This window comes from Lissotriton vulgaris, chromosome 3_2 (assembly GCF_964263255.1).
Source record: "Lissotriton vulgaris chromosome 3_2, aLisVul1.2, whole genome shotgun sequence".
Taxonomy (NCBI): domain Eukaryota; kingdom Metazoa; phylum Chordata; class Amphibia; order Caudata; family Salamandridae; genus Lissotriton; species Lissotriton vulgaris.
In genome coordinates, this window is record NC_141690.1 from 48,520,650 (window position 1) to 48,592,738 (window position 72,089).

Sequence of the window (72,089 nt, forward strand, 5' to 3'; positions counted from 1 at the left end):
GTGAAGCCATTTACAGTGTTTGGAGATTACATGGGGAGGAGATGGAGATTGGAAAAGTAATACGTTCCTTTTATATGTACGCATAATTTGAATCATTTGATCACAGGTTGACATATATATATATTATGAACATGGTTTCTGGTTTGCATTTGGGTATAGTTAATAGTTTTTGTAGTTTCTTACTAATGATTAATAAAAAGGTAGATATACTAAAATATATTGTAGTAAATCTATTAATTATTGTCTGTTCTTATGGAATATAAGTGGTTGGGGAGTGCTTCTTTAGAAGAGATGTTTTATACATGTGTGAGAGGTAAGAAAGAAATGAAAATGTGCGGTGTATTTCCTGTATGACTTTGTTGACATTACAGAACTACATGTGATTTGAAGTGATACTATTTATTAGGCTGTGTCCCTGTGCTGGATATATGTAGGTGTTGAAGTGGTCTGAGTTTTACTGATGCTCAGCTTCACTATCCCTTTTCAGACACTCGTCAATGTATTTATTCCATTTAATGTCTTTAATATGAATAAAGTAAAGGGACAGTATATCAAAAGTTTGGGAATTAGAACTTTGTTTACTCTCCCCATCCATTACTATACACTCTACAGAGTGTTTAAACTACTTTAGTAACAAATAGATGTCTAGCTAGTAAAGGTGGTGTAGTTCCACTGGGGCCATTTATAAACCGTGCTATGGGATGGTTTATGTTTTACACTCCAATTTGGATGTTTGAATAGTTTTTGCTGATAAGTGTTCCGGCAGACACTTGTTAAAATTAACATTGTATATGTGTATATTGGCGCTACTGGAAATGGTGGGGGTTTCTGTTTGATTTTGTACGGTTACCCCAGGGAGGGTGAGTCGGTGTGGGGGAGGTGGGTATGTTGGTGATTAAAACACAGAATTTATTACCGTGCAGATGTCGACCTACTAAAGGTGATGTAGTACCACTGGGAGCACTTATAAGGCGGCCTATGGCATGGGTTATGTTTTACCCACAAATGTGCATGTTTTAATACGTTTTGCAGATGAGCGTTTCAGGAGACATATGTTGCCTCTGTATGGCTATAGTGGTGTTTCTACATTTGGAGGGGCTCTTTCTTTTATTTTGTAAACTTAAGCAAGGGCGGGTATTGAGGTGGTGAAGTGGTACTGCGATTATTCATAAATCGTCTTATGGTATTGTGTATGTTTTAGTTGCAAAATTGCAGGTTTTAATATGGTATATCATTTTCTGGCAAATTCCCATGTTTTAATACATTTTGCTGATAAGTGTTCCAGCATACAGCTACACAAATTACACAACATTTCTGTGGAGAACAAATCTTCATGCTGATAGATACTCTTGCACTGTGGTAGAAGGCTGCTAGCGTTGATGGCAAATTATGAAACTTGGTGCCATTGTGGATTTCAATGGAAGCTTACAATGTTTCTTTGTTGGTGTAGTCAGAGAAAAAAGTGGGGGTGCTCTGAAAGAGGGGGCAAAGCTGTTAAAGGGGTGTGGGCTATGCAAGTAGGATTGTGGTCTAAATCAAGATAAGTATCATTGCGTCCTTTAAAAAATCCTCTCCAATTATCCTACATTCAGAAAAAACATGCTTTAAAGGATTTCCCTTCCTTCTACAACATGGGTAACCTAGCATGATATCTCCAGTTCTCAGAAGTGAGCAAAATACGCATGCGTACATCGATGTGCATGCTCTCACTGCAGTACAATAAAAAAACAAAATAATTGACTATCTTTGAGAGGGCCAAAAATAGAGCTCGATAGAGACCCGTTTGGAGGTCCCCTAAAAATAAAGTGCCGGTCCTCAGACCCGGACGAATCAAAGCCCAGCATCCATCCATCCTAAGTACTGTGCAATTCAACAATCTTTTAATTGATGCATACATTCCCACTTATATACATGCATACACTTCTTTCTGCACTTATGTTAAGCATCTATGAGCCCGCTCGCCTATAGTAAGCATTGTGCCATTCATGCAGTATACGCCTATATACGCATAGATACATCTGCTCCAGAACCAATCCTAAGCATCTATCAGCCCACCCGTCCATCTTAAGTACTGGTCCCTGCATTCATTCATCCTTCCATCCATCCATACATTGATCCATCCATCCATGTATCTATCTATTGAAGCATCTGGCCATGCATCCACTCACCCTTTATTCAATGATACGTTCTTATTTCCGGGCATCCTCCACCCCAATCCTAAATACGACGTATTATACTCATCCACCCAGCCGCTTAACGGGTCGACAAGGCTGGCGATAAGCATTGACAGGCAGATGTTTCTTATAAAGAACAACAAAGCTTTGATTTGCTCTTTGTGGAGCATACTTCACCACCCTTCTCTGGTGGTGTTTTAAACAAAGGTACATCTAGTGAAAGAAATGCAAAGGAGCTTTTCAGTGTAATACGTTAATTTAGAAACATAACGTTTTGTTAAGTTGTATATAGGTACACTGTTTAAAGTGGCAGTGACTGACAGATAATGAATACCTGGACTTCTTACATTTGAGAAAGTATACCAGAGAGCTAATTTGGGGTGGTGAGAACCTGCAGTTCTATATTTCCATGTGAAGCACATGATATAAAGCCGCTCTCCGGGACGCTAAAGCTAAGTTCTTCAAGGAGAGAATTGGCAATTCTGCTAACTCCTCTAGAGAGTCCTTTAAAGTTTTCAGAGACCTCCTAAAACCCCCCGAACCTCCAGTGAACCATGAGAGTCCTCGAGAGAAATGTAAGGAATTGGCCAACTATTTCTACATGAAAGTAGAAAACATCGTAAGGTCCCTACCTCGACCGGCCCAGGAACCAGACACAGGTAACCAGCTGGGTGCCATGGAAATCGAACTGGAAGCCTTTGGACCAGTGACCACTGACGAAGTTCTTAAGTTGCTAGGGGCCATAAAGAGTGGCTCGCCTAGTGACCCGGTTCCGATGAGATATCCTAAACAGATAGCAACTACCATCGCCGCCCCAGTAACTGATCTCATCAACTCATCTCTTATGCAGGGGGTGCTGCCACCAAGTTGGAAAAAAGCAGTAGTAAAGGCCCTTATGAAAAAGCCTGGTCTGGATCCATATGACCTGGCAAATTTCAGACCGATTTCTTTGCTTCCCGGGCTCGGTAAGATCGCGGAGAGACTGGTGAACAGGCGACTGTCACATTTCCTGGAGTCCAATGGCTTGTTGCGGAATTCCCAAACGGGATTCAGGCCGGGCCAGGGCACTGACACTGCCCTTCTGGAAGTCGTGGAAGAAGCCAGGAGCATTTTGGATTCAGGAGGATCGGTGGCAGTGATCCTCCTGGACCTCAATGCGGCTTTTGACACCGTGAACCATCAGGTGTTGCTCCAGTGACTGTCAGATGTAGGCCTTACAGGGATGGCCCTGAAGTGGCTCACGTCTTTCCTGAACAATCGAACTTACCAAGTCTGGGAAGGTAGTACATGGTCAGCCTCGATCCCACTCCAGTGTGGTGTGCCTCAGGGCTCCTCTCTGAGCCCCACATTGTTTAATGTCTATATGGCCCCTCTGGAGGATGTGGTGGCACCATTCGGTATTAAAACTATCAGCTATGCTGATGATACCCAGTTGGTGGTGGCCCTTTCCCAGCTGGTGAATCAACCAGACCTACTTCACTCCTGCTTGTCCAAGGTGCACACATGGATCTGCAACTCAGCATTAAAACTGAATGGCTCCAAAACAGAGATGATGCTGCTCGGACATTCGGTGCTTTCCCTGCCGCCAGGCAGCTGGCCTAGCTGTCTTGGCGATCCCCCAAGCCCCAAAAAGGAGATCAAAAGCCTGGGGGTGTGGCTGGAACAAGACTTATCTTTCAAGACCAATGCCAAAAAAAACGCTGGAGTCTGTTTTGGTCTGCTCCGGTCAGCCCGTAAGATCTTGCCTCTTCTTCCACTGGTCTCCAGGAAACTTCTTATCCAGGGATTAATTGTATCGAGGCTGGACTATAGTAATGCGATTTTTTTGGGCGCTCTGGAAGCAACGCTCAATAAACTCCAACAAGTGCAGAACGCAGCAGCAAGGCTGCTGATGAACATTCCTAGGAGACAGTCAGCCAAACCGGCACTAAGAGAGCTGCACTGGCTTCCGGTGCGAGAGAGGATAACATTTAAATCCCTCTGTACGGCTCATAAAATCCTTCAGGGGAAGGACCTCCCATTTTGGGCAGTATGGTGCTCCCCTACAAGGCTACCAGAGCCCTGCGCTCGGATCATAAATATCTGTTACAAACGGTGAGAGTGAACAGAGCCCGGACGGGCGGCAGAAGATTCTCAGTGAACGCAGCCAATTTGTGGAATGCGCTTCTTTTGAATCTACGTGCAGAGACTTGTACTATGCGGTTCCAGAAATTACTCAAGGCCCACCTGTTCCCCACTTAATGCTTCCTTTCTATTTCTATCCCCTGGAGTCTTGAACAAGCGCTGGGATGCCCGAGGGTAACCGCGCGCAATACAAAATTCCAAATAATAATAATAATAATAGTATAGGAATATAAAAGTAATTGCATGGCTTTTATGTTTATGTTAAAGAGGGGGTTTGAGAACTAAGTCAGCCAGGCAAAGCGTATGTTTTCGTAGCACTAAAACAAGACAGTGTGTAATGTCAAAGCAGGCTCGTGCTGGAGCTGCCTGCTTGTGGTCGTTTCCAGAGGTGCAACCAGAGCGAAATTTCAGGGTAGCCTAATTCTTTCAGCAATATGCAGAGTGGGGATGTAGGGGCTGTAAAAAGGAGTGAAAAAGAACAAAGTCTCATTTAAAAAAAATAGATTTTGAAGAACTGTGAAGTACTCGGGTGCAACTCTGTGTGTGCGCCCGGGAAGCTGTCTCAGAGAGTCTGGGGCAATGGGCGTTGCACGCCTGGTGGTCTGTCTGCTAATCACCCCACGATGATGTTGCTTCTGTGTTCCAAAAAGAGAAGGCAAATCCTGAGAGAAAATGGCTCTCTTTAATGGGTTTCGCTTCTCCTACAATGCAAGTCACCTGACATGCTCTAACACTCACTTTAGTACAATAAAGAAAAAAAAGGATTACCTTTGTGAGGGCCGAAAAAAGAGCCCCATAAATACCCGCTTCGAGGTCCCGGAAAAAAAAATGCTGGTGGAGAGACCCCCACAAACACCCCGCCACTTAAAGCCCTGGGTACAGTGTTATGTTTGCGAAGTTGTAGATAAAATTGTTAGGCTAATAATGGTAATTTTTGTGTGTGCTTTCTGGTTGATAATATCATCCTAAGGTTTTCTGCGGTGGGTTGCAGAGAAAGTGCTGTGGGTTGGTGGGGTGCGGACCAGAGGTGAAAAGTAAGAGGTAGTGCAGTTACATATAAATTATAAAGGTATATGTAAATAATTAAATAAATACTTTATGCATGTTCTATGGCACTACTTGTCATCCTAGTACTCCTCTGTCATGCTCCATCACGTTGCAGGACTGGGTCTGGAAGTCGTTAATAGAATTTTTGTAATTGTATGTTATTATTTTAATATAGTGAACAAATGTGAAAAATAATTGAATCTATTTTTTGTTTTTCTGAAACTTATTTCGTTTGGATTAAAATTTGGAAATGCTTAAAAGAAGTGAAAAAAAGAAAAGAGAAGAAAAATATATATTTGAGCAAAAGAAAAAATTTTCAATTAGAAAAAAATGCGAATAGTACAAAAACAGTTTGTTCCACTAAAAGTAGAAGACAATTTTTGAAAACAATATTAGGAGCATTTATTGAAAAAAAATCACACAATGCAAAAAGAAGAATTTTTCAAGTAAGGTAAAGCAGAGTTCAATTTCAAATACCAGGAAAATGAATCATAATAAAGAAATAGTAGCTACTCAGAGACAAAAGCAATTTCAATAAATTTGTCAGAGACTTTTTCGATCTAAAGGGATTCAGAATTTAATGAAAACATGCTGCAAATATAAAAGGAAAGTGTTGCAATTCAAAGAAAAGCAGCATATTGAAAGTATAGTGGATACTGCTTTCAATTTATTCATTCTGATTTTGAAGAGAATCAAACTGTTGGATACAATAGTCAAAGTGTATAAAGACAAAAGTAGACTTGTGAACAGAACCAACTTTTGTAAAATCTTTAGTGGACATTGGAGACATACTTCTACTAGTGAGCCTTTTTTTAATGAGGAAAGTTACTTTCAGGAAAATATTTTATCATTTGCAGTTGATGCTGGAGGTCGTTGCTACGAAGCTCAGGATGGTTGTCCTCTTTCAAAGGAGGAAATGGTTAGTAAAAGTGCAGAAGAGTTAATAGCTGAAGAAGAGCAAGGGAAACATCCACGAGCTCCTATGTATAAGTGGTGTTGTAGTGGTATTTGTAGTATTTGACAGGAATTCATTGATATAATGCAAAATTTGCTACTAGAATATACTCAGAAAAGTATTAAACAGAAGATTAAGTTGTTACAAGGACTAGATCCATGTCATGTAAGAAGATATACTGAGAAGTATGGGAATTCTTTGGCTTGTCTTTCAAGAAAAGGTTGTAAACGTTGTTTTCATCATTTGAGGATGTTAGCAGTACACCATTCAGAAATTCGGAAGTTTGTAAGGAAACTCTACTATGTAAAAAGTACTGCATTATGTTTAAGTGAACTGAATACATGTCTTTTATATGGTTCTTTATCAGATGTTCAAAAAAAGTGTGATGATATTGAAATGTGATATTTTGGTTCAGAAGAGCAGTTCATTGATAGTAAAAGTTTGACAATTACAGATGTACGAGGAGATGAAAAAGTGATTAGAACTGATCAGTTTGAAGAAAAAATTGTAAAGTTTAATGTAGTGTGCTCTGAAATACCAAACTATGTTTGTGTTTGTTGTCGGCGTACTCATTATAAAAGTCAAAGTAAGAATGTTGATTTGTATTTGAAAAGTGGAAAGGAGAACAATGTTAAGTGGGAAGAATTTGCAACTTACTTTTTTGTTGAAGGTCGATTTGAGTTAGGTAGTGATCAAGGTATATGTAAATATTGTTACAACAAATTAGAAGAGAACAAAATGCCTTAGAGCAGTACAAACAACTTAGAATTAGTACCTATTCCAGAGGAACTGGCCAAATTGAATACATATGAGCTGGTTCTAATTCAATCTGTTCATCCTTTTCAAACTATAATTAGGATGGAGCCTAAAACAGGTAAACTAGTGGAGTACTTACCTTTGGATTTTAAGAATAATATTGAAACTATTGCTGGAGACAAAGAGGAAAATGAGGCAGTAGTTATTTTAGTGAATGGTGTACCAAAAAAGAGTCGGAAAATATGGCAAGAATTTGTGGATGTTAAAATAAAGTTGAAAAGGCTACCTTATATCTTATAGAGAACAATATTTATTACAAAAATGTAAATGTGGATGAACAGGTAATACGTTTAGAAGATGAATTTGAAATTTTAAGTGGTCAAATAAAGAAAGTGAACAAGTCAAGGACTGAAGAGATTCATGAACATTATACAATATGTCTTTTGCATTCAAAAGAAGTGATAGGAAGTAGCATTGAGTTATTTCAAATAAAAAAAGCACTATGAAGTCCAATGAGTGTATGGGAGAAAAGCTTGGAAGCTTGTTGTTTTCCACAGCTGTCTCCTACAGGAGAAGGTGGATGATATGATGACCGACCTGTACGGATTCCTGCTTCAGAATATCGGTCAACAAGATTATATTCTGAAGATCCTAGATTTTGACTGTGCATTCCATACATATTTTACATTTTTTTTAAAGTGATCTGTCTTCTCTCTCGTATGTTGTGAACCACATACTTAAAACTGGAGTTCATCAATCACTTCTTACTGCGAAAGAATGTGTGGAGAAAGTTCAAGAAACAGATGAAAATTTAGAAGCACAGTTAATCAATTTGATGGCATGTGAACTTGGAACAAATGATTATTGGTATCGTCCTCATGGAGATCTCAAGTGTATGTTACGGAACTTAGGAACACCAACATGTTTTGTCACACTTAGCTGTGCAGAGTATGCATGGGAAGATTTGCTTGAGTTTCTAAGAGAAGCAAACTCCAATATAAAAAATGTTGAAATAAAGACTCCTGGTATACTGTCTTCATTGGATCCTGTAAATGTTTGCACTTATTTTAATCATAGGTTTCAAGCTATGATGTCTTTTATCTGCAATAAAAAGAATCCACCTCTTGGAGAAGTTACTGATTTCTTTTGGAGAAAGGATTATCAAGCAAGAGGTGCACCTCATATACATATGCTTACATGGATCAAGGGTGCACCTAAATTTGAAAATGATTCTGATGAAACAGTATTGTCTTTCATCGAACAGTATGTGACATGTGAGATTCCAAGAGAAGAAGGAGATAGAAGCTTGAGACAGCATGGTTTACGTTTCCAAAGTCACCGTTGTGGAAAGTATTGCAGAAGAAAATAAAAGTCTACAGGAAAATTTTACACCAAATGTCGGTTTGGTTTTCCCCGTTAAGTAATTTGTAAAGGAAGAGTAAATTCTTTTTTTTCTTCTATAAACCACACAATAACTCGAAAATCTCCAAAGAATACCTACAACTTAAAAAGAACAGAAGTGTCAAAGTACATCAATGACTACAATCCAGTCATTTTGAAAATGTGGAATGCGAACATTGACATCCAGTATGTTGCAGATAACTCAATTGCTGTTGCACGTTATTTTACACCGTACATAACAAAATCAGAAAAAACAGAGATGAAACTAATGTGGGAAGAAATTGCACAATAGAATAGTCTTAGTAAAAAATTGTACACCTTTACTTTGGAAATGCTTTCCCATTGAGAAATTGGATCCTATGAATGTTCAGACCGTTGGGCTCTTCAAGTTAATATTCAAAGTCACGAGGAATCATTTGGGTAAGTTTAGGTCTTGCCTGCAAACGAAATAGAGTTTTGAAATCATTAGAAGAATTTAACAATTAGCAGCAAATGAGCCCGACAGTACAGACATTCTTAAAACTAATATGTTGGACACATACTATCCAAAAAGGAGTCGACATCTGGAACAGCTATGTCTGAATGAAGTACTTCAACATTACAGCTTCAAAAGAAATGTTAAAGAGAATTTAAAAGAAGGAACATTTGCAGTAGTTGGATGTCATGGTTTTTTAGTAAAACGTGCAAAGGGTAATCTTCTAAACCACAGAAAACGTAGATACGCGAGAATTTTACTATTTAGCACTTCTGCAACTGTTTAAACCATGGCTTAGTGAAAGTGAATTAATTGGAGAGTTTGGCTGCTACGAAGATTCTTTTAATGCTTGATAAAGTTAGCTTTGGATGTACAATTTTCCCTACACATTCAAAAATGTTGAATAATGAAGTTCAACAGGAAGAGACTATTATATCCGACATAGCTCATGAAAGTTCTCAAGACAGTCAAAGTAGTGGTCCATGTATTCAAAACCTCTTGGACAACCAATGCTAGAAAATGAAGCAGTGATTGCTATGCATGAAGTCGAAATTGCAATGCAAAAGGCACACAAGGAGAATATCACATTGGAAAACTTAGAAGAACAAGTAAATGTTGAACAGAAATATATATATGTTCAAGTGAGAGAGAGGATAGAACATGGTTTGTTCCATATAGAAAAATAATGTTTGTGTTCTTCTTTTAAACCTCTTCTGATGTATATCAGTGGTCAAGCTGGGACAGGTAAAAGATTTTTAATTACCATTTTGACCAGTTATCTTAAAAAAACTACTGGTTCACATTTATGTTGTGTGGTCACAGCGCCAACTGGATTAGCTGCACACAATGTTAAAGGAGTTACTTTGCATAGATTATTGATATTACCAGTTGAGCATGATAATAAATTAGAATATCAGAAGTTGTCTGGAGAAGCTTCTTATGAAGTGCCAAGAGTGCCGAAGATGATTAAACTTTTAATTATTGATGAGGTGAGCATGGTCTCAAACTTAATGCTTGCTTTTGTACACTTAAGAATAATAAGGTATTACAGACATATTACGATGTTCTGTTTGGGGTAAAGCATTTAATTGTATTTGGAGATCTGCTTCAACTAACCCCTGTAAAAAGAGAACCAGTGTTTAAAACTCTTCTACATGAAGACACTAAGAAATATTTGGGAAGTATTGGAAATGTGAATCTGTGGTAACATTTTGAATATAAAGAAATTACTGAGAATATCCAACTAGCAAGAGATGAAGATTATACAAATATTCCAAAAGATGTAATAATTGGTGTTCTAAGCAAACATGGTAAACAAGCTTTTCAAAGTCGTCTATTAAAGAACTTGTTTACAAATGAAAACACACCAGTAGACGTAATGTACCTGAAAATGAAAGAAAAAAGTCTATAGTTTGCTCAATGCCTACAGTGGAAGAGTGTGATACATTTAATTGAGAGCTTATGCAATTGGAACATAAAGAAATAGTTCACATTGAAGCTATTGATAAAATTGAGCATCAAGGAATAACAATTGTTCTTTCAGAAAGACTACAAACTAAATTGGATTCTTTGGAAAAGTCTGTATCAAAAATTGCTGGCTTAGAAAAAAATGTAGATGTATGTTTAAACTGTCAGGCAATTTTAAAGCTAAATCTGAATGTAGAAGAAGGTTTAGTGAATGGAGCAAGGGGGAAAGTTGTTGATTTTGTGAAATTTCAAAATAGAAATGGAATTGAATTTGATCAGATTGCAGAGGTAAGACAGATTGCACCTTCTGCTGTACTTCTTTTGCTTGTAAAAGACTTGTATGTTTGTAGAAAACTGTTTCCCTTCTGTTTAGCATATGCAATAACTATTCACAAATCACAAGGTTTAAGTGTAGATAATGCTTTGGTAAATGTAGGAAGAACTGTGTTTAAAGAGGGAATGGTATATGTTGCATTATCTCAAGTTAGAACATTGTCGGGTTTGTATTTAATTGATTTTGATGAGAACAAGGTTAGTGCTTATGTTAATTGTGTAAGAGAATATAATCGTTTGAGAAGGCTTTATGCTCCCCATTTAGGTGAATATCCTATTTATGAGAAACGTGTTGTGTGTTCAAAACACAAACATGTTGTAGCATTAACTATGATTGAAAAGTAGGAAGAAAATCAAGAGAAAAGAAATGAAGTAAAGAAGCAGAAAATACAAACAAGTGATGATGTTGTCGGATACCAACTAGAAAATGCTTGTGGTGTCAACTGGTATTGTAATGTTATTCTAAACGTTATATTTTATCTTGAAGATGTTTGTGGTGAAATTATGGAAAGTCAGGAAAAAACATTATGTTCTGCACTTTACACTTTATTTCAAGAATTGAGAACTGATAGAGGTAAGATCCATATGGCCGGGATGCCTGTCACCCCCTCCCAACACAATCCCCAAGAATGGGAAGACGGACGCAGTTCTGAACTTTTGAAAGGCGGGAGGGAGTCACCCTCCCGGCCGTATTTATTAAAATATGAAACAAAACTAAAACATTAAATAAAAGTTTCATTTCATGTACAATTTTCATTTATTACATTTCGATGAAGACATGTTCATTGGCTAACCTTAACAAATCTCTAATACAAAGGTTTCCTAGCCGATTCTAACATCCTGCAAATGCATATATCTTAAATTAAAATTGTACATCCTAGCATTAAGGGCCAACGGCAAGGTCGCAACCGGTGTCAGATCCCTACTACCAAAACTCTCGCCCTCACGGTGTGAGTGGCAGCCGCGCAGAGGACTGTACCCTCTGTGCCAACTCCAATTTCCCTTGTCTTGTTGGGGGCCCCCATTTCCGCTCGACGCCATCTTAAAGGTCGTCCGAGCACCCGTGTGAGGTATCTGTAGGAAGGCAGCGTGGAGTCCCCCCCCACCCCACACTCTCTATCACATCCGCCGTCGCGGATATCCGGGCCCCGGGAAATTTGTAGGAGGGGCATATAGCCGCCTCCTCCCCTGGAAGGGGCCTATGGCCGTCTCCCCCTAGGCGACCCATACTTAGTGGGTGCCGCCTCCCAGTGGGAGGGGCCAATAGCCGCCTGCCCCCGGGCGCTCCCATCCATAGTGGGTGGCGCCCCCCTCCAGGGACCTTGAAATTACTGCTCACCGATCATGACCTTACTGCCCGACCAAAAAATAAATACGACATTTGTTTACCTACTAAGGGAGGAAATATCATCATGTCTACTTGCATCATTTGTTTATTCCTAAAAGAAAAACAGTACCTTCAGACAGAAGCCACATCCTTAAGCTAGACATTCATATTCTACTAAACAGAGGGAAGAAGATGTTATCAGAGAAAGACTTTATTGCAAAACTAACATTGCCATTAGGGGCTGGTGGGTGGGTCAAAATTGCTCCTTGTTCCGTCGAGGGCTCACGTGCAACGAGTGGGTGCAGCTTCCAAGCACAGGAACAAGAGGACGCTTCTTCGGATTCCCGTTCTCTTTATTCCTCTTCGGGAGGGCGTGAACCCTCCGCCGGTACGCCTACTGGGCGTGGCCATCGGTGTAGGTGTCTAGGACAACCCCTCTTGGGCGGGAAAAGGCACGCCCTGGCTACGCCGCTTCGGGCATACCAGCCGAGACACGCCCCCCCGCCCAAAATGGTTTCCCGGGAGGATTGGGGCCCCAAACCATATGTTCGGGGGGACCGAGTGGTCGCCCCTTTCCATATGGCCGGGATGCCTGTCACCCCCTCCCAACACAATGCCCAAGAATGGGAAGACGGACGCAGTTCTGAACTTTTGGAAGGCGGGAGGGAGTCACCCTCCCGGCCGTATTTATTAAAATATGAAACAAAATTAAAACATTAAATAAAAGTTTCATATCATGTACAATTTTCATTTATTACATTTCGATGAAGACATGTTCATTGGCTAACCTTAACAAATCTCTAATACAAAGGTTTCCTAGCCGAGTCTAACATCCTGCAAATGCATACATCTTAAATTAAAATTGTACATCCTAGCATTAAGGGCCAACGGCAAGGTCGCAACCGGTGTCAGATCCCTACTACCAAAACTCTCGCCCTCACGGTGTGAGTGGCGGCCGCGCAGAGGACTGTACCCTCTGTGCCAACTCCAATTTCCCTTGTCTTGTTGGGGGCCCCCATTTCCGCTCGACGCCATCTTAAAGGTCGTCCGAGCACCCGTGTGAGGTATCTGTAGGAAGGCAGCGTGGACTCCCCCCCCCACCCCACACTCTCTATCACATCCGCCGTCGCGGATATCCGGGCCCCGGGAAATTCGTAGGAGGGGCATATAGCCGCCTCCTCCCCTGGAAGGGGCCTATGGCTGTCTCCCCCTAGGCGACCCATACTTAGTGGGTACCGCCTCCCAGTGGGAGGGGCCAATGGCCGCCTCCCCCTGGGCGCTCCCATCCATAGTGGGTGGCGCCCCCCTCCAGGGACCTTGAAATTACTGCTCACCGATCATGACCTTACCGCCACAGGCCGGATAGTTGACCGGCTATCCGGCCCCCCCACAAACTCCTCCTAAAGGTCATGCTTCCTCAAACCCCTTAGCCATGCTATGAAGTCTCCCATGAGTAAGACATTCCCCTCCTGGGACAGGTGAACCCCATCATTGAGATACATGTGATCACCCCGAATACACCCATGCGGAATGTTATGCAGCTGCGCGGAGCCAAACAATCTACCAATTTTGTTGTTAACCTTCTTTACCGAATGGTTCAGTGCTGATACTGAAAGGCCCCCCCACCAAACCCTTCTGGGAATCATGTGGGACCAGGCAATCGTGCACCCCGGGACTCTTTTTGCCAACCAGCTAACGGCTGACAACACTCGCTCGAGTAATACTCGCCTACCGAGTGTCACCAAGTCATTGCCCCCCAGGTGTACTATGATTACAGATGGCGGTGACCTCTGCCGCCCTAAGAGACCCTCAATAAAAGATTCGAACTGGTCAATACAGAGCCCGCCCCTTCCGTGGAAGGCCACTCTGTACCAGTATTCCCCAGCTGCGTGAGTCACGTCACCTGCTTTGAATACGTCCCTGGCCCGCCTCACGTATGAGTGGCCCACGACCCACACCACTCTCTCCTCAGCAGGTGATCTCTGACCGCTGGTCCCCTGGTGCTGGGTCGACTGCCAATTCCGCCCGCATGACATGCTCGCGAAACTGTAAACCAAACAATTCGAGGACCATCGTCCTAACTGTTTCACCTCTTCCGCACTCTGACCCCTGGCTGTAGCCTCAGTAGCAGCCCCTATCCTAAAGGAGTGGGTCCCAAAATCGCACGGGTCCATGCCCGCCGCCGCGATTGTCAGTGCTAGCACCCTCTGGAACTGAAACCTTGTCAGTGGGGTGGCATCCATGTGCCTAAGCAAACTCCCCCCCATGTATCCGCCCTCAGTGCCAAGTATTCCTCAATGCACCTTATTGGGCACGTGGGGGACCCTCGCATGCGCTGGACAACAACACTGTTTCCCATAGCTCCCTGGTCAGTTTTGGACCTAGCTATCGTGACTACCATTGAATCACCCCTAAGTAGGATGTGATCCCTGCACAAGCCTCCCTCCACATCTTTCTTATTCCTTGCGACCAGTTCGCTCAGCCGCATAGCCCCATGAAACGCTAATGCGAAAGCTGCCCGGAACAGAACTGCTTCGAAGTGGGAGGAGCATGTCGTGACTAGTGTCGCCATGAGTAGGGACAACCTTTCTAAGCCAATCGGGCGCCTTTCGTCTTGCTTACGACCCTCGAGGCGCTGCCAGCCACGAAGGGCTTTCTTCACCAAAAAGGAACCCGTTGGGTCTTTTATGCCATGCACCTGCGCCATGAATGAAATGGCCGCCCTATGCCTATTGGCTGTTGGCGCTGATCGGCCTTCCCTGTGCAGTGCTACCAGGAACCCAAGAAAGGAATCCTCCTGACCCCACTTGTGATTCCCTGTCGGACCCAAAAATGCACAATAGGAATGAAACGCTCCTTCGTATGCCTTCCTCGTCCTGGGGGCTAAGCTTGCTGCCACGAGGTCTTGTAATCCGGGGCACCGATTAGCCAGAGTGCTTCGGGGAATGGTGCCGCCGCTAGGTCCGCTGTAGGTAGATAACCCCTGAACGCCTGCATATGTGAACGAGAGAGTGCATCAGCCGCATGATTCAGTACACCCGGCACATGTTTCGCCCTGAACTGTACATTCAGTCTCATGCAAAGCAGCACAACTTCCTTCAACAATCTCAAGATCCACTTGCAGCGTGCTGCCTGATTGTTAATACATTCGACAACAGTCATATTGTCAGACCAAAATACCACAGAGCGGTTTCTGAACTCGTCCGGCCATGCCATCAGAGCAACAAAGATAGGGAATAACTCGAGGAACCCTATGTTACCTGTGAGACCGCTGGTGTGCCACCACGTCGGCCATGTTTGCGCCGACCATCGATTACCAAAGATGGCGCTGAATCCCACGCTCCCCGCCGAGTCAGTCCACAAACCCAGCTCGTCCGAGGACGCTGGCGGCTTGTTCCACACTACTTGACCGTTGAAGTCCGCCAGAAATGCCAACCAGATGCGCATATCCTGGCGAACCTCTGCAGACAGTCTTGTGGGGTGGTGTCCTTCCTTGAGACCAACCATAGCTTGTGCAATAGAGCGTGAAAAAGGGCGGGCCATTGGTATCACTCTTAAAGCAAAGTTAAGCTGACCCACTGCCTGCTGTAGCTGGTGCAGGGTCACCTTCTTCTTACTAAGGCACAGTTCCAGTGAAGCCCTAAATTTAGCTACTTTTCCCTCTGGCAAACGGAAACATCCCTCCACAGAAACGAGCTCAATTCCCAGAAACTCGAGTGAAGTAGATGGTCCGACCGTCTTACCTGGTGCCAATGGCACTCCAAACTCCCCCATGAGGGTGCAAAAGTCCCGAAGTGCCTGCGCACATTCCGTGTCGCCGGCTGCTCCCAAGAACAGAAAGTCATCTAGGTAATGCATAACATGCCTATGCCCTGTGGCCTCAGTGAATGCCCACTCTAAAAAACAGCTGAGGGGCGTGGCCAAGATGGCGGGGTGAGCGGACGCTTCCTCCCGTAGCTCCTCCGGCCCGGCTCAGCTCGAGCCCCGATTCCTGCGCCTCTCTCCCCCCGCGGCTGCACTGCGGGTGAGAGAACTGTGCCGGAGTTCCTGGGGCACATTTTGGTGCCACTTTGACTTCTGGAGCCCCGGGGGAAGTTCCCGAAAAGTTTATTCGGAGATCGCTCCGAGGACTAGAGCCCGGGTCGCCCTGAGGAGAGGAGCCTGGAGGCGGAGCGTAGTGCGGCGCTGTCCGCGCGCCTTGGCTGGCCCGAGTGCTGAAAAGCGGAACACCGGAGGTCCTGAAGGAGCGGACTAGAAGGACTCCGCGGAGCGAGGTGGCTTCCTGGCGGTGCCCTGGTGGCAAGCACCATTGCTGGGCGACGGACTTTAGCCCTGTACCGGCGATCCCCCCACTGCCCGGGGTCTCGAGGGGCGACGCCTTGCGAACTCCGCGCCCGGAGGCGCTGGATGGCGGAGTTCGAGCAGTGCCCGAGCCGGGCAATCGACTGGTGATGGGGGGAGGCGCCGGTTTCGCACTTTCCGGACCCGTTATCATTTGAGAGTTGCCCACGGACTTGCTGGCCCGGGCTGCCTTCTTGGGTCCCACCCTCCCGCCATCTTGTCTTTGTGTGGCTGAGCCCGGTGGCCCCTGCCCACGCCCCTCTCACACGGGAGCCTCGACTCGTTCTGGCGCTAGCTCATCTACTGCCCTCCCTGGGAACACGAGACGGGAGGCCTACTCTTCGGACATTGCTGCCTGCCCTGCTGGCCCGAGGGCCGTCTTGCCCATGCCCAGACCGCCATTTTGTCGCCTGCGACGCACTATCCTTGTCCTCGGCGAAGGCCTCACATCTGGTGCCCGCGAGCGGTGGCGCTCGCCTACAGCAACTAATCCTGGGCTTTGCCGGGCCCCAAGATGACTGGAAGACGTGGCGCGGCACGGGGTGATCGCACCTTGCCGGAAATGCTCGGCAGGTCCCAGCAACTACGCGACAGGACGCAGCCGTCCCCGGGGGCCTCCCGGGCATCAACGGACGCAACTGCGGGCGAGCCGCCGGTCACGCGGTCCTTCATGGAGGACTTATTCACCTCCCTCAAGGAGGAATTTCAAACTCTTAAGACCGAAGTGGCTGGAGAGGTCCGGGAGGTGCGCAGGGAAGTCGAGGGCCTGGGCGAACGGGTCGATACTGTGGAGACGGCGGCTCAACGCCGCGATGAGGAGATAACCCATCTCCAACAGGACGTCCTCCGCCTCCGGGAGCAATGTGTCGAGCTCCAGGCCCACTCGGAGGACCTCGAGAACAGGTCCAGGAGAAACAACATCCGGGTCCGGGGTGTTCCATCCGCCGATGAAGGTACGGATCTAGTGGCTTATCTGCAGGACCTGTTCCGTGACATCTTGGAGGAGGGAGCGGATTTCCCCATCCGCATCGACAGGGCACACAGGGTGGGCCGCCAGCGCCAGTCATCAGCACCCCCGCCTGATATCCTGGCATTCTTGCCGGATTTCCCTCTAAAGGAGCGCATCATGACTGAGGCCCGTAGGAAGCAACCATTGACCTTCCGCGAAAGACCTGTAGCGCTCTATCAGGACCTGTCGGCCATCACACTGCAAAAGCGCAGGTCTTTCCGCATCGCTACGGACTTTCTGCGAGAGCACGAGACAGCCTACTCCTGGGGTCACCCCTTCCGTCTTATCTTTCGATGGAATGGGGTACTGCATCAGCTGCGCTCCTTACAAGATGTTTGCGGGGTGCTGGGTCTTACTGCTACGGAGGAGGACGGGGCTACACCCGCATGGAGGCGCCCCGAGCGGCGGGGCCGACGGAGGTCGAGAAGGCGCCCATCGTCAGCGCCAGTGAGTCGCCCGGACTCGCCCACCATCAGAGCTGACATGGCGGAGGCCCTGAGGACTGCGGCCAGGAACTTGCCTGAATCTACTGGTGTGGCCTTGACGGCCTAATTTTTCTCCGGGGGGAGAGGCTCTTAGCTTTTACGATGCTGGGCTGGGGGTTGGGGGGGCGGGGGGGTGGTGTGTGGCTGGACGTCCACTTGACTGTTTTCTGCAGACTCGCCCATTTGGGCTAGACTGAGACTATGGGGTGTTGTTTTTTGCTTTTTGTTTTGGCCGGTTGCCATCAATGGTTTTTGGGGGGGTTTCATTGTTGGTTTGTTGTGGGGGGGTCCCGTCCGAAGCTGTCCGAACGAGTACGATGCCGCCTCTGGCCTTCCCTGCGCCCCTCCGCTAATCCCCCGCCTGCTGCATAGCGCGCTGTTTCCCTGGAGGTGATGCCACCCCTGAAAGTAGTGACCCTTAATGTCAAGGGTCTGAATAACCCCGTAAAGCGTAGGGCGATCCTCTCCCTATTGGAGGGGTCGCAGGCGGATATTTGCCTCCTGCAGGAGACCCATTTACTCTCCAGAGATTGCCATAGGTTGCGCTCTGCCAAGTTCCCCACTCAACTTTTTTCCTCTGCTGCGACTAAGACCGCTGGGGTGGCCATTCTTTTAGCCAGCTCCTTTAGGGGGGAGGTGCTGTATAAACATGCCGAGCAGAAGGGGAGGCTCTTAGTGTATCGCATGCGCTTAGGAGGAGTTACCTTTACGGTTGGTTCGGTTTACAGCCCAAACGATCACCAGGATCGTTTCCTGGACTCGGTGTTGGTGGACGTTACTGCCTCGCCCGATCGCCATGTCATCCTGGGGGGAGACCTGAATATGGTCTTCGACTCCACTCTAGATAGGTCTGCCCAGCGTTTTCCGCAGACAGGGGAGCTTTCTAAAGCGGTGCGGGACCAGATCGCAGAGATGGACCTGCATGACCTCTGGCGCACCATGCATCCCACCGATAGGGACTACTCCTACTTTTCCCACGCACACCGCACTTATTCGCGGTTGGATTATCTTTTGGTGAGCGGCCCACTTCGCTCGGCCGCCACGGCGGCGGATATCGGGGTCTTGTCTCTGTCCGATCATGCGCCGGTCTCCGGAGTTTTTGCGTGGCCGGCGCCCCCCCCCTCGAGAGGGATGTGGCGGCTTCGGGACACGCTTCTCCATAAGAAATCGGTGGTGAGGCGAGTGGAGGAGGTCATCCAGGACTACCTGACCCACAATAACAACTCTGACACGTCCCTGGCTACACAGTGGGCGGCTTTGAAAACAGTCGTCAGGGGAGAGTTTATCTCCATCTCCTCGGCTGAAAATAAGGAACGCCAGCGCAAGAGGGAAGAACTGACGGCGCAGGTTAGGGAGCTTGAGCAGGTCCACCGCCGGACGGGGGCACCTCGGGTTTGGAAGCAACTGAAGGCGGCACGAAAACTCCTCTCTGCGTTGGATCTAGATCGAGCGGAGTACGCAGCGCTGCGCCTGAAACATGCCTTTTACACCGGCGGAGACAGGTGCGGTAAGCTCCTGGCCCATAGGCTTAGGGTTGCGCAGCAACGCAATGTGGTGAAGGAGCTGGTGGGAGTGGATGGGATCCCGGTTTCCGGTGACGCGGAGGTGGCAGATACCTTTCGATCCTTTTACGAGTCACTGTACGCTTCAGAATCTTCCCCACCGGGAGAGGCTGAGGCCTATCTGGAATCCGTGACCCTCCCGGTCTTGGACCCCTCCCAGGCGGACCACCTAGAGAGGGACATTCACGTGGAGGAGGTTATCTCCGCGATCGCACGGCTGAAGCATGGCAAAGCCCCGGGCCCGGATGGCTACACGGCCTTGTTCTACAAGACCTTCTGTCCCACTGTTGCTCCTCTCCTGGCTCGCTTGTTCAACTCCTTCTCCGAACCGGGCGCCATCCCACCGGACCTCCTCTCGGCGACTGTGTCGGTTATCCCCAAGCCGGGGAAGGACCGGACCTTGTGCGGCTCGTACTGGCCCATTTCGCTCCTAAATGTGGACCTCAAGCTTTACACCGGAATCTTGGCGGCCAGACTGGGTCTACACTTACCAGGTTTGGTGGAGGCAGATCAGGCCGGTTTTGTACCCGGTAGGCAGACGGTCGACAACACGAAGAGAGCGACGCACGTCCTGGAAAAGGCCTCACGCGTCCCGGGGGAGCGGATGCTGCTATCGGTCGACGCGGAGAAGGCCTTTGATAGGGTTCATTGGCCATACCTCGAGCTGGTCCTTGGGAAACTAGGGATCGGCGAGAAGTTCCGCACTATGGTCTTTAACTGCTATAGGAGACCGTCGGCGTCAGTGCGTGTCAATGGACACAGCTCCAGCAGCTTCACCATCGAGCGCGGCACGAGACAGGGTTGCCCTCTCTCGCCGCTCCTCTTCGCCCTTTATATGGAGCCGTTTGCGCAGAGGATCCGCGACAACCCGGACGCTATTGGGGTGAAGATGGGGCAATACACACACACTGTCAGCTTATACGCGGACGATGTCTTGTTGACCCTAGATGACCCCAGGCGGTCGCTCCCTGCCTGTGTCCAGGAGCTGAACGCTTTTGCCCGCGTTGCGGGCTTTAAAATGAACATGACTAAGTCGGCTGCACTGGATGTGTCGCTCTCTGCCGACACCAGACGGGACCTTCAAAGTCTCTTCCCTTTGCAGTGGTCCTCCTCCACGGTGCCTTACTTGGGCATTTTGCTTGCTCCCACCCTGCCTGCCATGGTCGCAGCTAACTATTCCTCTCTAGGCAAAAAGATAAAGGAGGAACTCGGCCGATGGAACAAGGGCCTACTCTCGTGGCTGGGCCGTATTGCGGCGGTGAAAATGACGATACTGCCCCAGATCCTGTATCTTTTCCGCGCTCTACCTCTTCAGCCCCCCGTGGGCTGGATACGGCAGGCGCAGGCAGACATCTCCCGCTTTGTGTGGCAAGGCCGTAAGCCTCGGATGAAGCGGGTCCTCTCCATGCTTGCCCCGGAGGCGGGAGGTCTCGGGGTCCCGGACCTCCGGAAGTACTTTCAGGCGGCGCAGCTCCGGTACCTGGTGGAGTGGAGCCGGTGGGAATCGGACAAACACTGGCTCTTTCAAGACCAGGCAGTTGCGGGCCGTACCCTCCAGGAGGTCCCGTTCCTACGGCGCGCTCACCGCCCGCCTAATCTCTACGCCTCCTTTATCACCCGGGTCCCGCTAAGAGTGTGGGACGCGGTGTGTGAGCTACGGGAGCTCACCACTTTTCCGTCGCCGTTCTCTCCCATTGCTGACAACCCGGACTTCACTCCGGGCCTGGAGCCGGGGGCCTTTTCCCACTGGGTGAGTGCGGGATGTAGAGCGCTTTTCCAGATCTACGGGCCGGAGGGCGTGCTCCCCTTCCAGCAGCTCCGACAGGAGTTTGGCCTGACGGAGGGGGACAGACTGCGTTACATGCAAGTCCGCCACTGGGCTCTTCAACCCTCAGTGCGTGACGTCGCCGCCCGTACAATTACGCCCTATGAGCGATGGTTGGTGACCCGGGCCTCGGATGCCAAACTCATCACTGATTTGTATAAATTTCTCCAACCCCCGCCGTTTCACTACCATAACCCGGGGAGGGAGCGCTGGCACAGGGAACTGGGCAGGACCCTGAGCCACAGGGAATGGGACAAGATTGCGTATCGGGCGAGGCACTCTGCGTACCACACTGGGCTGACGGAAACCTTCACTAAAGTGTCCACCTATTGGTACTACACCCCGGAGCGGCTCTACGAGATGCGCAAACTAGGCGATAAGGGTTGTTGGCGCGGCTGCGGACAGGAGGGCACCCTCACGCACATTCTCTGGGAGTGCCCGGTGCTGTCGGCCTACTGGAAGGAAGTCTTAGATGAGGTGGATAGGCATTTTGAGATTGAGCTCCCGCGCTTCCCCGCGTATGTCTTGCTTGGCCTCCCCAATGACTTGATGTACCCGCTGAAATCCCGCAGGGGCAGGCAGATTGCGATTGCGCTAGGCTCAGCCGTTCAGAACATACTTGTCCTTTGGCGCACCCCCACTGCCCCCTCTATCACTGGTTGGTTGCATAGGCTCTGGCAGGTACTGGGTATGGAGAAGATATCGCTAACGGTGGCTGGGAATGTTGACCAGTTTGAGGAGCTCTGGCATCCCTTTTTGGCACTGCTGTCCACGGAATTTCGCGAGCTAACGTGCCCACGGTACTTGCGCCTCCTTAGGCTGACACCGCCGGCGCCAGCGGCGGAGTGACTGTGCGGATTGGGGACCGGGGGCTGGGGGTGGGAAGTGGGGTTATATGCTTCTAATGCTGCTTTTCGGACGGGGATGTTGGGGTGTTGTTTTCTTTTCTTTCTTCCTTGCTTTTCTTTCTTCTCCTTTTCTGGGGTCGAGGGGCTGGTGGTATGGTATGCTTCTCTTTTGCTGTGTCGCAGAGTGCTATTCTGGCTTGGCCTTGCCTAGGGAGTGGGGGCCTACGGGGGGTTGTTTACAGTGCCTTACTGCCTTATGTTTTTTTGCCTTGTTGCCCTCTGGGGCACCCTGCCTCCCTCTTCTTCTTCTGACTCGCTGCAACGTTTTGCTTCTTGTATTGTATGTTTGCCTGACCTCCTGCTCCCCTCCCCGTGTTTTTTATGCCTTAATAAAATACTTTAAACCTAAAAAACAGCTGAATGTTTCAAAATAGGCACAAGAAATGGAGCAACCCATCGGCATGCATTTATCCATGTAATAACGTCCTTGGAATGCAAAACCTAGCAAACGCTGATCCTGTGGGTGTACCGGGAGCAACCGGAACGCTGATTCGATATCTGATTTCGCCATCAGCGCCCCGGGGCCCAGGCGATTTAACATGGTGACGGCATCATCGAATGATGCGTACCGCACCGAACAGACTTCTGGGTCAATAGCATCGTTCACTGAGAAACCCCTTGGAGCAGACAGATTATGGATCAGCCTAAATTCCCCCGGGTCTTTTTTGGGGACCACCCCTAATGGGGAACAGATGAAATTTGTTACTGGCGGGTGCTGAAATGGGCCAGCGATTCGGCCTAGGGTCACCTCTTTAGCGATTTTCCTCTCCACCACACCTGGATTATGTTGTGCCGAAAGCTGGTTTTTACAAAATGGTTCCCCACGAAAATCCCCCGCCGGGATGTGGAAGCCATATAAGAATCCCTTCCTCAACACCCCAGCAGAGACATAATCAGGGTATTTGTTTAACCAGGGAGTCATAGCCATGAGATCAACGGGAGTGGGCAATTGTACACAACGATCCACCTCAGTCTTGTTTGGACCCTCCTCTACCTCCCGACCCACTATTTTTTGACCTGCATGAACTCTCCGGTTGCGAGGAATTCCCACAACCCGCACACGCATGTTTGAACTTACATGCCCCTTGCGGTCTGGTACAGTTGCCTCTATTGAAGCCCCAACAGACCCCCCGCTTTCCACCATTCCCGCCGTTTCTTGGCTGGTGATCGCCACCGGCGCCTGCTCGAAAGGGCACCGCAGGCTGATGGCGGGAAAACCCCGACCCATTCCCACCTGGCGAGGACGTCCTCGCCGCGCCAGGCAGGAGCTGCTTCTGCCAAGAAATCGAGTCGAGGCAATCCCATGTCAGAGATGAATCATACTCTTTCGCTCTACGGAATTTCATGTCGTAACCCATCCATTCATTCCCCTCATATGTTTCATAAAAATCCATTATACGTGCCTGATAACAAGATAATTCGGGCAATACCTCGGGCTTACGGGCAATACCTCGGGCTTACGCTCGCCAATAATTGCAGTAAACATTGCAAAGGCCTTGGCCCAATTTGTTATCGTCTCATCCACCCTGAATCCCGCCATTTTTGCTCGCCAGACACTCGGGTGCCAAAAATCTTTCTGTGTCTTAGCATACTCCATCTCGCGATGGTCAGTCAACAACGAAAACATATTGACATACTTGTCTGCCCATATCAATTCTTTAGTGGCCAACGGGATATGTTGAACCACTCTCTCCCGTCTTGAGGGCAATGAGCCCTCCCCCGCCACTGGCAAAGCGAGCTTACCCGGTTCGGTCGTTGTTCCCGCCGTTTTCTCGATGCCACTTGCCGGTCCTTCCGGGGTCACCTGCGGGGAGACAAGAGGGAGATTCGCCTTCGCGGCATCTCGCGACTGCCGCAACTGCTGTATTAGTAACTTGGCCTCTTCGGCCGTGTCTCCGGGTGCCGTAGCACCCCCTGCCTTTCTGTTGAGCCATGCGGCCAACTGGGTGGCCAATTCGGGAGGCATGTCCTCGTCGTTGGCGGGCGTAATCACAACCGGAATCGGTTGACCCGCGTCTGGGATTGGTACTGGGGCATCAGCTGGTATGGCAGGGCTGACCGGGGGTACCTCACGGACCGGAACTTCCCCTGACGCCGCCCTCCTCTTGACCCGTTTCCCTCTACCCTCGGGGACGACTCCCGGCAATGCCGGGCCTATTACCTTCTTCGAGTTACCAGGCTTGTTCAGTGCGGCCAGTTGCTTCTTAATGCCCGCCATATCACGACCAAGCGCTGGAACTTGACCGATGCTTCGTTCTATCCTCGTCATCCTGTTCACCAACATACGAAGCACCTGGTCTGTCTCGGAAGCCTTTCCTGCCTTCTTGCCAGACATGGTTCGATTATCTCCTCTGGGTCGATCAAGATGGTCCGAGACTCTTCTCTGTAAAGTCACTAAAAGAGAAACACAAGGATTAAAAGTTCTCAAAATTGCTCCTTGTTCCGTCGAGGGCTCACGTGCAACGAGTGGGTGCAGCTTCCAAGCACAGGAACAAGAGGACGCTTCTTCGGATTCCCGCTCTCTTTATTCCTCTTCGGGACGGCGTGAACCCTCCGCCGGTATGCCTACTGGGCGTGGCCATCAGTGTAGGTGTCTAGGACAACCCCTCTTGGGCGGGAAAAGGCGCGCCCCGGCTACGCCGCTTCGGGCATACCAGCCGAGACACGCCCCCCACCCAAAATGGTTTCCCGGGAGGATCGGGGCCCCCAACCATACGTTCGGGGGGACCGAGTGGTCGCCCCTTTCCATTCTGCTTCTGGTATTCGCCAACTGTTGGATACATGTACTGGATCCTTAACATTCAGTGCTAATATACAACAGTATGCACAAGAATTTCTGATGGTTATGCTTGGAGTACTAGAAGATGAAGGCGTTCAGTTTGAGAGTTTATTTGGACTCAGCTACAAAATGGCAACATAAATGTGAATAGTGTTTATGAAACTCAAGGGATATAGTTGGCAGAGAACGATTTTTATATTTAGCAATACCTGACTGCAAATCTGTACCATTTTCCAAATTAGTAAAAGAAGCTGATCATGAGGTGATGTGTTCTCGTTGTAAATCAAGAATGCTATCTACATCATGCCTACAAAGATATAGAAAATATTTGATTATAATGCTGCAATGCTGTAGACCAAATGGAAGAAAAGTGGAAACCAAAATAAGAAAATGTGCTGCTAATCAAGTATCTATTTCTGGAAGAACTTTTGCATCAGATGCTATTGTTTTCCATGCTGGAAGTACTACTACAAGTGGACATTATACAGATGTGCTTTCCCTCATGGGTATTTCCCTCAATGGTATTATTTTTCCTTCAAAAACGAGAAGGATTATTCAACTTGTGCACCATGCTGGTTGTTGATCAACTCGGCATCGCATTTGATAAGTCTATATTTATTTTTCTGTCCAAAAAATTGGTTTGATTAACTTTTAATGAAACAGGAATGGTCTAAAAAAAATTCCATTTGGACAGAAAAAAGAGTTGACTGTTCGTTACTCTATGAGTAGTAGGAGTGTACTGTAGTACGGAGCCGGGTTCATTGTTTTGTTGTTCTGAACTTTTAGTGAGTGAGCATTTCTCTGTGCTTATGACTCTTTATGCTTTGCTGCCTGAAACCAATATACATCTGACCTGGGTGATAGCTACACTTTGTGCATACTTTCTGGACAGCCACAAGACAGAAAGTGCTGGGTGTGACAGGGGTTATATCTGCATTCATATGCATACTGATGGTCTTCCTGGGCTGGGAGTGGTCGTTCAAACTTTACATTTGTACAGGTTGTGTCCTGCCCCCACACAAAAGGCTGATTTACACACTACTGATGTCATGAGCCTGTGTTGGGTTGGAAGGGATTGTTGTGCACTTCTAAGGGATCCTTTAAAGTCACCACTTGAGCAGAGACATTTTTGATTATAAATAGAGGGGCTCTGACCCCATGTTTTCAGACACTGTGTGAGACTTGTAACCAGTTACTGCTGGCTCTAAATCCTGCACATTGCAAGAGGACTGCTGTGGCGACAGAAGGAGCTGCCATGAGGGCTACCTTCTTTGTTTTGCTGGCCTGCTGCCTGTTCAGTGGCTGAAGGAAATGCCACTTTGCCAAGTACCCTTAGGTGGTACCCTGCTTGCCTGCCTGACACTTCTGGGGTGCCCCCAAATGTTTTCTCAAAAATCCAGCATGTAGCGAGCGCTGGTTACTGCTCCTTGTATCTTCAAGGCAGTGCACACTGAAGCACAGCTGAGGACCAACAGAAAGTGCGAGTGGAGCGATTTGCCACCATGGGAAGGTAACCCATGCTGAGCTCCTCCTCACTGTGGCACAGTGGCATTGGAAGCAGAAATTCTATGTTGGCGCACCGGCACTCTGTGCATGTATCGCTGCCGACCCAAGGGAGATCCCTCACCAGCGCAGCCCCCCTCCCTTCCAGCAACACACAGTTGCAATGTAACGCCAGTGTCAACCCTGCCCAAGGGACAGTACCGTGACTGCAGGACCGCCCCCAGGGAATGCCTGAATATTGGCACCCTACTGGCCCCACTTCTGAGACCCGCAAGGTGTGTAGAAAAACTTGGAGGGATCACAAAACCACCTCTGTCCTCCAGGTACTGTGGGGTTCTGACAGAGGCATCGCCAATCCACATGCCTTCACGGTAGGCCTAGGCAGAGTGCGCAGTGTCATCCAATGTGGAACTCAGTGAAGTGTAGAAAAACTATGCCATGCTATGGGGAATTCCATGAGCAGTGGAGTGCAGCACATCACATTGATTTTTAGCACCAAGAGTTTCTCTGGTGCTGTAAAATCATAATGAATGGCATCATGGAGAGTGCCAGAGAGTGTTGCCTCCTTCTGCCACTTGAGTAGATTTTCAACTCCACCAGCAGCTCCCTCATTGCGAACAGCATCTTCCTCAAAGCATGTGGCAGCTTTCTCAATCTGAGCAGCCGCGATCTGCCATAAATGCACGCATTCAGAAATCTCACCGGAGGGTGGTCTAGCATGTAATTTCTGTAGCTCTTGCTTGCCAACTTTTCCACGTTACTCTGCTGAATTTTTAGGAAGTCTGCACTCCAAGCCGAGTGAGCAAGACTCTGCAAACTCTGCCAGTGGAGCATAATTCTTCTTCCACCCTTACTTTATGGGTGGCCGAGCCTATTTTAAAGAGGAAAGGCTGCACTTGGTTCAGCAGCTGCCTTAGCATTCAGGAGCCGCTGCACTTTGAATGGTCCATACATGGGTCATTAGGAAGTAGGGTTTTACTCCTTTTTCTTACGCTGATGATACCCAACTTCTCTTATCCTTCGATAAGGACACTGAGTTTATTGATTAGTGTTCTGCAAATGGCATGATTGCCATATCAGACTGAATGACAGTACACTGCCTTCAAGACAGAAATCTTACTGATTGGCTCAGCTCAGACTTCCTGGTCCCCTAGGTGGTGGTCGGTAGTTTTGGGTCTTGCTCCCTCTCCATTTACAGTGGCAAAAAACAGGGGGTCCGCTTAGATGTATTGTTATCTATGGACCAAGTCATGACTACGGCAGGGAACTGCTACCATACCCTAATCCTTCTGCACGGGTCTTCCGGTGGTTACCTCTTTCTGTACATAGAACCCTGATTCAGGCTTTGGTTATTGAGGGGCTTGCCCATTTGTGTTTAAATGTGGGAATCATGTGGTGTTTCTAAGCCATTCTGCAGTACCTACAAAGTCTTTATGGTTATGGTGATATTTTGGGTGATTCATGTGTTTTACTTCTAATCTAACTAGCATCATATTCACTGATGTTACGATGTATGTCGTTTTGATTCTTGCATTGTCCAGGATAATGAGTTCTATATCAGTATTTGCACAATATGCACAGCATTTATGATTCATGTAGTTTTGGTCTACGTTATGTACAATATGCTATGTTTTAATATAATCCTGTACAGAGTCTCTTTTGTCATGTATTCATTGTTCTTCTCTAAAAGTGTGTTGTGCAAACACTTTGCACATTGTCTCTGATTGTAAGCCTTCCTGCTCTGTGCCAAGCAACCAGAGGGTGAGCACAGGTTATCTTGGTGTCTAATTTACCTGCCCTGACTAGAGTGGTGGGTTCTGCCTGGCTCAGGTGCATATCCTAGCCAAACAGAAACCCAATTTCGAACAGGTCCATCTCAATGAAATTTGTGACACCTTTGAATTGCATTCTCAGTATAGGGTTACAATATGGCTTCATTGAAGATTCTTTTTGTCGTAATACAACCAACCAAAAGCTAATATGGATGGCTGTACTCGACCCAAAGAATAACCATATAGTCCAGTTAGAACTATGTTTGCTCACTAGATAGTAATTGACGTCAGTTTAGGAACTCTGTGAAAACCATATAACAATTAAAAATTAAATACTATACGAAAACACCATCAATTTATTTCGTAAAAATTAATAACATATCTGGAAATCACAGTACATGATTAAAAACATTTCATAATTACACAACAATAAAAAAACAAGAGTCAACGCGGCGTTTTGGTGTCTTTTGTGGATAGGTACACCTTCTTCAGGACATTTTTTTTTAAATCACTAAAAAGAAATATCACAATTAAAATTTACTTCTAACAGAGTCCTAATCTATGCTGACGTTGAAAATTACATTTTAACTTACAATAATGTGCTATAAAAATCACATATTACAGTACTTATAGCGTACAAGCATTACCATTAAAGATAAAACTGAAGTTGTACATAGTAGTGATCACTATTTATTAAAAAGGCCCACTTATAATTGATTATTCACCATTTTTTTATGTAAATATACACATGGCCCCTGCTGTTAATCATGCCTTACTTATACATATTTACTATATCACCTTTCAATATGTATCTCTTTCTTTAAAAGAATTCAATCTTGCAACATACCTCGAAATTTGAGAGATTTTTAGGAAATAGATTGCATTTAGATGATAAAGCTTCTTATTCTTTTAATGACGTATCTTGCAGGTTTGGTAGTGGATTTTGTTAAATTTTCCACCTAAAGAATAAGTTATATAAGATATTTGCTGTTCAAAGCTCTTAATGACACATATCTCATTTAGGCTTTTGGGCTTCTATATCAGGAGGTTAACTTAATATCAAAAGTACCTGTTACCTGAATCCAAGTCTTGCACTAGCAGGATAGTTGCTGTACCAGGGGTGACCACCGTATGAGTTCAAACACAATTGTGTTAAAAGATGGACAGAAATACACAGTGTTTTATTTAGTCTGATGTATATTTATGTAATTAATGAGAGTCTTTTGTTATAATCAAAAAATGTTGTTACCTTTTTATTTAATAATAAGTTGGATGCAATCCCATTCCGGAGTCACTTTGTAAATGGAGTCTTGCGACTGTAGGATCGATAAGATTAGGAATCGTCTTAATAATTGCTTCCTTCTGCCGTTTTGTAAATCTCCATATCACGGCTTTGAATCTAAATGGAAGAAATGTATCCCCATTAGTATCCGGGTCCACCAACCCTTATATCAAGGTCTCAGATCGTCCTTATTGATACGACCCCATAGACATTTTGCTAAATTCGGTTCTGTCTCATTTAGCTAATTAAATATAGCCCATTAATATTACTCACATATTTTCACTTTAATTGTGAGTCATCGTTTACTAAACAGAACAACCTCACTACTTGTTTTTTACGATATAACCCCCTGAATCAACACTCGGTGAGTCAAAGTAGAGTGGGCTGTATTTAGATACTCGTTATATTTAATTTTAGAGTTAACTCGAACTGGTCTCATACCGAGATAACATGCATACAGATAAATGTAGCGGCTATTTAGAGGGCTCAAAGGTCCGTTTACCCCCACGGCTCTTGCAATTTCAACCCGTTTATTACCGCTAAAGAAAAATGTTTTGGGTGCTTCCGTTTCGCATGGAGTAAGAGTGCATATACGTTATTTTTACCCATGAGCGTTTACTATAGAGTTAACTAGCATCCCATTTTGTTTAGCGATCAGTAGGCGGGCACAAGGACCCGTTACTACATTAGCTCTTATAAATCCAGCCTGGGCGCATTTTTTTGTAATAAAAATTAGCCTACATCCGTTTCACAAAGAGTTCTAGTGCATATAAGCTATTTAAATCATAATTTCAAAACTCGAAGGACCATTGCCCTAACAGCTATCACAGTTCTTGCTCACATACCTTCTTTTAAAACAGTGGCCTCCCTGTCACCGGGTCCTAGTACAGCCTTCTGGTATGTGGGAGAGTTTCTAATGCCGCCGTTTAAGTACTTCCTTAGAGGTCACGGGTCACTACAGGTACCCCGGTCACGTGTTACACGGCCACCATGTTGTAATGGGTATTTGTTGTTTGGAACAAATGCTTCCCCGTATTAACAATGTTATCATCACACTTTTTTTTATATAAAATTTCGTATTATTCTTATTCAAGAATTATCCGCTAACTATTTTGTAGTTTCATTGTATCTGGAATAATTTGTGCTACTATTGTCGAACATTGGCTATTCAATCCACTAGAGTTCAACCGAAAGTTTCCGCCATCTTGGAGTGGGTTTATAAAAGGCAACGGGGAAATATTTTACGGGGAAATATTTTACAACATCGAATCCCATCCCATCTCTATTCTGTTGCTTAATTCCATATCAATAGACGTTCAATCTGTGCATAAAAATACACGTTTTACCCACATAACTTCTTCATAATGTAATCGTGGATGTGATATCTCAATAGCCTAAAGTGGGTAGATAGTGTCAACCATCATGGAGTGGGTTTATGTTTCACAACCTAGATTACTTTTTAATACTATGATCGAGGATGTGATCTCTGATAACATAATACTTCTGTATGTAATAAAAAACGAACACATTAATAAAAGAACTGCAAAGGATAACAACCTTAGGAATTCAATCTATTTATATTATCTTTTCCCAATCTTCTTTGTTGTTTAATCCTTTATGAACCGAGTTGAATTGGGACATATAAAATTGTTCTCTTTTTTTGCGTTTTATGGTAATATCTCCTCCTCTCATATTCATTTTGATGGACTCCAAAACACACCATTTAAGATCTTGTTTGGTGTGTTTTGCAGTGGTCCAATGTTCCACTAAAGGTGCTGTGTTTTTGTGAGTTCTAATTGCGGACCTGTGCTCATTTAGTCTTATTCTAACTTCTCTCGCTGTCTCTCCTATATATATTAGATCGCAAGGACACTTAATCAAATGGATTAAGTTTTGGGATCTACAGTTATTGAACTCCTGGATTCAATGCTTCTTCTCATTTATGGTAATTTCTGGACCTTTAATAATGTCCTTGCAGTTACCACATCCAATACAAGGAAATGTGCCTTTAGGAAGTGGGGTCTTGTCTAGCGTGAGTTGAGTTGGTGGATTGGTGTCTCTGGGTTCAAGAAGATGATCCTCTCTCCTTCAACAGCAAGGCAGGTCTCAAGCAGAAGGGCTGTCCTCTGAAGAACAAAGCAGATCTCAAACAGCAGGGCAGTCTTCAGGAAGCATCAGGGCATTCCTCCAAAGGATAAGGCAGGCTTCAAGCAGGAGGGCAGTTTTCTGGAGGACAAGACAGCCTTTTTATATTCTTTCACAAGTTCAGGAATTAACTGAAAAGCAGGTTTGTCGATAGCACAATGCTTGCAGCAGGCCTATTAGTAGCATTTCATTTACAGGCCATGGGTATATGTAGTACTATATGCTAGGGACTTTTAAGTAAATTAAATATGCAAATCAGGTTGAAGCTAATTGTATCATATTTTAAGGAGCGAGCACAAGCACTTTAGCACTGGTTAGCAGTACACATAGTTCTGAAGCCAACAAAAACTAAATTCAGAGAAAAGGTGGGGTGAAGGCAAAATAATTGGCGGTAGACCACGCCGTGTATGACAGATCTAATATTTTTTTTTCCCCTGAAAGTAGGGAAAACTGTCCATCCTCATGTGAGATCTCATCACTAAAGCATAGGAACATGGAAATGCCACCAACATTGGACTAGTCACTTTCAGGGTGGTGTTCAACCATAAAGTTCATTCGCTGTAGAGAGATGGATTATTTCAACAGTTTGGGTTTCTCACCCATCATCTGCATTATCCATATGAGGGGTCTGTGTTCCGTCTGAACCCAAAATTGAGCCCCAGACAAGCAGGAGCAGCTGGCAGGGAACAGGTGTGTTGGGGCAAGTTGGTAACAAAATATTAAAAATAAAAATACTTACCTTCTCTCAGCCGTTGACCTATGTCTTGTTTTGACCCAGAAGCAGGAAGCACACAGTCTCCCCTAAGCCAATCCCAATGCTGGAATACAGCACTGTAATTGGTCTGAGCACCGTGGTTCAGCTCTTGGATGGGAAGAGGGAGCCTAAGCATGTCCCTGACCAGGCTGTGCAGACAGCCTAATGGCCAGCCAACCAGTCATGTGCACTTATTGGGCACAAACCACTCCTCCCCCTGTGCCATCAGCCCCATCCTGCCCTAACCCAACCCTGAACCTACGAAAATTAAAATGATTATATTTTTTCCTGCTTTGAGAGAAGTGGGGTGAAGCTTCTCTGCCTTATCAGAGGAGCTACCCCAGGACAAAAGTATGGCCTCACCTTCTTCAGTGCCCAGACAAAAGCAAAACCTCCTTCTCAAATTCACTCCCTCTCTGTTCCCTGGGAAGTAACCTCCAACTGATGAATCCTACAGGTTGTTCTAGGTCCTCTTCATTAAGCTGTAAGAGTACAGACCATATACCATGCTTTGAGGCATCTGCTTGTACGATAAATGTTTGGAGAAGTCAGGTGCCTTGAGTACCAGTGCTGTACACATGGGCTCCTTCACAGTGTCAACGGCTTTCAGGCAGATTTCTGTCCAGATCACCTTTTTGGGCTGCTTCTTAAAAGTCAAGTCAGTCAAAGGGGCAACAATGGTGCAATAGCCCTGGCCAAACCTCCTGTAATATCCAGTGAGATGTAGTAATGCCCACACTTCAGTTGAGTCTTGCAGGGTTCCCAGGCCAGGATAGTGTGAATCCTGACCCGCCCACTATGTGTCCCATATACACCACATTTCTCTGCCCTATCTGGTACTTTCTACCCTTGATAGCCAGACCTGCCCACTGCCAGGCCTGAAGCACTTCTTGGAGGTGAAACAGGTGGTCATCCTAGCCAGGACTATCTTAACCAACCTCTGGAGATGACAGGGGCATTCTTTAACCCCAAAAGCATTTCTTTAAACTAGATGTGCCCTTTGGCATAGAGAATGCAGACCTCTCCTTACTTCCCTCACATAGGGCCAGATGTAGGTAAATCCTGATTACCGACTCTTAAATACCGACTCATACCAAATAGGTATTCAAAATTCGGAAAACGGGATGTAGGTAAAAATTTGGTAAAAATTACCGATTCGGTATCAGTCAGAAAATGAAATCGGTATTTACCGAATAGGTATTTTCCGAATCGGTAAATACCGATTCGGTAATACCCATTCATTCCTATGGTCCCCCTTGCCCATTGGAACGAATGGGAATTAACAAATCGGTATTGACCAATTCGGTAAAATACTGATTCAGTAAAATACAGAATCAGTAAATACTGAATCGGTAATATGAAAAAGAACCCATGTGAGCCTGTGAACCAATCAGGAACACCTACCACACCCCACAACAAAGCTACAGAGGATACAACCAATCAGAAGCAACCACCCCTCCCCAGTACCTGGGAGTGGCCACACCCATGCAGGTGCAGAGCAACTGAACTGTTTGCAGAGCAGGAGGAAACAAAGAGGAGCAGGCTTCCCTGAGCATACCTGATCACCAGAATGGAGTCCCAGGATGGCCAGAAGGATGCAGCAGAGCGCAGGAGGAAAATAAAATTCAGCCCAGCAGAACTGCAGGTGCTTGTAGAAGAGGTGGTCAAGCACCACACCCAAATTTTCGGTAAACAGTCTCTGCATGTTGCAGAATCTGTGAAACGTAATACATGGCTTGACATCCAGAAAAAGGTCAATGCCATTGGGGTGACACACAGGGAGATTGATGACCTCAAGAAAAGATGGTACCATCTGCGTATCATCACAAAGAAAAAACTTGCTGCACAAAGAAAGGAAGCTGAAGCCACAGGAGGAGGACAAAACAGAGCACCAAAACTAACAGCCCTTGAGGAGCTGGTGGAATCCACCCTGGAGCCAGAAAGCATCCATGGAATTGGGGACGCAGATAGCTCTGCCAGAGCTGCAAAGAAGCATGGTAAGATGCATGGACAGTAATCCCCACCCATTTCCCTGTTCCCCTTCCCCACTGTGTGTGTAAGCATAACACTCCAGAGCAGGTGTTACTGATGTCCAGAAATGCATCATGGGAGACGTAGTCATAGGTACATAAATTCAATGCAGTCACCATCGAATTCTGCAAGGCATGCCACACAGTACTTTGAGAAGCTGATATAGACTATGCAATTGTGTGATAGAAATGTAATTTAATAATGACACACAGGTGAATGAAACCACTGACCCAATGTCCATATCTGTCCACAGGAGAGTCCTCACGCAGTACAGCTCCAGAAAGGGAGGAGAGGGCACCAACAACTGAGAGGAGGGAAAAGAAGAAAGAAAGAGCAGGTCACAGCGCTGTTGAGAAAGACAACACCACAGTGCAGGAAGCCACAACACCTGAGCGACCCACAACACCACAGCCTCAGTCACCTATGTTGTTTGGGACACAAGAGTTGGAACCAGCAGCACTTTCCCCTACACCAACAACACGGTTATCCATGCAGAAAAGGGCAAGGAGGCTTGATGTGCCCCCTCTGAGGATCCTGCAAACCTCAGATGAGGAGAATGAGGAGGGTGAAATGCAAAGTAATCCACCTGTGGCTGACAAGGCTAGGCAGCAGAGTACTGCAGGCGCTGTGTGGGCCAGAGTCCTTGGCCGAAGGGCACGGGAGAGAGGTGAAGGCCAGGAAGGAGAGGGAGTCTTTTGTAGACTAGAGGCCACCATGGTAAAGGTGCAGCGCCTGCAGGCGAAGGCAATGTTGGCAGTGCACAGGCAGGTGCGCAGTATCAATTGCAAAATATCCAACATTGACCATGGAATTGGCAACATGGCTGGGAGGATGCAGTCAAATGCAAAGGGGATGACAGACAACACACAGTACATGAGTGTTCTCTGTGACAAATTGGATAGGGACCACTCAGAGTGGCGCAGGGAACGCCAGTGTATGTGGCAGCAGTCAAAAACCCTGAACCGCTTTGCCACAGCAACCTCACGGCTGTGCCGGTGTTCTGTCGCGATGCAGGATGCAATTGTGCACTGCTGCACAGATTTGTCAAGGGGATAGGGAGAGTCACCTCTGCCATGGAGCAGATGCTCACAAACAAGGCAGGCACTGCTGGAGACACAGGTGTCGATGAAACTGAAGAGTCCACCAGCACTCCTGTCCCTGAGATGCGTAGGAGCGGCAGGCGCCACAATGTCTGACCCAGGCACCACGGGAAGTGTTGAGAACCAGCCTCGTGCATCCCACACTGTAGTGCGTGGGGGCAAACATTAAAAATGGCCTCAAGCCACAGGACAGGTCACAGAGAGGAGAACTGCGACCATCCAGTCATGGACACAGACATTGTAGGACAATGGTGTTGAATCTTTAACATGCTGTAGTGACAATTAAACTACATACTTCACATACTATGCGTGTCTGTGTCTCCTTACTTACTTAGAAATATCGACGTGTGATCTCTGCCCATCTCAATCTCTCATCTGTTGCTGCTGCTCCTGTTGCATGGGGTTCGGCCTGTTCTTGGTCATCATCAATATCCTTGTGATGTGTGAGCTCCACCTCTGTGCCTTCCTTGGTGGCAAGATTGTGCAACATGGCACAGGTCGCTATCATCTTGCAGCACAGGATGGGAGTATACTGGTGTGCCCCTCCACTCTTGTGGAGGCAGCGGAACCTGCTCTTGAGGAGTCCAAATGTGGCTCCACTACGTTTTGAGTAGATCTGTGAGCCACATTATAACGCCTCTCACTCCTGGTAGTTGGATTGATGTAGGGTGTGAGCACAAAGGACCGCAGGGCATATGCACTATCGCCTAGGTTGAAATGAAAGATCCATTAGTTGCATACTCATGATACATTCATCTGCCATGACTATCAGGGTATGTCACAGTTATTTACCTAGCAGGTATCCATCCCCAAACACTCCAGCAACAAGGCGTGTGTATATCCCACTGTTCTGGAATATGCACGAGTTGTGGGTACTCCAGGGAATTTAGCCACAATGTCTGTAATGATGTTGCCAGCATTGCATATCACCTGCACATTGATGGAGTGCGTTGACTTACGGTTCCTGTATATGTGTTAAGTGGCTGCAGGTGGACCGAGTGGAATGTGGGTGCCATCTATGCAGCCTATCACGTGAGGGAAATGTGCCAGTTGATACATATCAGTTTTGGCCCTGGCAAGTTCCACAGGTGTGTCAGGGAACCGGATGTAATGATGCATTCTTTGCATCATGGCCTCAAGGAAGTTCCGGAAAAAACGGGACAGGCAGCTCTGGGACACACCACCAACTGCAGCTATCACACTCTGGTAGCTCCCAGAGCATGTGAAGGCTACACAGCACCTGCACATGGGGTGGGATTGCGTGCGCCCTTCGTGTTGGGTGATCCAGGTGTGGGTGGAGGTCCTAAATCAAGTCCAGGACGGTTCTGGGGTGTAGCCTGTACCTCAGCAGTATCTCTGGCTCAATCAGTTGGAAGAGCGTTATCCTCTGCCTGTAGACCTGCTCCTCCCTTCTCCATACCCTCTCTCCCTCTGCCTGTAGCCGTAGCCACCTTGCTATGACGTAGAATGCCGCCATTCTGGTTGCACTGTTGCATTTGGGACCTTCTTTTGTAGCCTGCGCCTGGTTACTACCTGCTTCAATCCATGGTAAATACCGACTCTTAAATACCGAATTTCATGGAATTCGGTATATTTCGGGTTTCCTGCGTCTCGATGGACATTTTTACCATTTCTTATTTACCGATTCGGTAAATAATAACTCAGTAAATAGGAATTCAGTAAACACCGATTCAGTAGATTACCGACTCATATTTAGCGAATCAGAAATTTTTTGCCTCCTACGGCACCCAATTTTCTCCTGCTTGGAGATTTAAACCTACATTTCGACTCAGCGGAGGATAAAGTTGCAAACGACCTAACATCCGAACTTGGGTTGGGGAACATCACCCTCCATAATCAGGAGCCCACCCATGTCAAGGGCCACTTATTGGATACGGTGTTTTCTAATCTTCCCCTTCTCTCCATGTCACCGTCCCTGCCTCTCCCTTGGACTGATCACTTCCTGATCCCCTTTCAAATGGGTTTTGTTACAGCTCCCCCACCTCCCCCGGCAGCCACAGCACAAGTACTAGTAAGGGTATGGTCGAAACTCCCGGTCAGCGATCTTACACGCAAGCTGACACATACCATCCCGGTGCTTAATAGGGATCCTATAGAGGCAGATGAGGCTTTCTGCGAATGGCTCAGCACAGCCTTAGATGCGGTACTTCCCCTGAAAATAGCCAACAGGAAGACGGGGGGCCCCAAATCCTTATGGTTCACCCCAGAGCTGGGTCTTCTGAGAAAAATTTGTAAAAAGAAAGAACGTGACTGGTGGAAAAACTGGGCAGGAAACTCCAAAGAAGAGTACAGGGCAGCCATGAGAACGTATAAAGTGGCACGCAATGCCACCAAAGCGGCCTACCTTGAAAATAGGATAAAATCATCAGCCAGTTCTTCAAGGGAAACCTATAAAATTCTCAAAGAGCTGCTCAAAGTTCCAGTATCTCCAGAACCCTCAGAGGGGAGTACGGACCGCTGTAACCTTCTGGCCCAGTACTTTGACCAGAAAATCCAAAACATCATAGCCGGCCTCCCCTTGCCCCGTCAGAGCCTGCCCTTAGGGGAGAGCTGTCTGGCCACTGATAGAGTCGTGCTAGACAAGTTTGCCCCGATCACTAGGGAAGCTTTCTGTAAAGAGCTGGCCGCGCAAAAAAGTGGCTCTCCGACGGATCCCATGCCTATGTACATCCTAAAGCAGTTTACGGATGTCATAGCGGGTCCGGCAGTAGATCTACTCAACGCTTCCTTTGCCGCCGCCAAGGTCCCCCCCAGTTGGAAGCAGGCTATAGTAAAAGCCCTGCTAAAAAAAGCGGGCCTTGACCCCGCCGATTTGTCCAACTTTCGGCCAATCTCCTTACTGCCAGGGATGGGAAAGATCGCTGAGAAATGGGTTAACCGGCAACTCTCGTCCTTTTTGGAATCCAACGAGTTGTTACGGCACACCCAGACTGGCTTTCGGCCCGGTCAGGGCACTGACTCGGCGCTGATCACCATGGTAGAAGAGGGCAGGTGCATCTTAGATTCAGGAGGATCAGCAGCCCTGGTCCTCCTGGATCTGAGCGCGGCATTTGACACGGTGGATCACAAGATCTTGATCCACCGGGTGGAGGAGCTGGGAGTAAGAGGCCTGGCGCTCACCTGGCTAACGTCATTCTTGAGTGATCGAACATATCAAGTGTGCGAGGGCAACAATAGATCAGTGCCCACCCCCCTTCAGTGTGGTGTCCCGCAGGGCTCATCACTGAGCCCTACGCTTTTTAACATCTACATGGCCCCACTGGAGGGGGAGGTCGCACCCTTTGGAGTGAAACTCGCAACGTACGCGGATGACACCCAATTGATTGTTTCGCTCTCGCTCGCAGAAAACCATGGTGAGAAGTTTGCCGCCTGCCTTACCAACATCATGGCATGGATGGCCGACTCAAGACTCAAGCTTAATGCCTCCAAAACCGAGGTGATGTTGCTGGGAAATCTCTGCACCTCCCTCCCCAAATGTATGTGGCCGGCCTGCTTAGGAGATCCTCCGACCCCGAAGGGATCCATAAAAAGTCTTGGCGTCTGGCTTGAACCGGAGCTGTCGATGCACACTCAGGCGAAAAAAACCGCAGGGTGTTGCTATGGGCTGCTCCGCTCAATACGGAAAGTTATGCCCTTACTCCCACTAGACTCCAGGAAATTGCTGGTACAGGGCCTTATTTTGTCAAGACTGGATTATAACAACGCCCTTTTCCTGGCTGCACCGGAATACACCCTGAACGTGCTCCAGAGGGCACAGAATGCAGCCGCAAGACTGCTGACGAATACACCCAGAAGAACGTCAGCGAAACCGGCCTTGAAAGCACTCCATTGGCTGCCCATAAGAGCGAGAGTGAAATTCAAAGCGCTCTGTACAGTGTTCAGAGTCCTCCAAGGCACAGGCCCTCCGATCCTCAGAGATCTGATCCGCCCTTACAAATCATCATGAACGCTCCGCTCTGGCGAGGAAAACCTGGTAGCTATCCCGAGAGCAAAAAGAGCAAGGGCCGGAGGACGCCGCTTCTCAATAAATGCGGGTCAGCTATGGAACTCCCTCCCAACATCAATGAGGAAAGAACCTAACTTGACCAGATTCCGAAAATCTCTGAAAACGTTCCTTTTCCCCCAGAATGACTAACATCTCGGGATGCGGTTCAGAGGAGGTCTGTCTGTGTGTACACGTAGCGCTGGGACGCTCAAGGGCAGCCATGCGCTTTAGAAATTCTTTTTCATTTCATTTCATTTCATTTCTTTTTCATTTCATACATCTCAGATTCCAAATACCAGTCGGTAACGTCCGAAATCACTGAATTTCGGCCATTACCGACCGGTATTTGCCTACCTACATCTGGATCTTAGAACAATCTGCCAGTACTGTAATGTGAAATCAAACGTACTTAGGAATTTGCCAGTTGTCAATCTATTTTTGGGCTCCTCAGCTCAGGGGATTGAGTGAGCATCAGTCTTTGTATTTGAGTTGGCCCCCTGTAGTCCACACAGAATCTGAGTTCTGGGGTGGCACCCATTGGGGAGTTTTTGGGTATCAGCATCACTGGGCTGGCCCAAGGGCTATTGAACTGCTCAATCACCCCCGACTCCAGCAGCATAGAAACATCCTCCTTGATGTTGGCTCTCACCTTGTCAAACTGTTTATAAATTGTGTTCTTTACAGGCATTCTGTCCCCATTGTCAATATCATGGTGTGACACTGGAGCAAGCATTCACTGGCTATGGTCTTGACAGATGACATGTAATCTATTGTTGCTTTATCTTTCCTCTACTTTAGATCAGTCTAGCTACTGTATTATGTTATTTCCTTCTGTTTGGGCTGCTTAATCCAGCTTCATCTCCGTCGGAAATCAGCGTCGTTCCTCTGTAAAGAAGACAGGACCCAGGAAAGTCTCTTTTCTTTTTCTTATCCTCTTATTCTCTAACATGCCTGTTCTTAAGTGGGACAGGGAATGTGAGGAGTGTAATGCTTATGTTCACCCACCCTCCACCAGTGTGTTCTTTCCCTTTTCATTTATTTTTTACTGTTTAAGTCCCTGCTCCTGCCCTTCACCCCGTCCAGTTTTCTTCCACCTCCCCCCCACTCTGCATCTACTTGTGGTCTTGAGTAGTTATGAACAAATTTCAGATCCGGTCACTCACCTGCATGAGCCACGCACCTCCGGGAACGTGTCCGGGGCACCAGTTCTCATTCCTTACATCTTAGGACACACTCTTGTCTGGTAGCCTTTGCCCCACATACAAGTACCTCCTTTGCTCCTCCATTTCGGTCTCCCAAGTTGGTGTCTTCCTCCCGGCTCGTTGCTCAAATCAACTCTTCCGGCTAGACTCTTAAAGGGCCAACGTCGCCAACGTCGCCTCTTGCTTTCCTCAGAGTTTTGGTTTCATGGGAGTGTCCGAGTGGTGTCGCTACCCTCTTCATCAGGACTAGCTATCACAACAGGTACCGTAGGCTGCAAGGAAGGGAAAGGAGAGAAAAAGTGGGGTAGAATGTCAACTTGCTCCTCTCCTTCCTTTACCATACCACTTTGTGACACATGGGTACAAAGATGAGCGAGCCTAAAGGTCAATAAGAATAAAAGAAGCACATTTCCCCAGCAAGTGGTGACATCCTCTGCTGCTCTGAAGGTTGACACCTTCCACTGACCCATCCGACTCCTTACAGGAAAAGAGGTCAGGGAGAGGTCACTCCCCTCTTCGACCCCATCATCTGCCACCAGAACCATAGTAACTTGGAACTCTCGCAGTGGGGTTTGAGGCAGTTAAACTGGGAGCCTCTTAAAGGGTTCCTGGCAGTCTTGAGGTTTACCGAGTAGATGAACTCCCCCATTCTCTATTTCACTTTATGGTCCAAGACCAGCAGTTTTGTAGGGCTCCACTGACTACATTTCCCACACTTTTGGACCAAGCAGAACCTCAATCAGAGTGACCTTCCTATCATACCAGAGCTTTATCACCTCCAGGCTGGCTTCCAGTTTCTCAATGGCCTTCTTCAGGAAGTGCCACATCTGAGTCCTGAGAACCATCATGTGTAGCAGATTAAGGGCCAGCTGTAGAAATCCTAATACCAGTCGGTAACGGGCGAAATTACCAAATTTTGGCCGTTACCGACCAGTATTAGGCATTTGAGATGTAGGGGCCTAATTTAATTCTTAAATACTGATTTAGTAAATTACTGAATCCTTAATGTAGGAAACACTCAAGTGAGTGCTTTTCACTTGTAAGGATTCGTTATTTACCACCAACTACAGGTTGGTGGTATATAACGAAAACCGTTAAAAAAGAAATATTGTGCTTTTTTAACAGTGCCATGTGGCAGACATACATGCTCTTAGGGCATGTATGTGTGCCACATGTGCACCCATGCACTATTCAGGGATGCAACAGGGTGTCAATGTGACACCCTGCCACCCTTGTAGGGCGTCCCCCTCATACCGATTCAGTATTTACCGATTGGGTAACTCCCATTCATTCCTAAGGGCCCCCAGGCCCATAGGAATGAATGACGAATTCCAAATCGGTAAATACCGAATCAGTATTTACCGAATTTTACCGATTCAGTAAAAATTACCGAATGAATACCTAGATACCATTTACCCATTTCAAAATACCGATAAGGTAAAATCTGGTATTTTAGTATCGGTAAATGGTATTTACCCACATCTGGCAATAAATCTTGTGAGAGCTTTTTTAAAGCTTGCTCCCACCACTCCTTTACAAAACTGAGAGTTCCCCTAACAGGGTAGCCAAGCAGGAGTTCAAAAGGATCACACCTTACTCCTTTCTGCTGCACTTTTCTGCACGCAAAGAGAAGGAATGGTAAGAGGAAAACATATATACAAAGGTCTGAAACAGGGATGCGTCATCAATCCATTTCTGTTCAACCTGTACACAGCAGATGTAGGTTTGGAGCTGCTGAAAGGGAACCTTTTTCCTCCAACGGTCGGGTCCCTTAAGTTACCTATTACACAATATGCTATTGACCTGGTAATACTAGACAACACATATTGGTATGAAGTGGGCATTGGGAATTTTACAGTTATGATTCTTCAATTTTTTTTTTTTTAAATCAGCAAAAATGAAAATCTTAATTATTGCACAGTGGGCAAAGAAACACCAGTTGACATGGAACCTGTGACCCTTAAGCATAACCATGGCTGGTGAATATAACTACCTTGGTGTATGGCTGTTGGACACAGGAAATTCCATTCTTCAGGCAAGGGCAATAGAGGAACAGGCAGCTAAAACATTATATGTCCTAGCCAAACTTCACTGTAAACTACAACGCCCAACAGCCAAAGGAATCTGAAGTTATCCATGCCAAACCGCTACCCACCATAAGCTACGGGCATCTTGCCCTACCAAGAATGCTCACAAGACATTAGAGCACTGCCACATTTGCACACTATAGGAAAATAGTTGGGCTCCTAAAATCAACAAGACAAACATTGGTACAGCTGAAGTTAGGGCAGTTGAATATGGACATTGAATGCAGAAATGACTTATTAAAATCCCACCATCAAACCATTAGAGCAGAAGAAGGTTCCAAGAAAGGTGTTTTGCAGTGGATCCTCTATGATGCAATGAACCTATGGTCAAGGTATTACAATAATGATTCTACTACATTAAAACTTGTCACAGATAGTCTAAATTACCCAGCCTTGACACTGCCCCATTTGAAGAACATACTAAAGAAACAAGGAAAGTACATTGTGGAAAGAATAAGACATGAATGAAATCAAACACATTGCAGGCACCTTAGGGCTTTACAAGTCACATGAGGATGCTGCATGCCAGCCATATTTAAAAGCCGCCATGGCGAGATATTATATTTGCCAGTCTTTTGACTCTGCCTATTTGGGAATTCAGAAGACATTGGAAAATAAAAATGCCAGAACAATGGCAGTGCAGACTGTGTCCATGCATCCTGGTATATGTGGTCCACTCAATATGTTTTTGTCCAGTTTGCTCAGGGGTGCCTCGTTTTTAGGCCAATAATCTTGCAGCATGGTATCTGAAATTGCAAAGAGGCAGTGCTTTGTCTACGTGTGTGATATTCTCATGGACAAGTTTTGCAACCGTGGTCGAGACCACAAAATGGCTTGGTTTTGTAGGCACAGGGTGAATCCCAATGTTTTGTGCGGTGCTCCCCCAATGCAATGGGATGGTAGCCGAGCTTGTTGCACTTTGTATTTACCCCTACCTCAATATTAAGAATAAAATCCTAAATCTTGGACTGTGATTAGCATGCTGTACTAACTGAGAACTTGCACTGATTTTAAGAGTAGCCAGGAGGGTATTCTGATTGATGAACTGTTGATCGGTTTTAAACGCTGGTAGCCTTTGTCGTTATTTTAATGAATCGACATTCTTGTTCACATGATTGATTTGCATTGCCAGTTTGACACCTTCAATTTCTTGAAATTTATAGTTATCATTTTTATGATCATGCTGCTATAACAAAATGATTTTAACTTGATAACATTGCTTGATTTATATGTAATACTAACCACTACATGAAAATGCAATAGACGCATTAGTTGCTTCAAAAGACTTGCTATCGGGTAGCCTATACAATACGTTGCCCTTTTTAAAAAAAAAATAATTGGCACTAACGCTTGAGACCGTTGGGATATTGCACTATGGGAGGTTTAACATATTGATCTGCTTTCTTTTTAAGATGATGATGCACTGAAACTATCTTCGATGTGTTGCAATGTTATTGGGACGACTTTGAGACTTTGGGAACTCTTTCCGCCCTTTGGGCAATCCCCCTCAAATACCTTCTTAGGCACTCTGGTGCTGAGCCAGAGGCCCATCTCCTGGGCAAGATTCTTAGGAGAAGTGAGCTTGCTGTCAATAAGGTGTTGGCCATAACTCTGTCAAAATCATGTCATACAGCTTATTGAAATCCTTTCTCTCACTACCCCTCACCTAATCACTCACTGGCTAGCTGGAGTAATCAAGGAAATCCACCCAAGACTGGTTAGACAACTTCTAGCGGTACATAAATCCTACACAGTACTTCTCTGGGGTGAGCCAAAACGTATTGAGAAAGATGGATTTCATGGGAGAATACCTCACCTGCACCCAAACCTCTAGTGTGAGCAAAGTATTCCTCCCTACTGTAGGGAATTTTTTCCAGAGACTTGCACCCCAATTCTCCTCTTGTATCCTATGCATCCTCAGACCTGTCTTACAGGAGGAAAACCATTTATCTATGTCATGCCCCCCCAGATAGGGAGGCACCAGGTCTTGGGCAATACAAACATTCTGTTCTCCACTGCACTGAACTCTGTATTACTGCCACCATTGCTGCTAGACTCTGAGGCTTGTTTGGATTTTAGGTGGATTGGGAGGAGCTGGTGTAATTCTCTCTGTTGTAATCACTTGCAATTATGCCTAAGTATGTGAGAAGCATAAGCAAGCATGTAGCACTATTTTCTTAGTGCAAAATGGACCAGCGCATCCAAAATGTGCTTGAGATGCATTTTACATTAGGAAAATGACACTAAATGCTACAGGACATGAACAGCTTTAACCAGCAGCTACTCACTCTCTTTTAGCTCATTGTTCCTGTGCTCCTGAGGTAGTTCCCAATCACTTAAGCTGGAATCCGCATCACAAGATTGTACATAATTACTAATGTACTCTTATTAGTCCAGCTTAATTAAAAAAAGTCCTCTTCAAATATGATTGGTGTAATAAAATATTGTTGTTTATCTGCTTTAGTATATGGATATAAGTAGAAGTTGTGGTTAAATTTAATAATACATTTTTTGGAGTGAAGCATTGCCAATATGGCAAGGTATTGACACCAATATTCAAAATGAAAACATTTTTGTTGAGTTAGGAAATAGGTACATTTGAATAATTATATCATCCAGGGATAATGGTCTCATAGAGAAGTTTCATAGCATTTTTAAAGTATCAATCCAATTAAAGTGGATTTTGAACAACAAGTTAGAAAGATAAAGTTGAGGAGATGGTACATGCATATGCAATGAAAAACAGGGTAACTGTTCAGTCACTATTTCAGCTTGTAAGTGGGAAAACAGCTAGGGCCCGATGTAGGTCGGTCGGTAACGGCCGAAAATCGGTATTTTCGGCCGTTACCGATCGGTAAATAGGTGATTGGTATGTAGGGGGCATTATATTACCGAATCGGTAAAATTACCTATTCGGTAATTTTACCGATTCGGTAAAATAAGAAATCGGTAAATTTACCCAATCTGAGCCACCCATATGTAGGTGGGACTCTTCAGAGTCCCAGGAGCCTTACCGAATCGGTATTTTACCATCAAATCCAATTTGATGTTAAAATACCGATTCCGGTGTGCATGCACATGTGTGCATGCACACCTATGCCATGTGACAGGCAGACCTGACCTTAGGGCATGTATGCCTGCCACATGGCACCCGAGCCTGTTTTGGGGGTGCCAGAGGGTGTCAAAGTGACACCCCCTGCACCCTTGTGAAAATCGGTATTTACCGATTCGGTAAATACCGAATCGGTAATGCCCAATCATTCCTATGGGCTTTAAAGCCCATAGGAATGAATGGGCATTACCGGTTCGGTATTTACCGAATCGGTAAATACCGAAATCATCCGATTCGGTATTCCAGCACATCTGGAATACCTACATGTCGACCCCATAGATTTACCGATTTTTAATTACCGAATCGGTAAAATTCGGTAATTTAAAATCTGTAAATCTATTTCACCTACATCTGGCCCCTAGTTCCTTATTTATACCTGGTTTGGCAAGAACACCACAAACTGAGTGTTGAAGTTGAAAAGGGATTAATTAAAGTCCAGCAAGAAAAATTAAAAATAAAACATTTGTCGGAAAGTGTTGAGGATTGTAATAATGCTAGGATAAAGACAAGTGGTTTTGTTGAATAGGTACATCACATTTACCAATCTCAAAAGATTGATTGTAATGTTATGAAGAGAGGATTTAGCAGACTGTGAAATGTGGTTTCTCAGCAGGATTTCTGTATGTGTAAATAGTATGTTGCTTGGATATGATATTACCTTAAATAAATGAAAAGACAAGAGGCGTTTGGCAAAACATGTACAAGTTGGTTTAATTAAACGCTGCCGCCGGGAGAGCCTGGACAGAAGGCGTCTACTCAAAATCTCTTGATGTCCCAATGCTTTAGTTGTAAATTCGTACAGTTCATGAGGTACATTAAAATGTTCTCTACATTCCCAAAGAACATCTTAGTCATAAAGCAATCACATGTGTGCATCTGATAAGTACACAGATGCTCTCGACCTTGGGGAGAGCTAATGTGGGCCAGTGTGTATATGTCCAGATGTCCGGTGTGAGGAGCTCATGATCGCTACATTTGGTATGCATGTTGTGTCCTGATTGGTTGAGTGTACCTATCTACATGTGGTATCTGAGTTTGTGGTATATCTGGCGAACCCAAGCTTTTGACCAAATGGATTTTATTAGTGCCAATTACCTCAGACTTGCTTGTGGTGCAAATAATTTTCTGTGGAATCGATTAGGGTTTTCCCTGGGTGTGTATTTGCCTGTAATTTATGGGGGACCGAACCTCTGACTTGTTACTCGATAAGAGTGGGCATGGGTCACAGAACCTGCCTTACCACATATCTCAGGGCTGATGGGGAGGTCACCTTGGGTGAATCCGACAGCAATGATGTGAGTTGATTGGAACTCCTAAAAATAATTTGGCAGCCACTGGTAGCATTTAATCTACATTATCAACGTTGTGCATACAGTTGTCTTCTTGCACTCTGACATTGTTCTTACAGGGGTTGTTAAAGGTGTGTATGCTTTGGTATGAATGTACATTGACATTGTTCATATGGGCAACAAAATACTATCATACGTGCATGGATTATGACATACATTGGTATCATTATTGCTGACATAGGCCCTGCTGTGCAGGCACACGTTATGGTATACATCAACATTGCATTGACAAGCATGTGGGTAAGGCTGTGACATAACTTTACATTGCAATTACTGATATTGCCATTGTCGGGACTACACATATCATCACATTCGTTGACATTGTATTCACTCATCCCAACAAGTAAAAGTGTGGAAAAGGAGACTAAATGTGAGCTAAGTGAAGTTATGGAGGATCATGGCCTTGAATATGTGGGAGTTGTGGTTGTTGAGATAGGTAATGGTATAAGGAGTTGGATTTTAAAAAAAAGCATGTAGAGGGGAAGATGGCAACAATGAAATGAAGGGTGTTAATTCTCCTGAGATTGAGGAGACCTCAAAGTAGTGATAACAAGGGGAGTCTAAATGGACAGGCTAGAGAGGATGTCGAAGAACATGGGTGTTAAGTGTGATGTAAAAAAAATCTAAGTGAAAATATTCCACTGCGCAGAGAAAATGTTGTTGGCGGGAGGGTTTGGTCATGAAAAAGCTAGTACCAGAGTGAAGATGCAACAGGGAGTTTGAGTCACTAAATAAATATAACACTTTATATTACATTTATTTCTCTGTCACTTTCAGAGTTTTATCATAGTAGTCCTGCGCTCAATATGGTGTGGCATGTTGGATATAGACATTGCAAGTTTGAGAGGATGGAATGGAAACCCAAGGGGAGTGGTATTGGAATGAAAGTTGAGTGCTAATCTTCTCAGGGAATTCAGCTGAAGACAGACTCTTGGAAGCTGGAATATAGCTGGATTCTTCATCAGACCCAACTTGGAGCCTATTGCTCAAACGAAGTTGAACATAAACTGAAATGCAGGACCTGTTGCTTATTGCTTTGATTCCAGTTGTACTTCTTCACTACGCAGGTTTCAAAATTGGATACAGAAACTGTTTGATTGCACGAACTTGCATCAGAAAGCGCGCGACATCATGACGAGAGAAGATATACTAGCAAATATTTTGCATACTGTTTCCTCACGAGAGTTCGACAAGAACAATTTGTTGAATGACCTACGCTAATGGCTTCCATAATCAAAATGTATTAAACATAAAGGGACAGTCAGGCTGAAAGGTTAGTTTCTAACTTACATTTAATGCGGCCTCAATAAACGTTCATTTCCATATAGCAGCCAATTATACCAACGGCCCATACCGATACAACAGCAGTGCCTCATTCTTTGATACTGCATCACAATGCTACTGCAATAGATATTAATTGAAGTGCACTCGGTGACAGTAGCAACTTGCAGAGGTCATTTATCACGTGTGTTTTGTGTTTTCGTTTTTGTCTATTGATCAACACAATGATGGACGTGAGAGATCGAATGGTTAGATGGTATTTTGAAAGTGAAGCACCCAGTTGCTGCATTCTATTTTTTTTAATTTTTTTTAATTTTTTTATTTCAGTACTTTTTTATTGAAAATAAAGAGCATATTTACATGGTACAGGGTGAATCACATGGGGAAAAAAGAAAGGAAAAAAAATAGGAAACAAGCTTGTGTCTTTGTTTTGCTGCTTTCATTCCCAATAAAACAAAACGGGGCTGACCTCTGATTCGAAAGGTTATTCTTATGCTGCTTTGACAGACACATCGAGCGGCACTTAACTAACCATTAGAATGTTTCCTCCAGCCGGCCCTCTCTCCGTAGCGTTTCGTGTATGCACAGTCGCAGGATGGCTGGCTTGGGGAACATTTCTACACTGTCTCTCATTAAATCTAAAATGTTCCAATTGGCATAAGTGCTATAGTCGTGTTGCAAGCCCTATAAACAGCTCCCATACTTAAAATGACTAATTGCCTTAATTAAAAGAGGTAAACAAGCACACAAATGACAGCTCACCATGAACATTAATTAAATCTATAAAGACATTAATCATGGCGAGGCGGCTGGAATCACACAGGCTATTGATGAAGTATGGCCACCCACTCTCAGGCAGGAAGATCGAACATTGCAGGGATCTTTGAACTGCGCCCTGCTGGAAGAATGAATTCAACGTCGATCAATGCGGACCCAACTCGAACAACTAAGAACTATTTGGTGTGACAGTATCTTTAGTTTAGAGAGGACAGGACAAATCATTGCAAGTTGGATGTTTTTTCACCTTATTCTTAGCTCAAAAGTAAAAACAATTTCTGATCAATTACTAAAACTATTTTGACCTGCAGTACAATTAGAGCGGGTGATTTAAGACATTTTGGGGCAGATTTATGCAGGGATGCGCCAGTTAACGTGCGCCACAGCTCCGCCACCCATGGTGCGCCGCATTTATAATGCGACGCACCATGGTCCAAAAACGGCACAGATGCGTGACGCATCTGTGCCGGAAATGTGGCGCATTGCTGGAGTTGCGTCGCAAGCGCGACGCAGCTCCAGCAAGGCTCCGGGGTGCCCCATCTACACAATGCTGCATCAAGCCTTACGCCTGCTTCAAGCAGGCGCAGGGTTTTGACGCAGCATTGGCCTGAAAGTGACTGAGTGAAATCTCATAGATTTCACTCAGCCACTTTCAGGAGGCGTTCCTGCGCAGGAACGCCCCCCCCCTGCGCAGGAACGCCTCCTTATGGCGCAGGACTTTACAAAGTGACACATCTCCTAGATGCGTCACATTGTAAATAGGGCGCATTGTTTGCGCCGCAGTTGCGTCAAATAAAGTGTCCAATTGCGGCGCAAGGGCATCATACATCTGCCCCCTAGTGAGCAAATATACGTTCGGATTGAAATTCAGAACAATATATTACGGAGTTTACATTTAATTTAGAGATTATACATTTCAATACCACAGCACATGTGTTGCACATGCAATGAGTTAAGATGCTAAATTTGCGATTCGTGAAATCCTAGGCTTACAGACCACAAAAAAGGCAAAATGTATCAAATGGCTTTCTGACTCCCATCCAAGTGCTAACCAGTCCCGACCCTGCTTAGCTTCCGAGATAAGACGAGATTCGGCGCGGTCAGGGTGGTATGACCGTAGGCAAAATGGTTTTCTGACATGCAAGTTCTCATTTATAATATGGTGATTTGGTAAAAATGGGCATGAAAGGGCAATCCCCATCCTCCTACCAAGTCGCAAGGTGATTCATCTATTGTATAAAACTCCAATTTCAGACACAAACAATTGATTCAATGCAGACTCCCTGAAGAGGGTGAAATCCCAAAGCAGATTCTGCCTCCAGTGAACAGCTACCAACTTTTGAATGTTTGCATGACATCTGAGGGGGAGCAGTCAGTGATGGAAGGGATCTCTGCATCCTCCACCCACCCCCGTATTATTCATTTTTTTTAAAGGAGCGGCTGTCCATTCAGGAGGACAGGGCAGCTTAAAAAACAGTTGTATTCTGTGAATTTGAATGCAGAGACTTAGGGAAGCTGTTTATGGCAGATCACAACCCAACATTTTCAGCTATTTAGAGGGGATAATAAAGTGACCAATGCCTTTTAAATATTAATCAGCAGAGGTTTTTGCAACCCTGGTCTATTGGGATTTTGCGATGTGGCTGAAGGTGGAAACTAGTCAGTTTGCAACAACTACAACTTTGACTAAAGTAATTAATTTTCACAAGTGTCTGTGAGGGAAAGTTACACAGTCTGTGGGAACCCATGACTTTGCTTTGACCGGGCATTCCCACACTTCTTTTGATGGACATGGTACCCACTTGGATGACTCGGCCTATCCCCTGTGGCAGAAAAGGCAACAAAAAAAGCAAGAAAGAAGCATTGCAAATATTCCTTTACAATTCACCCATTCTAGAAAGATGTGGCATTTGCAGTAGTAATGATTCCCCGGTCTCTTCTCTCACAGAGTAAAAACTCTACATCTGTGATATGGTTTACTCTTCATCTCAGTTGAAGGAATCTGGTCTGCAAATTATTGATCCTGCAGCCTTGCAATGACCTCCATAACATATGAAGTAGAGGCTACTGCTTCTACAGCAGTTTAACTAACAATAATGGCCAAAACAAAGTCAAGGAAGGACATTAGCCTTCCCATGATAGGCTGGTGATCAACAATATGTACATTGATACTGCCAAAGGGTAAAGGCAGAGAGTGCATTACTATATACCTGGTGCAATGAAGATTACGCGTAGGCTTGTAAACACGAGACTACTTACTTCACACCTTGAACATGGAAATGCTTCCATCAAGAAATGTAGTGAATACTACACACTACCCAGGACAAATAAGTGGACTTCTCAGAAGATAGGGCTAACCTCCTGTTCAAGCAACAGGGACATACCAATCTACAACAGGCCTTGTCACTGCCTAGCATGCAAACTGGACCTGTCCTGGATACAGCTGATGGCCTCTGATGGCGTAAGTCTTGATCACCAAGTGCTGTTCTCAAGGTCCTGGACCCTTGTTTGGTGTACTCCTCCAATGACCCTGGAAATCTGGGACGTAAAAATATTTTAGTTCCAAAGATCTCTGGAGGACCTTGACAGACCTGCCAATTTGATCTCATGGAGGTGAATAGCAGTGGGGACAAATATTCAGATTTCTCCCACTGAGTGCTTTTTTACAGCAGCACATTCTTTTCTGTGGGAACTCCTAGAGATGGTATCCAGCCATGTGCAGCCCTCTTTGGCTATAGCTTGCAACCTTGCCCTTCTGGAACTCCAAAAAGTGACTACATCCGAATGTAGTACAAAAGGGGGTGGTGATGGACGGAGCATCTGAATCCATGAAACACTCACACCCAGTCAAAAGATCTGGGTTTAATCCATCACCGTTCTTTAGCCCACTCTGCCACCCCAGTTCAGTTGTCTGAACTGGGGTGGCAGAGTGGGCTAAAGTACGGTGATGGATTAAACCCAGATCTTTTGACTGGGTGTGAGTGTATGATGGATTCAGATGCTCCGTCCATCACCACCCCCTTTTCTACATCCGAATGTAGACATTTTTACTGGGCAAAGGCTCCAAAAGTATCTGGCGAGTGAGGGACCTTCTCTGGGTGCAGATTTCAAATGTTTTCTGCTCAGATCTTTCCTGCCAGTCCAGCAGCTTCATATGGACCTCATCCAATGGCTGACCTACATTTTGGCACCCTCACACAGCCCGCTGCCTTGCCCCATTGAAGATTTTTGACTTCCATTTCAGAGACTATGGGGCATATTTACCAGAATTGTGGTGCAGGGCAGTACAGCAATCTACCTTACTGCGCTGCCCTTCATCGCAAGGAAAGAGCAGAAATGCACCATATTTATCCAATGCTGTGCATTCCTGTCCTTTCTGCCTGCATTGGCGCCGTTTCGCAGCCCAGTGCCATTGCTGCCACCCTTACACTATTGTGCAAGGGTGCCTGTTTTGTAGTCAAGATTGCGTTTGTGCAGGAAGGGGCAACTTCCAGCACAAAAAACAATCAATTGAAGCATTTTCCTCTTTCTATGTACATTGCAAAATGCAGCCCAATTAGAAACAGGAGCACATGAGGATAAATAAATATATTTCTCCTCATTAAGCCTCATCTGGAGAGGCATAGCATTCAAGCTTTTTGCACAGGTTTGGTAAATCTGGGAATGCATCTGAAAACATGGGATTTGCATAGGAACACCCACTGCAATACCTGTAGACTGCCTCTCATGTGCAGAGAAATGCAATGTAGTAATTTGCGCTGTGTTGCATTACTCCATATTTATGAAACTATTCAAAGCCACGCAAAGTGGCTTTGTATTGTTTGATAAATATGACTAGGGGCTTTTGCGTTGTGCATGTACCACTGTGCATGGTGCAAGACTGATGAAAGGCCCTCGTATGTATGTCCCAAGTCTGAAGGTTCAATTTCAGATGGGGTTGAACCTGGTTTCTTTATTCAACCGACACTCCATCTTTGACAGCCTTAACTCACACCCAGGACCTGTTAAAAGAAACCAGGTAACTGTGGTAGGCAGTTAACACTTTTTGGTTCTATTTTTAATTTAAACGTTAAATATTCATATCTGCTGTTTCTCTAATTGGATTGTTATTTTTTTATTGTCATTTAATTTAATAAAAATTGTCTATTGTTTTAATTTCGTTTGGGATTCCTGTTTTGATTTTATTACTGTTTTGGTACTGTATAAATAGTTTACACATTGCCAGAAAAGTTAACCCTATCTGTTCTGTGCCATAGAAACCACGGGATTGACCTCAGATTTATTTTGTGACTAGGGGCTCTGCTCGAGAAGGATGGAGATTTTTTTTGATTTGAGAAACTCGCCCCCTCAAATAATACTCCAAATTGCTGCAATGGCTGTTGCTCAAACAGTATGAGAAGCCCACCAGGACTGTACTCGTGGTTTGCATGATTTGCCCATGAACAATGTAAGGCTCCAAAATTGTTTGGACTTCCCAATGAAGTGGGAGAATAGAGGTGTCCCCTAGACTGAGGCGATTCAGTGCCTCCATGCTCTCATAAAACTGTTTGGGATGCAAAATGTTTCCCTCTCAATTTCCTCAAGTAACACATCACCCACAGAATGTGGGTGAAAAAACTTGTATTTTTGACTTTACACCCAGTAATGCCAGTTAAAGGAGGAATTGAACGCTCTATTACAAACAGGGAGCTGCAAAGTGAACACTCTTTTTGTGAACCTGACAATGCTGCTTATGGGACTACACTGCCACTTTTTCATAGCAGCGTATGTTTCACTTGTGAAGGGACATTAAAACTGCCTTTTTCTGCTACATGGCCATGTTTTTCAGAATCACTGTAAGGAGAGTCATTGTCAGCTTGAACTCCCCCAAATAAAAAGTCACTTCTAGTTTCTGATCCATTATTTTGTTCATCAGACCCAGTCACAATATCAGAACCAGCCTCAGCTCTCTCCTCCATTTTTGTACTCAAGGAGCATTCAGCAGTTATCTTACGAGACAACATGAGTGTTTCCTATCTAAAATGTTGTCCCTAAAAACTGTGCGGTAGGTGCAATGCAGAGGTACTCATAAAAATGTTCATGCACTGACACTGTTGTCTGTAATATGAACAGAAAATGTGAATGCAATACAGTGCATTGCAAGTGAGAATGTCGTACAGCTGGAAGCAATTAAGTAATTTTATTCTAATCTCGTAACATTCCAGGATCACCGGCTTCACAAACAGACAAAAAGCAACCTACAAGAGAATTTAATGGAACAAATGGTTTCAACTTGAAGTACAGTTATTAAGGCACACTGACATACAATTACACTATCAACAGTCCAAATGTCGACAAAGCAAAACTTGCTTTCAAACATGTATGGAAATTCACATTGAAAATTCAGCTGCCCGAAAATTTGGCATGGGTCAGTGGAGGGGGATGCAAAGCCCCAGGAACAGAAAAGTTGATTTAAAATTGAAAATATAATTTTCATCCAAGAGGTGTAGGTCCGTAGCCCAAGGGATGGGACCAACACCGTCAAAAAAATAGTATCTAGTGGTGAATTCCTACTTAGTAATGATTGTGGAACAACAATGATCCCCAAACAGTAACCTTTTCTAGAGGGAAACCTTTGGAAAGGAGAGATTGCCCCTATTCAACTGTGAAATTCCTGACACAAATGTGGCCAGGGGTGATACAAATTACCCATATGATGTGAATGCGCTATCAACCAACATATTCTCTACCTGGGGAGCATATTGGGATGCCGATGGTTTCCGATTAACACCCCAGGGAAGGGAAAATGCATACATTGTAATTAATTCCCATTTGGGTAGGCCCCACGGCCAGGGGGGGATTACCACCTAAAAAAAATCATCTATGTTGTCTAGTGATGGATTTCCACAACATGATTACTTTCTTAAGGGGCCTCCATGGGAAAGACGAGGCCGTCCTATTTCCCTCTTGACTATACATTTGCCTGCCCGGGGGACAGCAAAGAGCCCCTGGGCACATGTGCTCAATCAAATGGCCACCAACATTTCCTTTCCTGGGAGGTGGGTATTTAGGGGGTGCATGGTTTGATGGCTTCCCCCAAATAATGATAAATACTTAAGTTGCATTTACTCAATAGTGTGTCCGCCTGGTGTCTAGTGGTGGAGTGCTGCACAAGGTTTGCATTGAGCCCATAATTCCAACTGACCACAATATTTACCAGCCCGTGGCTAAAGGTTTTTATGCTTTGTAAATCCACCTTCACACCATCGCTGATACAGTAAAACCTCATGGCACAGGCTGCTTCAGAGCCATCCTTAAACAACACAAATAGAAGCGGGTAAACATCTGTTGGCCAGCATATGTGGGCTCTCTGCTAGAACCCAGCAGTTGCAGGTGCCGTTATAGATAATATTAGGTGCCTGGATGACAGCAACAACTTTCGTAGGCTCCTTACTATGGATAGTACCACTACCAGCACTGTAACCTTTCGACACCTGTGAACACCCACTTAATCATTGCAGCAATCCGAGGACTCCCACTGAATCAGTATTGTAATCCTGAGACCCCCACGGAGTCATTACTAGATGTCAGTGGCCACAGCCTAAGCGTTTTTAATTAAATGAATCACAAAGCAAAACATGTAATAGTCAGAAGCACGCGTTTATCAAACAAATACGCAAATTATGATTAATTTCTATTTTTATGTACAAACACCAGACTACAGGTTAAGAACCACTGATCCAGGATTTATGACGTTTTCAACGCTATAGGAATGGTTACAATGGCATTTTAGTAAATTAGATATGTGTAAATCTCCGATGCAAAGTCTGATAGGTCAAGTCAAGGACACCAGGGACCTCTTCTCTCCATGTTCTAAAGTTTACAGATCGAGGCAAGCAATGAGAAAAGTTAGTAGAGTGAACATAACAGTTCGTCTTTGCAAGTATCTATAATGATGCTACACGGTGCAACCACATACCGAACGAAATAAATATAGTTCTCTACCACTCCCTATTTTCAGTCATTGGTTGTATTATGAGTAACACATCGTGAGAAGGATTCGAAGGAGAGTTACATATTATCATATATATATATACACACTGACTATCAACAATATCAGAAATATTTTGAGCTTCTTCCAAGAAGAAATTATGACTCTAAGTGTCATGAAAAACAGCTAAAGTTTGATAAAAAAAAAATACGGGGTTTGTAAAATGTTTATGCATTATACACCACAGCGAAATAATGTATACAAACGTTGCCCTTAGTACACAACAAACAATTTTGAAGGTGGTTGCAACTTCTCTCCAGATTTATTTTTAGAGGTCCCTCTTTGCAAGTGATCTTTTGACAGCACTTCAAAAAAAAGATAGAAGGATTTTATATACTGCACTGACAGTGAAGAGATTAAAAAACCTTTTAAGGAGACAACATTTTGCAGCACAGGGAGAAAACAGACTGTGCTCAGTGTGGTTGTTCAGATCCCAGGGTTTTCAGCATCATATTTTCCACCACTCTGGTTTGATGGTGTTGTGCTCTCTGAATTCCAGGAAGAAACAAATGACAGCTGTTGCTGGAATACATTTGAAGTGAAAGCCTTTACATCAAAGACCACATAGAGTAGGAGCTAAGCATGGTTTCTTTATTGTGTAGAAGAAAATATTGATTTTTTTTCTGCTGAGAGGCCCTTTTCAAGGGAAAGAGGAAATGCTTCATTTTAAATATTGTCAGCATGTTAAATACCATCCTGTTAACCTAATTTGCTCACCACTGCATCTTTCAGTGTTACTAATTAATGTTCAATTTGGGTTAGCTTTAGCCAGCCATTCAGTCTGGCGTATACATGTGTTCTGGTTGTCAGTGCCTTTCAAACCTGACTCACCATGAGCACGGAAAGTGCGCAAAAGATTTAAAAATCTAGGGGCCTCATTTATGAGGCTGTGCGTCACTTTTACGCCGCCGGTGCGTTACTTTGTGTGACGCACCAGTGGCGTAAAAAAAACGTCTTGTTGCGCCATATTTACAAAGTGACGCATCTAGGTAGATGCGTCACTTTGTAAACCCCTGCGCCACATTATACCTGCGCCAGGTATAATGTATGCATGGGGGGCGTATTGACGCAAGGAAGGGTCGTAGAAGTGACGCAGTGAAATCTATGAGATTTCACTGCATAACTTTTAGGACTCGGTTTTGTCAAAATCTTGCGCCTGCCTCACAGCAGGCGTAAGACTGACGCAGGCCCTTTCACATGGGGCTTGCCCCATGTGAAAGGACGCATTGCTGGAGTTGCGTCACTTTTGTGACACACTCCAGCAATGCGTTACTTTTGCGCTTACAGATACGTCAGAAATACTGACGTTTCTGTAACTCCTTGCGACATGATGCATCATACATTAAATATGATGCATCAGGAATGTCGCAAGGAGTGTGCACTGAGAAGTGACGCACCGCTGCTTTCGCGCAGCGATACGTCATTTCTCGTAAAGGAGGCCCTAGACATTTTGATCCTTTCATATCGAAAATAATCACTTTCCCTGATTCGGCCAACTGTTACCATTCTTTCAAGTTGATATTGCAAGGCGCTTTTAAAACACTGTGGGCCATATTTTGAAGAAAGGGCAATACATTATCGCCGTTTTAATGGATTTGAAATTTTTTGCCCTTGTGAATTCCCATAGGAGCCCAGGTTAGGTTAACACCAGAACAAGGGCTTCTATGGGAATTCACGGTAAACAGACATAATATCGAATCCAAAATATAGACTGGACATAATATCGAGGAAAAAATATAGACAAGACAAAATATCGACCAGACATAATATAGACTACAAAAATATCGAGTTATATCGATATTAATAGCCAAAATATCGAATCAAAAATATAGACTAGACATAATATCGACTAGATAGAATATAGACAAAAGAAAATGGAAAATAAGGTACGTTTTTACTAATTTTTAATAATTGTGTAATATAAATCTGTAGCGGGTAGTGGGTTTATAGGGGAATAGGGTGGGAAGTAATTTAAATATAATTAATTAATTATGTAATTATTAATAATAATTGTAAAATAATTAATCATTGGTAATTAAATAAAAAATAATTGGTAATTAATAATAATTGATTAATTGAAAATAATTAATTTATAGTAAATTCGTTTCAGTAGTGGGTAGTGGGTTTATAGGGGAATAGGGTGGGAAGTAATTTAAATATAAGTAATTAATTATGTAAATTAATATTAATTGTAAAATCATTAATAATAGGTAATTAAAGAAAAAAATAATTGGTAATTATTAATAATTGATTAATTGATAAATAATTAATTTATAGTAAATTAGTTTCAGTAGCGGGTTGTGAGTTTATAGGGGAATAGGGTGGGAAGTAAATCAATAATTAATTAAGTAAATTAATTAAATTGTTTAATTAATTAATAATTGTCCATGAAATTAAAATTAATTGGTAAATAAAAGTTATTGGTATAGGAAATTAAATTTACTTGGTACAAATATTTCTATAAATTATAATTAATTATTAAGTTTTGCCTTTTTATACAGTTGCACTCACTGGAGTGGGAATAGTAATTTTTACCCTACGCTATCCAACGCTTTCCCTACTGTAGCACCCACTGGAGTGGGAATAGTAATTTAACCCCTACGCTATCCAACGCTTTCCCTACTGTTGCACCCACTGGAGTGGGAATAGTAATCTTTACCCCTATGCTATCCAGCGCTTTCCCTACTGTTACACCCACTGGAGTGGGAATAGTAATTTTAACCCCTACGCTATCCAACGCTTTCCCTACTGTAGCACCCACTGGAGTGGGAATAGTAATTTTAACCCCTACGCTATCCAACGCTTTCCCTACTGTAGCACCCACTGGAGTGGCAATAGTAATTTTTACCCCTACGCTATCCAACGCTTTCCCTACTGTTGCACCCACTGGAGTGGGAATAGTAATTTTTACCCCTACGCTATCCAGCGCTTTCCCTACTGTTGCACCCACTGGAGTGGGAATAGTAAATTTTACCCGTACGCTATCCAACGCTTTCCCTACTGTTGCACCCACTGGAGTGGGAATAGTAAATTTTACCCCTACGCTATCCAACGCTTTAGCTATTGTAGAATTCACTACAGTTGTTACAATAAATTTTAACCATTTTGCTATGCTACGATAAAATTATTATATATGTTTATTTAATATAATTTTTTTAATATAAATATATATGTATTTTTTTTAATTTACAATAAATATTTATTAATATAAGATTAATTTAATAATTTTAAGTAAGTTTATAATAAATATATTTATAATTACATTAGTTTTAACTTAATTGAAAGACATTTAAAAAAAACGATATTTTTACAGTCTATATTTTAGTAACTCAATATTTTAGAGTCGATATTTTAGTACTTACCTGTTTAAAGATAGCCAGTCGCTATTTTGTCCATCGATATTTTATCAACGATATTATGGTAACTCGATATTTTTGAGGTCGATATAATTTCAGTGATCCGGAATTCACAAGGGTATAATATCAACCCCATTATCAGCGATTTAGCGGCAGTTTCCTGCCGATAAAAGTGGCGATATTGTATCCTGCCGATAAAAACGGCGATAATGCATCGCCCTTTCTTGATAATATGGCGCTGTATGTGCAGGTATGTAGCAAATTATCAAACTTAAGTTGAAGTCAAACACGCATATATTTAATTATTTTTATGTACACAGGCGAGACTGCATTGGTGATAAAGAAGGAGCATTGAGCCCAATTTTGTAGCACGGAACAACACCAAACATGTTGATGCAAAATGCATCTTCAAAATGAGGCATAACTCATTTGGCATGGCTGTTTATCTCTAGGCAATGTATGGTGATTGTTGTTGTGGCCCCACATGTTACCACTAGTGCTTTAATTGAGCTACAACGTTTTGTGAGGGTGGGGGCAGTGGCAGGGTTTTGGTCGTAAAAGAATATCGAAGAAATTTATAGAAGTGGCATGACCGATGTGACTCAGTTAGCAGGCAACGGCATATCTATTCAAGAGTTTACAGAGCTCCACTGTTATGGAACCTAAGATATGAAAAACGTCATAAGGTACAATTAAATTAAGAGGCGCCCATTCTGCTTGCTGTCTCTACACACTACGCTGGGTGAGGTAAATGTATAAACATATAACTTGGTTATTGTACAGGAAGGAAATAACACTTATTTAATTATCTACTTTGTGCCTTTATCGTTACGTCATCACTAACAGTGACTTCCATTGACATTGTGTTAAAGCCATGACGTGACACACAGGCACAATAATTCAAGTAATAGAGTGCCCCATGCTTTGCAAGGACTCCTTAGCCTGGAATGTCTGTGACCCACTCAAGGAAGTGTTAATATTTTAAAACATGCCAAGCCACACCACTTCCCAAAGGAGATGAAAAATGTGGAACTATAAGACTGAATAACATTCAATGGCACAATAACCTATATATCACAGGAAACCGTGAAATATGAGCGATATTTGACAGTTTCCAGTGAAATATGGATTTTATCATCAATAATACAGACCATTAAGCCCTCAATAGGATTTATAACATTGTCAGTATGTGGGTAATTAGGTTGTTTGTTGAAGGGGGGTGAATCCTGTTCAATCAACAACCACAATTCCTGTCAGGGTAAATAACAAAAGTGAGACAATAAGTGCTACAGCCCTTAAAGACCTTCCCTGGTCACAGTGCCCCGGGTACCCGTGGTACCGTTACCAGGTACTGACCTGTGGCCAAAGAGTGCCAATTTGTTTTTGTTTTTAATGCACTTTAGGGAAAGAACATAGGCAAAAAGTCGGGGCAACCATACAAAAAGAAGGCACTTTCTCACACAGGCCCGACCTCCTTGAATCTGCAGTGCACAGCCTTCAGTCTAACACAGCTACTTTGCGTGGCGTATGTATTTGTACCTAAGAGCAAAACATATTCTTATTTAGTTGATAGTAATTATAACCAAGTCTGTTCCTAAATTGCAGTTTCTCATATTTCTGTTGACTTTCAACAGAAATACTTTACCTAAGGTATTAGACAATTATATCACAATATTACTTAGCCACATTGTTTTGAAAATCATAGCATTTCTAAGAATAAAATAAAAACAAATGCCTGAAAAGGCATTTTTAAATGAGCAGTAACATTCTTACTCATATTAGACATTCGTCATAGTTATATGAAGAAAATGGTTCTTATTTCTTAATGTACATGGATTAGTGACTTCAAAAGAATTACAGTTTTCTGCATTAATATTATCATATTTGACATTTCTCTAATTGGGGATTCTCAGGAAAATCCCAAATTCAGAAAAATGACTACAAATCAAGTTCTTTGTCAAGTTTTTTCAAAATATAACCAATATCCGACACTAGAGAACGACGTCCATCCAACACATCCAAATCTTTACTTCTCATTTGTAGCTATTGCCAATAACCAGAGATGGTCTATTCCTCAAAATTTTTTGGGTAATTTCAGACTTTTAAATACTCTGGCTGGTGGTTTACAGTCCACAAAGTGGCATCAGGTTTTTCATTTATATTTTTGCCTTGCTAATAAAGAACACCTGCACATGATAATAATTTATTGTGTTAGAAATAACCTTGGATATTCCAAGGGAGTTGCTCTGACACTTGAAACGAGGCAACATAATGAAGCATAATGACACATCCAAATAAATTGTAAGAATATTCAGCCGCTGTCAGTGCAGGTAAGAGCAGTCAAGCGGGGGGGATTTCGACATACAAAGACGACGGAAAATTAATTATTTAATTAATTTTCACTCCTAATCGTCATCCGAATTCCCGCCAAACTTGCCCCACCACTCTTACCTGCAGGGGCCTCTCCTAGGAATATCAATCCAGATATGTTTTTTAGCACTGGCTAGCCAATCATATAAGCCTGCCCTATGTCAATCAATCAATCAATCAATCAATCAATCAGGGGTTTATAAAGCTTGGCTACACTGAGAGGGGGGCTGATGATCCGTCTGGGTGCTGGGGTTTCTTCAAAGAGCCAGGCCTTGGGATCCTTCCAGAATTGGGTCAGTGACTGGGATTTTCTGAGGTTCTGGTCTTGTGGAACTGTGGGGTGGTGGGCAGGGCCAGTTAAGTAGAGTGGATGTGTCAGTTGTGAACATGGAATGAGAGGCAGTGGTTGAGATGTGCTGGTCCCTGCATCATTGAGGGCAATGTAGGCATGTGTGAGGAGTTTGAAAGTGATTCTTTTGTTGACTGGGAGCCAGTGAAGTTCTCAAAGGTGTTTGGTGATGTGACTGTGGCAGGGGAGGTTGAGAACCAGTCTGGCTGCTGCATTTTGTTCTGTCGTTTTCTGAGGAGCTTCTGAGTGATGCCAGCCTGGAGTGCATTTCCGTAGTTGAGTCTGCTGCAAATGAGAGCGTGGGTGACCATCTTTCTGGATTCGGTGGGGATCCATCTGAATGTCTTACGAAGTAGGTGAAGCTTGTGGAAGCAAGATGAGGATACAGCGTTGATCTGAAGGTTCATTGTGAGCTAGAAGTCCAGAATGATGCAGAGGTTTCCTGAGGGTCTGTAAGAGTGGGGATTCCCAATGCAGTGGCCCACCAAGAGTTATCACAGGTTGAGGGCCTGGGTCCCAGGATGAGGGCTTGGGTCTTGTCCGAGCTGAGTGTGATATGAATGTTTTTCATCCAGGTGACAACGGTCTTCATTTCGCTGTGGAAATAGTTTCTGGAGTTTGTGGGTAAGTTGGTGGGGAAGAGGATAAGCTGGTTGTCATCGACGTAGCAGCTCTGTTGTAACAGCTATCCAGACTGCAGCAAGTGGCAAGTCCTCAGACTCTGAAGGTGTTCCAATAGATCTTTTTAAGCACAATGTTGACTTTTGGGCCTCTCTCTTAGCAAATCTCTTGAGAGCAGCATTTAGGGGCAATTTAATCGAGTTTTGAAGGGAGGCTATATTTTTCCAAATATTTAAAAAGAGGGATCGGAATTTCCCTCTATTAGAAATGGGGGTCTCCAGTTAGCAATGGTTTGGTCCTTTGTCCAAGTAAAACCCTTCTTCCTATTCAGGGTGAGGGGATACACTCCTACAATAACCCCTACTCACCCTCTTGAAGGTTGGCATGAGCAGTGAAGCTTATCATTTGCACATACCCAACAGTAATACAGTGAAAACACTACAAAAGGACACCACAACAGTATAGAAAAACATCCAATATTTTGTTATACCTAAAACAAGACCAAAATGATAAAAATCCAGCATGCAGTACTGACAAATCTATACTTTGCAGGGTATCCTTACAATGATAGAAATATCTCAAAGGCACAGTATGAAGTATGAAATTAGCTTTATTTTGATAAAAACATATCTTAAAAGCGTGACACAATACTTAAACATTCAATAAAATTTAAAAAAGAATTACATTTTCGTGGACATGATAGAATAGATGCTAATTTCACATGGTTTAAAAAGACATGAATTAAGTCTGAATAGATAAGAACAGAATAAAAGATTAAAAGTTGTTTGGCAGGCAATAGTATAAAACCAGATTAAGGGATGTTGCTAAGCTTCTTTGATCTGATAGACCAGGCCCATCTCAAAAACTTCGACAGGCCACACACATATAACGAGCGGGTATCAGACTTGGGAATACCCACCACTACGGAGTGATCTCTAGTGCCCAACTCTCTACATATTGGTTTAAGCGAGTTGCTCACTCAGAGGCACCCTCCTCTACAGGCCACCAGGACACCGTGCACAATTCAGTGAGGACATCACGGACTTTATCACCCCACACGCCCTCCCCTCCGAGGATTACATTCTTTTGGGAGACCTCAACTTTCACCTGGAAAATAACAATGACCGCAACGCCACCACCCTTCTGGACAATCTAGCCAACCTCGGACTCAAACAACTTGTCACTACCCCCACCCACACCGCAGGTCACACACTCGACCCTATCTTCACCTCCAGCAAACATGTCTCCTTCAGCCACACCACTACTCTCCTTTGGACGGACCACAGCTGCGTTCACTTTACCTACAATAAGACCACAACCCACAACCATCCTCAACCCACTCTGCGAAGAAACTGGAACAAAATCACCATCGACCAGATCTCCTCATTGCTTCTTCAAAACCCCCCCGCCCACTCCTCAAACCCCGACCAAGCAGCCATTAACCTCACCCAATGGCTATCCAACAGCGCCGACATCCTAGCACCGTTGAAAAAACGTCAAATCAAACTAGTCAGCAAGAAGGTCTCCTGGTTCAACGATGATCTTAAGAAATCTAAGAAACTCTGTCGCTCCCTCGAGAAGGCCTGGAAAAAAGACCCAAACAACAGCACCAAGGACGCCTTCAAAGACGCCACCCGTATACACCACCAACTGATCCGGAATGCCAAGAAAGCCGCTTTCAAGGACCGACTAGATAACAACGCCCACAACAGCAAGGAATTATTCAACATCGTCAAGGAATTTACCAACCCCTCAGCCAACTCCAACGACATCACCCCCTCTCAAGCCCTCTGTGACTCCCTAGCCTCATTCTTCCACAACAAGATCGCAGACATCCACAACAGCTTCGACAACCGACCCGAAGACCAACCCACCCAACCCGCTGCAGGACCCCCACCCCCCTTGAACATCCTCAATGACTGGAACCCAATCTCCACTGAGGACACCATCCGCTTGATGAACTCTATCCACTCAGGATCCCCCACAGACCCATGCCCTCACCACATCTTCAACAAAGCAGACTCCATAATAGCACCGCACCTCCGAGACGTCATCTACTGCTCCCTCAACTCCGCCACCTTCCCGGAAAGTTGGAAACATGCCGAACTCAGCGCACTTCTGAAGAAACCCACAGCTGACCCCACCGAACTCAAAAACTACCGCCCCATCTCGCTCCTTCCATTCCCGGCCAAAGTCATCAAGAAAGCTGTCAACAACCAGCTCGCCGCCTTCCTCGAAACCAACAAATCCCTCGACTCCTCACAGTCCGGCTTCCATGCCAAACACAGCACTGAGACCGCACTCATCGCAGCTACAGACGGCATTCGAACTCTGCTAGACAATGGAGACACAGTCGCCCTCATCCTCCTCGACCTCTCCGCAGCCTTTGACACAGTTTGTCATAGCACCTTAATACAACGCCTCAGAAACATCGGAATCCAAGGAAAAGCACTGGAATGGATCACCTCGTTCCTTGCCGGAAGAACTCAGAGAGTCCGCCTCCCACCATTCAAATCAGAAGCTATCGAAGTCATCTGCGGCGTGCCACAAGGATCTTCACTCAGCCCCACCCTCTTCAACGTATACATGAGCCCCCTCGCGGCCATCGCATGCCAACACAACCTCAACATCATCTCCTACGCTGATGACACTCAACTGATATTATCACTCACCAAAGACCCTAACACCGCCAAAACCAACTTACATGAAGGAATGAAAGAAGTAGCCGAGTGGATGAAGTACAGCCGTCTAAAACTGAACTCAGACAAAACTGAAGTCCTTATCCTAGGTACCTCCCCCTCCGCCTGGGATGACTCTTGGTGGCCAGAGGCCCTTGGAAAAGCACCCATCCCGACGGACCACGCACGGAACTTAGGTGTCATCCTGGACTCCTCACTCTCTATGAACAGACAAGTCAATGCCGTCTCATCATCTTGCTTCAATATTCTTCGCATGCTCAAAAAAACATTTCGCTGGATCCCCACCGAAACTAGAAAAACGGTCACCCACGCACTGGTCACGAGCCGCCTGGACTACGGAAACACCCTATACGCCGGTACCACCGCAAAACTCCAGAAAAAACTCCAACGCATCCAGAACGCCTCAGCGAGACTCATACTAGACATCCCGCGTAAAGACCACATCTCTGAACACCTGAAAAACCTCCACTGGCTCCCCATTAACAAGAGGATTACTTTCCGCCTCCTAACCCACGCACACAAAGCACTCTACGAACTTGGACCCGAATGCCTCAACTCATGACTTTCCTTCTACATCCCCTCCCGCCAGCTACGATCCTCCAACCAATCCCTTGCAACTGTACCTCGCATCAACAAAACCACCATGGGAGGCAGATCCTTCTCCTACCTGGCTGCTAAAACCTGGAACTCACTTCCCACTCACCTTCTCCTCACTCAGAACCACCTAACATTCAGAAAGCAACTTAAAACCTGGATATTCGACAAGTAATTCCCCACCCTTCCTCAAGCGCCTTGATACCCTCTGGGTATGTAGCGCGCTATATAAATCACTTGACTTGACTTGACTTGACTTGTTCCTTGGGGATTTGTACGCCGGGCATGCAAATAAGATGTGTGCAACATACTCTGTTCTGGATTCACATTTTGGGCAAAACGGTGTTGCCTGAGTTGGAGCTTTCCAGCGGGCAGTCAGTTCACATGTTGGTAGTGTGCCTACCCTAAATTTAAAGTACAGGGCCCTATCATAGGGCTTCTGTATAATGTCTAGGTAGGGTTCGCAAAATGCGGCATCCTTGATCCTTAGGAACGCGTCCGTTATTATGCCTAATTTAGGGTCAGAGATGCCTTTACCAATTGCCCAGCTCCAAAAAACTTCTTCAGTACTGCCTTTGGTGGGGCAGTTCTGTATTCTTATGCTTCATTGAGGCCCAAATCGTAGAGTAGAGATTTAACATCTTTTAGCCACTTTATTTTTTGCCACCCCGGCATAGACATTATTTCCGACAACCCTTCTGCATATTTCCCTAGCTCTGGGACCCGCCAGAGCCGAGCCCATATTAAGAGTGGTCGGACTTTTGCCAAATCATTAATTGAATGACACCCCAGATCTAATAAGAGTGGAACCGTAGGGGTGCTCTGGGGAGTACCAGTAATTCTTTTAGAAATGTATTCTCTGATCTTATCAGCTGATCCATGTTACTTGTACCCCAGAGTTCGGCTCCATATAGGGCCGAGCTCACTCCCTTCGCCTTGTATATATCCATAACCGGGGCAATCGGTCTGGTTTTTGAAGAGCGATGCTCCCTGAGTATAGCACCCGGTACCCTTTTGTGGTTTAACAACATTTTCTGTATGTGTGGGTTCCACTGCATGGTGTTGGAAATGCGTATACCCAAATAATCAAATACAGTCACCCTTCCAAGCGTTATAAGGTTCAAGACTGGGGGTCGCCCAAGTTTCTTTGGTGGGTTTAGTACCAGATACTTAGTCTTGTCTGTGTTAATTACAAGCCCTCTCAAGGTGCAGAAGGACTGAAAACTATTTAGAAGGTTCTGGAGGCCCATGGGAGATTTAGAGATGAGGAGGGTATCGTCAGCGAATAGGAGAGTTGGAATTTGTTCGCGCGCCAGGGTGGTGCGTCAGATGGATCTTTCGTTCCACCACTCCATTCACATAGAGTGAAAAAAGAGTGGGAGCAAGAACACATCCCTGGCGGACACCCCTATTCACTGGAATTCTGCCAGTTTTCTGGCCCTGTGGACCCCACCTCACTTGTGCAAAATTTCCATCATGGAGCCTAACTAATAGTGTAAGGATATTTGATGGAATCCCCATTTCAGAAAGCACTCCCCACAGACGTTACCGGGGTACCAGGTCAAAGGCAGTCCTTAGATCAATTAATGCGAGGTAAAGATTGCCCTTGCCTATGAGAACCACCTTCCAATAGATGTGTAACAGTCTAAATACCTGTTCTATGGTTCCAGTGCCGGACCTAAATCCTGCTTGGTAATCAGAAAAGATTTTATTTTCACCAGCCCAAAGTAGAATCCTCTCAAGGACCACCTTCCCCACAACCTTTTGGGTGGAGTTGATCAGACTTATTGGCCGATAATTGGCGGGGTCGTCCATTCCCCCTTTTTTAAAGATTGGGACGACCTTTGCCCCTTCCACGGCTCTGGAATTGTGGCACCATTATCAATGGCATTAATTAAAATGGAAATGAACTTTCCCCATTTAGGCAAGTCAGATTGGAGAAGGTCTCCGGGGATGCCATCGGGGCCTGCTGCTTTCTGTGGTACAATATACGGCATATTCCACTTCCTTTACTGTAAAGGGTCGGCTATTAACTTCCCCCAGGGTTGCTGGCATAGTTTGGAAAACGGTCTCATTTTGACCTCCCTGCGGACTAGTATAGAGTTTGTAGAATGGTCGAACCAATCTCGGCTTGTTATGTTGCACGTTATAAGATCCAGGGCTGGTCTATTCTTAGTTCTTATGATGTTCCAAAAGCGGCCAGCATCTCTCCCAATGCTGGCCTCCTTTAGTGCTTGCCAATACTGTTCCTCCCAATCCTTCTTTGCCTCTAGTATGGTCGCCTTATACTCTTTCTTTGCCAGCTGGATCATCGTTTGGGATTTGCACTTTACTGCCTTAATTAATGCAGATTTATTACATCTGCATTTTACTGTAAACCAGCCATCACTGGCATTAGGCTTTTGCAAATCCCTCTGTGCCCCACCTTTATTTTGAACTAGGAATAAGTTCCCCAGCACTTTGATGGTATCTTGGAATATTACCGAAACACCAGTTGGGTCATAGTGATCCTCTGGGGTCGTACCTAACTTACTCAGTGCTGTTAATAATAGGGCCCCCATGTCACAGATTTTCCCCTCATCTAAGGCAACTTTACTCCACTTGAGGCGTCTCTCAGAATTAGAGGGGCGCACTTCTAGTGTTGACATTATTTTACCAGTGGCCACAGGCTCATATGCGAATGGCCACAGAGAGTCTAGGCTTAACGAGAGTGGATTGTGGTCACTATCGGTGGTAGGATGGACTTTCATATCCTGAATGAAACTCCAAAGTTTGAAGTCAAGGAGAATATAGTCAATCCTTGTGGAATGGTTTACCCTATTATATGTATTGGCCCCGGCTGGATCTGAGAAGGTCCTGCCGTTTACGGCCCTCAGGCCAAACTCCATAACTAGTGTGTTCATCTGTATGGCCCGTTGCGACCACCTCTTTATTGGGTGGATTGATAGTGCGGGAATTCCCCACTTAGCATCATCCTCAGCGACATCTAAAATGTCCTCTGACGCAAGGGGCTCCAATGTACAATTGAAGTCCCCTGCGACCAGGACATGTGTATCATGAGCACATTGCCTAAGTTTGCTTTCTAGGAGTGTGACAGTGGGGGATGACGCTTTACTTTTGATTCCCCGGGCATATATATTGAATATGTCCAGTGTTCCTCCTCTTCGTTCACCCCTGACTGATAGCCTTAAAATATCAAGGGAGTTGAATTGCTTCTGCTTAGTGCTGCAACCCAGGGAGATGCTAACCCAGATTAAAAGGCCGCCTGAGAGCCGCCCTCTACCTGTGAGCGGAGGTACTGCAGGTAGGAAATAAGTTGTATAGCCAGCCCTATGATAGGTAACCATACTCCAAGTCTCCAATATTATGGGACTTAACCAGGATATTCCAATCGGGCAGATCAAGTTTCTTTGAGATGCCACTATATTCCAGCTAGAATCTTTAAGTTGTTATCAGGTACGCTTAGATCCTGCATTATGTGTGCTGGCTCTAAGTACGCACAATCTTGAGTCACAGTGGGCTAGCGGGGATGGCGGGGCAATTACCTGCCTCCTGGAAATATTATCCCACATTAAAGACTGTTCTGGTATGCTTTACCTAGTTTCATGAGAACTGACAAGAGAGGCCTGGGTGCCACTTAATTCCTCCCTAATTACAGTCTCAAAGCATTGACCCTCACCTACGCGGCTCCCGCTGCTACTCTGGGTAATTGCTAGATTGAACACTAATCTATTCTTGCTGCTGGCAGCTTTAGCTGGAAAAACACTATTACAAGTATACTTATACCCTTGCTGCTCTTCAGTCGTCCTATTGGGGGGGATCCAGGTCCTATCCTTAGCAACTACCTCCAGAGTAGGAGAATAGAATTCTCCATGTCAGTATGCATTGCCTATTCCATGAAAATGCAGACGTCTGTTAAGAACTGGAGCTATGGGATTAGTATAGATAGCCTCACTTTGCAGCCCTCCCCATGTAGGATAGTGGGGATTCTGTGTGTGTGGTAGGTAGGCGGGTTGTGAATGAAAGTGGCTCAGATCATACGTGCCAATTCCATTCCAGTCTTGGGCGTACTGTTGATTACATCTAAACCCTGCAATACGTGCATCCCTAAAATTCACTAAGATACAATCCCCAGAAGTATCCTTAGTCCTGTTGCCAACCCAATTAACCCTTCTTACGAAAAGAACCTGACCATCCAGTTGGCTCGGGAGCGGTCTATTCTTGTTCAGGCAATATGTAGTTTTATTTTTGAGTTCATGATAGGACTCAATTTTACCGGCCTTTAGTTGGGGAACCCCAGTTAGAACCACTACATAAGGTAGGCATTCGGGAGCCAAATTAATGTGACTTAAGTTTTGCTCCACTGTTTTTTCCATATCGGTCTTTTGTCCTATTCCAGGTAGATCTTTACAGTGCCTATGTGTTTTATTTCCGCTGTCGGCTGCATCCTGACCCTGCAAAGGAGAGCTTTGAGGGAGTTCTTTTGATCCTTTAACTAAGGTTGAGTTAATGGGTTTTCTTCCTCGATGGGCATTATGGGTTAGAGTGTCTATTGCTACCGGAATAATTCCCGGTAATGACTCAGAGGCTACAACAATGGGTGTAGATACCTGCACAGGTGGAAGAGTAGGATCTTTGGGAGGGTTTTGTTTCATTTCAGGGTCATCATGTCTATTTCTTGAGTGTAATTTTATTAGTTTCTTTAGGGAAAAGAAGTTGTCGAGTGTAGCTTGTTCAAATCTTTCCAATCTCTCAGATAAGACTTTTACTCTCTCAAGTAGTGGGAGTATGAGCAATTTAGCAATTTGTTCTATCTGGGCGATAAGGGGGATCTGTGACATGAGGCCTATATATGGACTTAGATTTGGATTGTAGGTTGCCAAGTCTATTGGATTGCGGGTAGCCAGACTACTGGCAGGTGGCTCATCCCTTGATGGAAAAGGCAGAGAATTCCCTAACTTCCCCGGGCCTATTGTTTTCTGAATTACCTTGTGTGTTCTTAAGTTAGGTTTTTTGGAGGGTTTTAGGCGTCCCCCCTTCTGGCCTCTACCAACTCTTTTTCTTTTAGTAGAAGATGTTTTGGTCCCTAATTTGTTCGCTGCCTCCAAATGCATTAAGGGGATTTTGTTGTTGGTGCGTTCAGGTTCCCTGTTTGGGATAGCCACCTGTGGGGGAATTGGGGGATCAGGCCGGGTTAAAAGACCCTGTACCACTTGCTGCTCAAAACTAACCTCTGGACTAGACATCCTGGGTGATGTATCGTCAATCGTATCTGTTTCAGTGCCCTCATCTATATTGACAGGGGGGAAAGCCAATGCCAATGGCCCTAATGAAGAACGCTTGCGGTTCAATGGTTCGATATAGAGGCGTCGTTTGGTAATAGCAATTTCATGCTCAAGGACTGAATGGGCACGGGTGATGAACTGATCTAATGTGCCGCTTACACAACATCCCCCTACCCTCCTTCTCTTTCCTAACCGTGTAATCATTGGCATGTACAATGATTCTGCAATCTGGCGAAACAACAGCCCATATGTTACAATGTCAAAATAGTTATACAACAGTGTTAGCGAAAACTTACTGGGGCAGAAGAAGTAGGGGAGAAGTTAGGGGGTGGCCCAGCCCTGCTTCCTCCGGCCTGTGACGGCCTTGGATGGTCCAGCCCTTGTCCCGGGCTTCTCCCGGTGAGCGACCGCGCGCG